This window comes from Chiloscyllium punctatum, chromosome 36, assembly GCF_047496795.1.
Source record: "Chiloscyllium punctatum isolate Juve2018m chromosome 36, sChiPun1.3, whole genome shotgun sequence".
NCBI classification, from domain to species: Eukaryota; Metazoa; Chordata; class Chondrichthyes; order Orectolobiformes; family Hemiscylliidae; genus Chiloscyllium; species Chiloscyllium punctatum.
In genome coordinates, this window is record NC_092774.1 from 44,882,950 (window position 1) to 44,955,038 (window position 72,089).

The window sequence follows — 72,089 nt, forward strand, 5'->3', positions numbered from 1 at the left end:
TTTCCTCTCAGAATCGAAAGGTGTTCGGGCGAGTGTGGTTTGGCCAATCGAAATTGTCCATACTGTTCAGAGATGTGTAGTTGAGGTGCATGAGACAAGGGTAAATGTAAGGGAATGGGTCTGGATGGATTGTTGTTCGGATTGGTTGGGTCAAATGGCCTGTTCCCTCATTGTAGGGATTTTATAAACCGTTGCTGAAATCACTTGACAGCAAGAGCCTCCCTCCTTAAAAAAGGAGACCAAAACTTTACACAATATGAAAGGCGTGGCATCACTAAGGCTTTGTATACTTGCAACAACCCACCCCTGCTCCAGTAATCGAAACTTGTAGCAAAGAAGGTCAAGGTACCATGCACCTTCTTTACAACCTGCTACACCTGTATACTTACCTTCAGCGATGGATGCACAAGGACGCCAGGTCCCGCTGCACACTCTCCTCTCCCAATTTACATCTGTTAAGGTAGTGATGTGTTTTCTTCTTTTGTGCTTCCGGTGTGAATATCCTCATATTTTTCCAAGTTATGCTGCATCTGCCATTGACGTACCCACTCACTCAACTTGTCCATGTCGTGTTGGAGGATCACTGCATCATTGTCACAGTTGACCACCCCACCCAGCTTGGTATTATCTTTCCAGCTTTGAGATGTTTTATTTCATTCCGTCTTTCAAATAATAATATATATTGTGAACAACTGAGGTCCGAGCACCAATCCCTCTGGAGCCCCACTAGTTACTACTTGGCAAATTGAAAATTACCCATTGGTTCCTAAGTAATCTAATTATCTACGTAATCTCCCAAAGCCGCGATTCTGGATGGTACACAGTGGATTTGATAATTTTTTTTAATCTTAAATTATCCATAACTTCATTGAATAATTTTGACCTAAATTGTGATTCTTGACCTGATTACCTCCTTAGTAGTCCATATCTCATAAAATATTTGCGTATATCTTCCCCAATTCTTCTAGCTGTGATATTGCATAATGAAATGGCCAATGGAAATCTATTCGGCAGTCCATTATAGTCAATACTGCTTTCCACTTATTGTTTTAGGTAGGCTTCCTACCCAATCAGTTAAGACCGTTGTAAAGAAATACTTCAAATGTAGGAACAGGTATTAAATGTTTTGGTTTTATCACTGCCCGAGTATACAAACTTATGAACTTCTGGTCATTTGTCATCGGTCTCAGTATTTGAAGGTCTCCATTTCCTCATCAAGACGTCATCTTTAAAACTTTAACATTCTGTTATAAACTCAGATTATAATGTATGTTTTTAACACTTCTGTTTTTTTGGTTCTACATCGTTCTGTTGTAAGTCAATTAATTTCTCTGAATTAAAAATATCAAACCTGTCCTCCACCAAGTGTTCTTTTTTTCTCTTGTCTGTTGATGAAGCATTTTCGACAATAATACAATTTTAAAAGTTCTAAATATTTATTCTTGGATTTGTCTTCTTGCTTCAACCTGTGGCTTTGTGACCTTGTACCCACGCAGTCAGGAAAAATAGGGTAATGCCTCAGTTGCCTGATGTCAAAACAGCTTTTCAACAATAGTAGGAAGCTCTCTCACCTGTCATCCAGCTGTGTCATTGCCAAGGATTTCTGGAGCACAGAGTTTTCTCCAGAAACTCCTACCTCACTTCATATAATGAAGTACACTTGTCTCACCGTGAATTCCTCATATTAGTACATTTTCTGGAAATAGTCCTTCTGAACTGAATATCGCCTCATCTCTCAACATCAAAGATTGACATGCTGCCGAATCTATTGAAATTGCAATTTCTGCATCTACTCCTCCTGGCATATGTGAGTAAACACTACCCTCGCAGGTAAATGATTTAAGAATATGTGTTGTTTCCCTCTCAATCAACCCTGACCAGATTGTATATTTTGGTCCAGCTTTTTAGGTATCATTGTGCCTTAATTTAGCACTTCGACAAATCCAGTGTTTAACCCTGTATTCTCACATCCGTCTCCCCAATGATTTTTTTTCTCTAAACCATCAACACTACGACTTGTTCTGTCCTAACTTAAGGTAGTAAAAACCCGTGAGCTTTCTTTACTTCTCTTACCACCTCAAGGGTTCCGTTTTACACTGTGGTAAGCAATCTTTACTAATTTGAATGAGGCCTCCTTTTCCATTACGTTTGAAAGTTGCTCTTTTCCCCCATTTTCTACTAATCACAGATTGAAATTGATGTCGGAAACCAAAATTTGATGTATGAACCAATTCACAAGCACTGGCTATTTCCACTGCTAATTTTGTTTTGAATCCTTTGCTCTTCCACATTTTTGAACTCCTTCAATTCAATCGTTTCTCTAAGAGCAAAATCCATGTGGTCATCCGCTATTTCATTCATTCACGCAAATCTCAAATTAAATGCACAAGGTTTCTACATACTTCTTGTAGACTTTAAGCAATCTTTTGACATGTTTAAACATATCCGCACCAAGCCTTTGGCTATTATGCGTTTGATCGTTATCACTATTCTCCTCATTAAGTTCACCTTCTACCTTCACCTCCGCCTTTTTAAGTCGATTCTCCTCTCAAATTGCCAACTTCCAATGTTCAAATTCTCTGTCTTCCTCCCTTACTTATTTTTCTTTCTCTTTATCCTCTACCTTTAATTGTAATTTAAATAGTTTCATTTCATTTTCATATTGAAGCTATTTGATTTGGAGCTCAACCTTTAGCCTTTTTTCCAAATGTTCCGATGTAAGTTCCAGCAATTCTTAATGTGGAGCTTTTGCTGCAATTGTCTCCCCTTTCCTCACTGATCCAATTAACTCCAACTCCAACTCGTTTGTCAATTCCAAATGATTTGCCTTGCACACTTTTACTAAACTCCTAATGTCACTTCTTCTACCCCCAGGAAACTCTTTGTGACTGAAAGAACCATTACCATACAAAGGCACCCTGCTTAAACCAAATGAATTCAACACGTAATTAAAGACACGAAAACTGACCACTCGCCACTTTTGAGTCCAACAATCCTAAACCCAATTTGGAATTGTAGATTTCGATCATGAAAGGAGATTTCTTGTGGACCAAACCAGACACGCTTTACATGTTGTAAGAATTTTTTTAAAAGTGAGCAATATACTCCTTTTTTTCTTATTTTTAAGCTCGATGTGACGTGTTGTTTTCTGGATGTAATGTCATTGGTAAAACTACTAAACGTTAAGCAACCCACAATTCATTTATACACGGCAGTTAACTTGCAAATAAAAGAAAGAGGAATTCAGAGTAACGTAGCTATTAGATACGTTACCAGAATAAGGGATGCAGTACTTGTTACTAATTAACTCTTCTCATATAGGAACATCCCATAAGCACAACCTTGGCAAAAAAGTTAAATACAATCATGGACTTTCCAGGAGGAAAAACCAACACCAAGAGAAAATTCAGAGCGTATAGTAACTAGGAGATATGCAATTGAGCTTCCACATTTTCTGAGGCCCCAAAGGCTGCTGCATAAAGCTAAATCTAAAATCTATCAAAAACAAGAAAGCCTTCTCTGTGAGAGGTGGCCACACCCAGGCTGCTTCCATTGTTCCAACTTAGACAAAAATCCCAAGGCCTCACAAATTTCTTACTTGTTTAGTGACAGTTCTGTGCGTCTGCATTGCAACTCTCTTCAAATCACAAACAGGTACAAAAACAAATCCTTAAAGTGTTAGCAAAATCATAAAATCAGGGAAGAAGGCACGTTCGTTTTTTTTAAGGGTGTTAGGGTGGTAGGTCCCCACGGACAGATTGCATCTACCTCACATTTTGAGAGAAACGAGAAAGGAGATTTTTGGGGCCTTGACTGGGATATTTGTATCGTTGCTAACCACTGGAGAGGTACCACAGGATTGACGAGTAGCTAATGTTATTTCCCAGTTCAAGAAGGTACAAGAAGTTCAAGATGGGAGGTGGGAAAATGAGAGGTCATGCACCTTGCTAGGTAAAGCAGAGTCATGTATTTTTTTAAAATGAGGAATAATTCAGAAGTCTGAAGTGCAAAGAGATTTAGTAGTTCTGGCCCTGAATTCTCTCAAGGTAAACTTGCAGGATGAGTCAGCAGTTAGGGAGGCAAATGCATTGATGGCATGTATTTTGATCAGACTTGAATATAAAAGCAAGGATGTACTTCTGAGGCTCTAAAAGGCTCTGGTCAAGATACACTTGGAGTATTGTGCACACTTTTGTGCCCCATATCTCAGGTAGAGTATACTGGCCTTGGAGTGTCTTCAGAGGAGATTCACAAGAATGGTCCAGTAATAAATGGCTTAATGCATGAAGAAGGTTTGAGGACTCTGGGTCTATATTCGATGGAGTTAAGAATGAGTGCGGATATAAATGGCGCATACAGAATGCTGAATGGTCTAGGCAGTGTGGATGTTAGGAAAATGTTTCCATTTGTAGGAGAGACGAGGACCCGAAGGTACAGCCCAAGAATAAAGGAAAGACCTTTTAGAACGGAGGTAAGGACAAAGGTCAGCCCGAGATTGGCGAATCTATGGAAATCACTTTCACAGAAAGCGCTGGATGTCAGATCATTGAGTGCATGTAAGACACAGATAGATTGATTCTTGATTTCAAAGTGGATCTAAGGTTCTGGGAGACAGCAGGACATTTGAGTTGACAAGCATATCAGCCAATGATTGAATAGCGGATCAGACTCGATGGGCTGAATGGCCGACATTTCTGTTCCTATGTTTTATGATCTTGTGGTCTGAGGTAAATATGGATAATTGAGGAAAGCATAAACAGATAAGTCTCACATCCGTGATTGGGAATCGACTGCATGGTATTCTTAGGAGTAGGATCTATGCACATTTGTAAAAGCATTGCCTAATTAGGGAGAGTCAGCGTGGAGTTGTGCAGGTCTGGTCGTGTCTTCATAACAAGATTGAATTTTTTGAGGAGGTGACGAAGTTGATCGAGGAGGGTACAACATTGAATGCTGCATGCATGGATTTTAAGAAGGTTTTTGATAGGTTCTCTCATAGTAGACTCATCCATAAGATTAAGTTGCATGTAATCCGCTTAGGTTCAGAATTGGTTTGACCGTTGATGGCCGAGGGGAGTGATGGAAATTTGTTTTTCTGGTTGAAGATCCCTGACAAGTGGTGTTCTGTAAGGAATTGAGCTGGGACCTCTCCTGTTTGTAATATACATAAATTACCTGAATAAAAATGAAGATAGGAGGGTGAGTAGGTTTACAGATGATAAAGAGATTGGTGAAGTTGTGGATGGGCTAGAAGGCTGTCAAAGGATACAGCGGGTTGCAAGAGCATTGGAGTTGTTGGCATAGCATTGGCAGATGGAGTTAAATCCGGATAAGTGTGAGGGAGATCAAATGTTAAGGAAAATTGTACAATCAGTGGCAGGAGCCTGATCAGCATTAATGAAAAGAATTATCTTGCAGTTCAAATCAATAGTAGCCACGCAAGTAGATATGGTGTTATAAAAGGCATGTGGCATGGTTGCCTCTATTAGATGAGGAATTGAGGACAAGAGTCAGAATGCCATGTTTCAACTTTACAAGACTTCGAATAACAATTCAATTCTGCTTACCACATTACAGGAAAGATGTGGAGGCTTTGGAGAGAGTGCAATAAATGTTTACTAAGGTGTACCTGGATTAGAAGGCATGACCTATATCAGGATATTAGAAAACTCGGGTCATTCTATCTGCAGTGCCGGAGGGTAGGGGTATGCTTGATAAAAGTCGATAACCTTATGAGACGCACAGATAGGGTTGACAGTCAGAATCGTTTTGTTTCAGAGTTGAAATGTCGAATTGTAGGGAGCGTATATCCAAAGTGAGAGGGAAAATTTTCAAAGGAGAATGGAGGAGCAGGTTTTTTACACAGTGAGTGGTCGTGTCGTGAACGCGCTGCCAGGAGTGATGGTGGAGGCAGATTGCATAGGGGTTTTTAAGGGACATTCAGATAAGCATATGAATATGCAAGGATTAGGAGATATGGGCCAAGGGCGGGCAAAAGGGATTACTTTAACTTGCCCACGCGAAATTGCCCATAGAGGTCAGAAATGTGTCGGTTAGATGCATTAGACATGGAATATGCAAGGTTACAGAGATAGGGTGAGGGAATGACTCTGGTTGGGGTGCTGTTCGGAGTTTTGGTGTAGACTTGTTGAACAGACTGGCCTGTTTCCACACTCTGAAGATTCTATGATTCTATTCAATGATACTATTTTCGACACAACATCGTCGGTTGAAGGGACTGTTCGTGTGCTGTACTGTTTTAAGTTGTATGAACTATGCCAACATAGAGCCATCAAGGTCTGTAGCATTGTAGAAGCCCAGTCACGCCATCTGGGAACAAATCAGCTGAACCTTCATTGTGCTCTCTCTACGGAAATTGTGCTTTCCCGTGATAAGGATTCAAAGATGTACACCGTAGGTGCTGTCGAAGAAAACTTCTCTGCTTAATGAAGCAACACTCTTCTACTCCAGGAATAAAATTCTTTTTTTTGTTATAAAGGCTAAAATTCTATTTACCTTTCAAATAGCTTGTGCAAATGCACGTTAGCTACCAGTGACTTATTGAGAAGGATATCCAAGATATATTGCACCTCGACATTTCCCAAGCTCTTATCATTAACACATATTATGCACATTCACTTCTTTCTACAAGAGTGGGTCATCGTTCATTTTTCTGGCTTATATTCCCTCTGTCATGAACTGATCAATGATTTTAAATGGACTAGCACAAGATCGTCAGCGATTTTACTTCATGCCTCCAGAATCCAGACCAAATGTCCCATGTGCTCTATTAAACTTCTTTTCCTGCTTTCTCGCCACTTCAGTAATGGGTCTCTGTGAATTTCCAGATCTCATGTTCTTGAAACCTTAACATAAATCATTCCAAAATATTGTCAAGTTGAAACATGATGTTCCAGGTAGTGGGGGTGTAAACTTACCTTCAAGTCATACAGAGTTGTTTGTGTGATCAACCGTTTCTAACCTTCTGCATCTTCTTGGTGATATCAGCCGTGACATCAATCATTTGCATGTTTCGTTGGTTGCTGTCTGCTCTTTATCTCAGTAAACACATTCCAATTTTGCATGCTTGAGAAGAATCTTCATTATAAGCATCTATTTTAATCATACGTGTGGTATCGGATTTACACAGATTGGGTTCACCCCTAATTTATGACATGTTTCAGTTTATTTTATATTAGAAAGAAACAATGGAGCATAAACATCTCGTTGCCTGAAAAATGCAATCAATGAAATGGATATATACTTCAATCTAAGAAGTTGAATGACCATTCTTTTGCTGAGAGTGAAAAACAGATCTTTGTTTTTAAGTACAGGCAATTATTTCGGATTTATGTTTTGTTTTCTTTGTAAAACACCCTCAAGCTTCGAGACTACAGAATACTGAACAATTTCGGAGCTTTTGCCCTCCAGATCAGCCACTTATGAAGTTGCTGTGCACCATGACATCTATCTGCACAATGCAAGTTGCTGTGCTGATTATTCTTTGACATTTCAATTCAATGCTGTGCTGTGCCAATTAATCAAGTACCTGTAAAAAATGTAAATTGCTAATTTTCATTGCGGCAATTCTACTAAAGCTGACCCTTGCCCACCTGCATGACTGTCGAAAGAAGTTGATTTTAGTTTAATACCAAAATAAGTCAGTGAGTTTTAATGTTAAAAAAATGCATTTTTCAGGAAACAAGACTAGAACCAAGATGCCTAGCAAACAGATTTTCAATTCCTCTCTTAATTTCTTCGATGTGAATGACCAATAGCTTTGAAAGAAGATTATGGCTGAGACACTGAGATATGAACTGAAGCAGAAGGGCTTGGGTGAAACTCGACTTCTCGGCCCTAACCTGTAATAGATGATTGTGAACAGCTTACAGAGAATGCTATTGTGTGGGACAGAATGTTAAAATATCTGCGTGGGATCAAGAATTGGCTGGAAGCACTGAACAAAGCAAAGGCGATTGTTTTCTCCAATGTTCAGGCAGAGATATCGAACATATGTGTTCCACAATTGGCAACTTCCTTAATCTAGTTCTTGAGTATAACGTAAGTGTTGTCATGTTCCAACAAAGGAAACATTTCACAAATGGATCCTGTCCATCGAGTGCAGAGGAAACACAATAGACAAATCCCAGCTGACCGTTGTTCGCCATTTAAAAATTGAAGGACCTTCTCAGCGAAAGTGCAATTAACAATAACATGCACTCCAGCTCTCTGTTTGTCAAATCATTACAACCTTACCTCAAGTACATATTTAAATTACTCACCTAGTTCAGTTTCTGGTTAAGCGTAACTCCTAAGATGGTCGCATGGGCGATTCCGTGATTGTAACGCCAATGGATATCAGGTGATGAAAGCTAAATTCTTTATTGCTGCTTATTGGCTGACGATGTAATGTGATAATGGCAGTTGTTAATTTTTCAGCCCAATCTGGAAATTTTCTAAGTCGTGCTGCATTTGGCCACAGACAGCTTCACACCATGCACACCGTGTGACTTCACTTTTGCTATTAGTTTACCATGGGAAACTTATCAAATGCTTTACTAAAGTCCGTGCAACATCCCTCCCTTCATCTATCAACATGATCACTTCCTCAAAGAAATCTATTAAGTTTGTAAGGCAAGACCTCTCCTGCACAAAACCATGTCGCCTATCACTGATAAGCCCACTCTTTTCTAAATATAAATAGATCACATCCCTCAGGAGTTGTGAATTGCGTTGAATATTGTCTCGTCATCATCAAACGCCCTCACTTCTGATAATTAGGTGATTAACGAAGCAGTTGAAGACAATTGTGTATTCAATACTACCCTAACTAATTCCTAAAGAGATGTCCTTGGGCTGAGCTATCTCACCTCGAATTGCTACAGTTATCTTTCTTCCGTCTAAATATGACGCCAATCAGACATAAGTGTTGATTCCCATTGATCTTTTGCTAGTGCTCCTTGATCCTACACTCGATCAAGTGTAGCCTTGACTTGAGGGACGATCTCTTCGAGTTAACATCTGGAATTCAGTTCATTTGTCAATGTTTGAGTTGAGGTTATACTGATGTCAGAAGCTAAGAAGGTCTGGTGGAAGGCAAACTTATGGTAAAGCAGCTACTGCTGATTAGCAATGCTGAGGACCCTTTCTATCATTTTATTAATGATCGTGACTATACTGATTGCTGTTAATTTGTCGGGTTGGACAGGACATAATGAGACAACTATCATCATATTTGAGTGAGTGCCAGTCTCCTGGTAGATAACCAGGTCTGACCTACAAAGAATGAAACCTGAAAACAACAACACCCCCATATTTTATGGACTACCCAAAGTGCACAAACCAGACATCCCACTCAGACCCATAGTATCACTACCAGGGACACCATCACACAAACAGGCTAAAGAACTACAGCAGAAACTGAAACACCTGATCAGCGGATCCAGACAATCTATACAATCGACACAGGAATTCTTGGACATCATCAGAAATATACACATAGACAAGGAAGAAACCATGGTCTCATTCGATGTAACGGCACTGTTCACCTCTATCAACAAAACCCGAGCCAGAGAATCAATAGCCAACCTGATGGACAGACATAACAGACAACAGGACGTTGAACCTATCAACAAAGACGGCATACTTAAATTACTGGACTTGGGCCTCACAACACACTTCACATTCAACAACAAGATATACGTACAAATCAACGGAACACCCATGGGCTCACCGATCTCTGGACTCATAGCAGAAGCAGTAATGCAAAAGTTAGAACAAACAGTCTCACCGCAAATTCAACCCAAACTCTGGGTCAGATATGTGGATGACACCTTTGTAATAATTAAAAACACAGAAATAGAGAACACACACCAGATGATTAATGCCACACTCACAGGAATCCGATTCTCTCGAGAGGAAGAAAAGGACAACCAACTCCCATTCCTAGACGTGATGGTACAGAGAACAGAGAATTCACCACAAAGGTTTACAGGAAAGCCACACACACAGACCACGTCCTAAATTATGAAAGCAACCACCCCAACACACACAAACGAAGTTGTATCAAGACACTATTCAAAAGGGCCACAACACACTGCAGCACACCAGAACTGCAAAAAGAGGAAGAGGAACACCTATACAAGGTATTCGCCAAAAATGGATACCCTCGCAATTTCATCAACAGATGCCTAAGGGAAAGACAACGGAAAGAGGACATGCCGCAACCCAAAGGACTAGCCACACTACTATACATCAGGAGCATTTCCGAACTGACAGCCAGACTACTGCGACCACTAGCACTCATAACAGCACACAAACCAACAGCCAATCTCAGACAACAACTCACCAGAACGAAGGACCCGATACCCAACATGAGCAAAACCAATGTAGTGTACAAAACCCCATGCAAGGACTGCACAAAACACTACATAGGACAAACAGGAAGACAGCTAACGATCCGTATCCATGAACACCAACTAGCCACGAAACGACACGACCAGCTATCCTTAGTAGCCACACACACAGATGACAAGCAACATGAATTCGACTGGGACAACACTACCATTATAGGGCAAGCCAAACAGAGAACAGCCAGGGAATTCCTAGAGGCATGGCACTCATCCACAGACTCTATCAACAAACACATCGACCTGGACCCAATATACCAGCCACTACAGCGGACAGCTGGAACTGACAACCGGAAGCGGCAGAGACAGGCCACTATAAATGCCGAAGGAAACAGCACAGAAGCGCTTCACAGGAGGCTCCCAAGCACTGAGGATGTCACCTAGACAGGGGACGAAACGTTTGCAAGACAAATTCCTAGCTCAGCGAACAGAACCATAACAATGAGCACCCGAGCTACAAATCTTCTCCCAAACTTTGATGCTCCTGTTATATTGGAACAGCTTAGCTAGCGGCACAGCAAGTTTTGGATGATATGTATTCAGTACCACTGTTGCGATGTTGTCAGCGCTCACAATCTTTGTTGTTCCAAGAGCCTTCAACCATTTGCCCATATCACCAAAAGTGAATCGAAACTAGACTGATACCTTTGATTTCTGGGCCTTCCGGAGAAGCAGGAATTGAAGAAGCCTGGAATGTTGCTCATGTTGTCCCCCTGCACGACGACTGGAGGGTTGCTCATTTTGTCCCCCTGTACAAGAAGGGTAGTAGGCATATTCCGGGTAACTACAGACCAATGAGTCTGACGTCAGTGGTGGGAACGTTGCTGGAGAATGTACTGAGGAAGTGACCAAGTTGATAGATGAAGGAAGGGTTGTTGCATGGACTTTAGTAAGGCGTTTGATAAGGCTCCCCATGGTAAATTAATAGCGAAAGTGAAGTCACATGGTGTGCAGGGTGTTCTAACCAGGTGGATCAATAACTGGTTGAGCAACAAGAGACAGAGTGGTCGTTGAAGGGAGTTTCTCGAAGTGGTGAAAGGTCACCAGTTGTGTTCCACAGGGATCAGTGTTGGTGCCACTGTTGTTTGTGATATACATAAATGATCTGGAAGAGGGAAGTGTTGGTATGATCAGCAAGTTTGCAGATGACACGAAGATTGGTGGAGTAGCAGAAAGCATTAGGGACTGTCAAAGAATACAGGAGACTATAGATAGGCTGGAGTGTTGGGCAGAGACGTGGCAGATGGAGTTCAATCCAGGCAAATGTGAGGTGAAGCATTTTGGTAAGTCTAATTCTAGAGCGAAATATACAGTGAACGGGAGAGCCTTGGGAAATGTTGATGAGCAAAGAGATCTGGGAGCGCAGGTCCATTGTATCCTGAATATTGCTGCACAGGTGGATTGAGTGGGCAAGAAAGCATATGGTATGCTTGCCTTCATCGGACGGGCTATCGAGTATAAGAGCTGGCAGGTCATGTTAAATTGTACACGACATTGTTTCGGCCGCATTTGGAATACTGTGTACCGTTCTGGTCTCCAGATTACCAACAGGATGTGGACGCTTTGGAGAGGGTGCAAAGAAGATTTACGAGGATATTGCCTGGTATGGAAGGTGTTAGCTATGAAGAGAGATTGAGTAGGTTAGGATTATTCTCATTAGAAAAAAGGACATTGAGGGGGACCTGATTGAGGTCTACAAAATCATTAAGGATGTAGACAGGGTAGATAGAGATAAGCTTTATCCCAGGATGAAGGATTCAATAACGAGAAGTCACGCTTTCAAGGTGAGAGGCGAAAAGTTTAAGGGGGATACACACAGCAAGTACTTTACACAGATGTTGGTGGGTGTCTGGAACGCGTTGCCAGCAGAGGTAGTATAGGAAGGCACTGTAGATTCATTTAAGATGCGTCTGAACAGATGCATGAACAGGTGGGGAGCAGCCGGATACAGATGCTTAGGAATTGGGCAACAGATCTAGAGAGTACATTTGGATCGGCTCAGCCTGTTCCTTGGCTGTAAATTTTCTTTGTTCTTTGTTCTTTGACTGACTACCTTCTCAAGGGCAACTTGTAATGGTCAATAATTTCCATCTCAACTGTGTTATCCACATCTCAATGAATTGACATTATTTGGACAAGAGGAATACCCTAGTTGTCAGTCAACAGCACATTCATTGCAGATATTGCTTTTGACAGAAGAGGACTGCTGGTGCTTAAGATGACACAAAGCTACAGTTTTACTTCCAAGCCTGAAATAATATTGTTGATCGCGTTCTATCATGAACTTTAGAACAAAGAATAAAGCATAACACTGCCTAAGAACAGGTCCTTCGGCCCTCCAATCCTGCGCCAACATATTTTGCCCTTCTATGCTGTCTTCATTTACAGGATCTGTAGCTCTCAATTCGCTTCCCATTCATGCATGCATCGAGGTAGTTTTGAATGCTACTATTGTGTCTGCTCCCTTCTCCATAGGCAGGTCATTCCAGTCGTTTACCTCCCTTTGTATGGAAACATTGCCTCAGACATCTCTTTCAAAATTCCTTTCTCTCAACTTGAAACTATGCCCCCGAGCAACTGACCCTTCCAAAGTGAGAAGAAGCCTCATGCTTTCCAATTTAACCATGTTATTCACAATCTAATAAACTTCTATCAGGTCGTCCGTCAACCTCCTGGGTTTCAGTGAAAATGAACCTAGCTATCCAGACATTCTGCACGTCTAAAGCCCTCCATACCGGGAAGCATCCTGTAAACCTTTTCTGTGTCCTCTCCAAAGCAACCATATCCTTCTTCCAGAACTGTCAGCAATATTCCACGTGTGGCCGAATTAAAGCTCTGTAAAATGCAACATACCTTGTTTATCCTTATATTCAGTGCTCCTTCCAATGAAGGCAAGCATGCCATAGGCCTTTTGTACTGTCTTATCTGCCTGTTCGGTCACCTTCAGTGACCTCATAGAATCCCTACAGTCTGGAAACAGGCCGTTCAGCCCAACAAGTCCACACCAAGCCTCTGAAAAGTAACGTAACCGGACCCCATTCTCCTACCTATTACCTCGTTAACCCCGACTAATGCACAGACCCCTGAACACAGTGGGCAAATTAGTTGGGCCAATTCACCTACCTTTAACCTCTTTGGATTGTGGGAGGAAACCGGAGCACCTGGGGAAGCCAACACAGACACGGGGAGAATGTGCGAGCTCCATACAGGCAGTCGACCGAGGCTGTAATCGAACCTGGGTCCCTGGCGCTGGTCAGCTAGCAATGCTAAGTCACCGTGCTGTCCCTTTGAGCCAGCGTGCCGCCGACCTGTACACTTGCACACACAGATCGCTCCGTAAATCAATATTTCTAAGAGTTCTGTCTTTCTGTGTATAATTTCCGCCGTGCTATACCTTTCAAAATGCACCACCTCACATTTATCGGGGTTATACACTTTCTGCCAGGTTTCTGCCGATGCCTTCAACTGATGTGATTCCTGCTGTTACCTCTGACAATCGTTCCCAATATCTACAACTCCCCCAGTCTTTGTATCATCTACAAAGTTACTAATTAGACCAGCCACGTTTTCCTCCAAATGAGCAGAGGTCCCAGAACTGATCCTTGTGGAACACCACTTGACGCAACCTCTATTCCAAAAAGCATATTTGTACTAATGCCCTCTGTTTCTTATTACTGAGCCAATTCTATATTCCTGGTACCATGTGAGTTCACCTTTTGTACAAGCATGCCACGAGGGTCATTTTTAAAGGCTTTACTGAAGTCCATATAGACAACAGTATTCGCTTTTCCCTCTTCAATCAACTTCGTCACCTTCTCAAAAAATCTTGGTCAAAATAGTGAAGTACGACCTCCCCTGTATTTACTTCTAAATACGCATAGATCTTGTCCCTGAGAATCTTTTCCAATACGTTCCCTGCCACTGATGTGTGGGTGACAGGCCTGTACTTTCTTGGATCATCCCTGCTACCCTTCTTAAACATTCAGGTTACGTTGGCTATTCTCCAGTCCTCTGGGACATCACCTGTGGCCAAAGAGGACACAAGATGTCTGTCAATGTTGCAGCAATTTGTTCTCCTGCTTCACAGAATATTCTAGAATAGGTCCCATTATGGTCGTTGGACTTAGCTGTCTTGTTTTTTTTAAACGCTCAATACCTCTTCCTTTTCAACATCAGAATTTTTCTGACAGTGATTTTCTGGCAGAAATATGCAAGTTTTTCCCCTGATATTATGAAGTGTGATGCTGCTGTGGCTTTAAGAGGTGTGTTTAGTTCTGGTTTCTTTAACAGCGAGGAAGATTGGTGGACGGGTGCTAATAGTCTAAGAGAAGTTAAACCAATTGTGATGTCTTGGTTGTTTTGTTTTTTTTTTAAAAGCTGGCGCAATGGAAACAGCCTTAATGGGCATGGTCATGTTCTCACACACAGATCTAAGATGTTAAGTTTAGGTTTCGACAGTTGTTATTGGGGTCTCGAAGAAGTGAAAATTATTTCTCCCTCTCTCGATTACAGCCAAACGCTTGGGGATGGGAGGTGCGGATTGGGGGTTCTCTTCCTGAGCTGCTGCATTGCATGTGAGACAAAATCTGCTTTCTGAAGAATTTGCCTTTTGTCAAGGATGTGATCATTGGTTTGCCTATATTGGAACAGATAATTAGGAAAAGTTACTGTATCTCTTATTTAGCAAAGATTTCCGATCGACTTTAGTGATTCCAAGTTCTTTCTTGTTCCTTATTAATTATATGGGAGCAGGGAGGTAATGGTGATAAGTGACCAGAAACGAGCTAGTTCCGTCTTTTAGTTACCTTGTGATACAATAACGTTTGGCTAAATTTGGCATTGGAACGAATCTGCCTGCATGCTGTGGAGAACAGCACAAATACTGATTGTCTGAACACCAGTTCATATTTAACTTCGGAATATTTAAGCGGTTGAAATCTTTAATTTGAAACATTTAATAACATTTGAAATATTGATGCATTTCACGGACTGCTGCTATTCAGATTCTTTAATTATGTTCTCTGACAGAATATAAGAAGTGAAGACGTGTGCGTGCAGTAATGACATTCATCAAATATACAAAATAACTTGCATTTACACAGGACTTTTCCCCCATCACGTGCTGAATCGAGAGTTTCAGAAACACTGCTAATTCTTGTAGACACTGAAGTGTAAGAAGTATATATAAAATAACGACGTTATAATCATTTTAATTATGATTACATGATCCATTTGATATATTTTCCTTGTTTAATATTCTACAAAAGCGTCCTAATTTAATAATGCATCTTAAATTAGCCTCTGCATGAAATTCCCCACATTATTAGGAATTCTAAGCATTCCTGGCCAAGCCATGAAAATGGTGTGGTTGGAGTAAGAACCCATGGAAAATGAGCGGCTGTAGATTCAGAAGCGACATATTTAAGGGCATTTTGGAGAAGATGTGAACCTTCTGTGCATTGTTTTTTTTTGTGGGCTGTCTTAATGTTAGGTTCTGTGTGCGCCCGTCAAGTGGAAGAATAAGTAGTAAAAAGAGTTTTTGAAACATTAGAGCAGAATTAACAACCCAAACTGAGTGTAATCACAATACTGGGAAGGAGCGTGCAAAATGATTCAATCATCAGCCTTAAGACCATAACATGTAAGAATTAAGTAAGGTCGTCAGTCTATTTGAGTTTGCTCCACCATTTGATCATGGCTGATACATGCCTTAACACTATTCTCTTGTTGTAACTCTAGACTCCCTTACGAATCAAGAACCTACCTATCAGAGATACACTCTGTAAGAACGCTATGGCTTGAAAACATTTATCTGTCTTTTTTAAGCGTACGAGATTTGGCGAGATGCAGAGAAAACTGGTTGGCAGAGAGGAAGCAAAGAGTTGGAATTATAAGGTCATTTTCAAATTGTCAGGCAGTAACTAATAGGTTGCCACCGCGATCGGTAGTAGGACCTCAACTATTCACAATAAATATTAATGATTTGGATGAGGGAACAAAATATAACAACACAAAGCATGAAAATGATACCAACTTGGGTGGGAGGGTGAACTGTGCAGCGATCCTCCAGTATGATCTCGATAGGTTGGGTGAGTGTGTAGATTAATGGCAGACACAGTATAATTTGGATAAATGAGAGGTTATTCACTCAGGAAGTGCAAAGCAAGAAGGAACATTACTGCCTGAATGACTGTAAATTGAGAGAGGAGAACATAGAAGGGGATCTATGGCGGCACGGTAGCTCAGTAGTCAGCTTAGCTGCCTCAGAGCGCTAATGGACAGCTTTCAATTCCAGCCTTGGGCGACTGTTGGTGTGGTTTTGCACATTCTCCTCGTGACTCCGGGAGTTCCCGCTAGGTATTCTGGCTTCCCCTCACATTCCAAGGACGTGTAATTTTGTTGGATTGGTCATGTAAAATTGCCCATAGTGGGGATGCGTAGGGTAAGTGCAAAAGCCATGGGGGTGAGTCGTGCTCTTTCTAGAATTGATATGGACTTGTGGGGCCAAATGGACAGTTTCTACAGTGAAGGTATTCTAAAACTTGGGTGTCTCCAAGTTGAGAATATCCTTCCTATAATTGAGCATTGGTGATTGGCATTCACAATGGAAGACGCAGCGACTATTTTTGGTATCGAATGGCACCAGGGGTACATTTGGGAAAAGCTGCAATTCCCTGCTTCTACGTTGGCTTCCAAGAGATTCCACCTCAAAGTTATGAGTACTGGATTTCGACCTCTGAGGCTATGAGGCAACAAAGCTAACCACTGGGCCACTGTGCCGCCTCAGGTCCCGCTGAACACTTTACTCTGCCAATTAACAGTCATTAACGTAGTAATGGTCTTTCTTGTTTTATGCTTCCAACAGAATAGCTTCACATTGAATCAAATTATACTGTATCTGCCTTGATTTGCCCAGGATGCTGCTGACTTTGCAAGGTGTGAATTAGAACGAAAGGCTGGACTGGTTGGGACTCTTTTCAGTGGAGCATAGCAGGTTGAGAGGCGACCTAATGGAAGTTTGCAAAGTAATGAGGGGAAAAAGTAGAGTTAATGTTAATTGATTTACTCAAGGATGTGGGAATTCAAGACTAAGGGGTACATTTTTAAAGTTGAGAGGAGATCTTTAAAAAAAGACATGATGATTTTGTTTACACAGTGTGTGATTCGCATAGTGAATGAACGTCCTGAGGATGTGATGAATGTGGATAAAATTTCAATGATTGAAAGATATTTGGCTGAGGAGATAAAGAGGAAAGGTTTGGTCAGATATGGGCCAGGAGCAGGCCGGTTGGAAGAATTCATCTTGGGATCATGCTTGACATAGAATTGTTAGATTGAAGGGTCTGCTTCTCTGCTGCATGACTCTATGATTCGTTATGACTGACAAATCTAGTTCCTTCTTTAAAGAGGTCCTTAAATAAGCAAATGTTTATCAATGTTTCCTATACAGGTTTTGAGAAGGATTCACCATAAGTCCCAACCAAAGATTGTTAATAAACTTCAGACTGCACACTCTTGGAGTGAATATTTGGACAAAACTTGGAATTTGAAATATGCAAGAAACAGACTTGTGGGAAACCTTTTTTTAATCGATGAGTGATGAGTTAACTGTACAAATGATATTTTGCAAAAATATAGAATTATGTCTCCACAGTCTCAAACAACAATAAAAACGGGACTATAAGATCTTCAAAATGGAACCTGAAAGGTTGAAGGTGCAGAAACAGACTCTGACTGAGCAAAACCAAAACAGATAACGTTGAAATTAAGGAAACCGGTGAAGCTACTGACTGTAGTGACTCTTGAAGATAACAAACGCGTTTGCTACAGTGCAATAAATGTTGTTCGCTTTTGTGTAGATTTCGGTCAGATTTGCCTTTGATAGTGTCGAACTCCCAAGAGGGTGGAACTGAATTCATGCAGTAAATACGAGTGTATTCAACCACATTCTTGACCTTTGCCTCGCAGAAAGAGGATAGTTTCTTGGTAAACTGGAGGTCTTCTTGATCACTGAATTGCGAGAAACCAATGTGTTCTTCTAATCGGAGTATTCATGTCAGCCGTCCAATTAGATTTTTTGTCAAGTTTGAATTTCATAAATCCACAGCTGAGAACATCACAATGATATTATAACTACTGTCCCCAAAATATTCTCAAATCTAACAATGTTCTACTAGCCATGTTTTCATCACGTCTGTCCAGAGAAAGCATCATATCTTTGATCATTGAACTGGAAACAAGCTGATGAACAAATGTCACTTGTGCACAATTCAGTCCTATTTAGAATTTCAAGTTTCTTCTCATTTGTACTTTAAGTAGCCCTGCCAAGGCGCCTTTACTGGTGACAGAAATAGTGATAAAGTAATAAGTTACAAGAAGTAAATAAAAGTCAAATTTCGTCAAAGTCCATTCAAGGGCTCCTGGTCTTGAAGGAATCCGATCAAGAGACAACAGATCCAATCGAAATAGGAACAACATCCACGACGAGAATGACATGATGGGGCGAAAACTGAAACGTCGGGGCGCTGCTCCATTGGGCTGAAAGCCTCCAAAGAAAAACAGTCAAGAACTCCCTGTAAAATCATGCGGACTGTCAGATCACTGGACTGGGTACGTCTGCCACCCATGGACAAAATGATACGCCGAGACATTAGAATATCAAGCAGGAAGCATTTGCTGAACATTATGATTGAGTCAGACCGCCGTCGAGAATTCAAACCGGGACAATCCGTTCCATGAAAGCTAAGAATCACACATTCTCTTTATCCCAATCTTGAGTCTTAATGGTTCTATTTCCAAGCTAGGAATTTATAAAATGGAGTGACTGCCTGCATTGACTGCCTGCATTAACTGCCTGCAAAATGTATGCATTTTGAGCAAAATAAGTTGTGTCTGCAAATGCAATTCTGCAAATGTAAATTCATCCCCATAGACTTACATATGTGTGTGAGTGCATGAGAGAGACAGTGTGTGTGACTGTGTGAATATGTGCGTGTGGCTGTGAATGCGTGATACAGACAGATTCTAACCTCATAACTTTAATGCAGTGTCTGAGTTGAGATGACACCTTTTTTTGTAAAATCTTAAGTAATCTCGAGAATGTGACTTAAAAGAAATTCTGATATTTACATATTAATGAATGGAAACCTGCAACCCATACTAAAAGATGAAAGACTTAACAGCAATCTGGGATGATCAATATGTCGTTTCAGTTGTATGATACTTTAATCCTTTGCTATACATTCCGTGTGTTATGATCTTGCTCCACATCTACCTGACGAAGAAGCAATGCTTCAAAACCTAATACCTCCAAATAAACATGTTGGACTATAATCTGGTGTTATACGATTTTTAACTTTGTTCCCCCCCAACCCCCCCCCCACCTCCCCGCCCACCCGTCAAACACCAGCACCTTCACAACATGGCGCTCCATCAGAGACCACGCTGCAGGCCAAGTGCAACATGCAGGGAAAGACCAGAAGAAACCGCCACTTAGAAAAAGCTCACAGCTGATTCTTTTAAATGAAGGCATAATGAATTTCTTATCATCTATAATTTGTATGCTAATTGAAAAAGATTAAAAACAGAAAAAGAGAAATATAAAGAAGAATGGAGTAGAAAAGCAACCTGCTTCAGGGCTGAGGAGCCCACATGCTGTGCTGCTATTCCTCCGCCACCATGTTCTTTCTTTCAGTAATTCATCTGATCACAGACCCCCAGTTATAATAACATTCTCTGCTGCCACCCCCGGATACAAAACTGACTCTTTGTTACAAGGCAGACGGTCGTGTTCCAGGCTGAAAGATTGTGAGAGGCTGTAGGGTGACCTTTTAAGGATACATAAAATCATGAGGGGCGCAGATAACGTGAATAGCCAAGGTCTTGGCCCGAGGGTAAGGGTGTTCCAAAACTAGAGGTTTGAAAATGAGAGGAGAAAGAATTGAAAGGGACCCGAGGAATAAACTTCACACAGGCAGGGTGGTGCATGGATGGAATGTAATGCCAGAGGAATTTGGGACGATGTTATGGCTTTATATGTGTATTTTCCTCTTTTATTTAGAAGAGAGGTTTTAAGACCGAGGGGTGGTGCTACCTATTGAAAGCCAAGAAAGTGAACAGCTTATGAGGTCTAAGGTAATTCTTTTTAAAAAAACATGAACAATAGAAGTAGCCCAAATGGTTGGGGCTGTATCCCAGGAACCCAAGATATTTAGTTTTAGGTTTTCAGTGCAAGCAGTTGCCAGATCTTGAAGCTGGATGCAAGCTGAAGTACACCTTTCCCTATTATTTTCTCCGGATGCTTCTCCTCCTAGACAGGAGAATTATCTTTCAAAGAAACGATTTTTCTGAATTTTCATTTTGCCAGGGGTGAGTTTATGAAATATTACTGTATTGTAACTGTTATCGTTCAGTAGTTGCATCATCTATTATGCCATTAAGTCTTCCTTAGAATTAAGTTAATCAATTTCATCTTTTCCCTTTTGTATTTTGCTATAGTACACAACTGGTGGTTTTGACAATCAAATTACTTCCAGAATGCAACGCTTAGTACTCGCCTTCAAAACATCCAAATGTTAAGGTCTTGACTAGCTTCTTAACGTATTTCAAGGGGGGATTTTCTGGTCCATAATGAAGTGGTAGAGGTAGGTGGAAATCTAACATTTAAAACGCATTTGGGCAGGTGCATGAATAGCAAAATTTCAGAGGAATATGAGAAACATACAAGAAAATTGGTGCAGTTCTGTTTAGGATTCATGCACGAGTGGACTGAAGGGTCCATTTCCATGCTGTATAAGTCTATGATGTTCTCTGCATGATCGCCACATGCAATAATACTGGATATTCTGCACTGAAGAAAGAGCAAATGTAATACACTTGAAATGCTCAACAGCACCCTCAGCAGCATACAAGTAGAACAGTACTATTAACACTTCACATCATTAGTTTTAGTGGGAGTCTATCTGAGGAAATATCACATGAAAATTACAAGACTGGAAAATAATTCCACAGGGACACTACCCTGTCTACGATGATATGCCTTCTGCCCATCTGCCAAAGTGTATGCATGGCATGCGTTTCTATACTCAGCAATTTCACGAAGGTATTTTTCCTCTACGTATAAAAGGACTCCCTGACCAGAATTTCATACGTGTCTATTGGAAACACAGAGGTTTGTTTGCTTAGATGAGATCATAGTGGGGAAGCAGGCCCTTTGGTCCATCAAGTCCACACCAACCCTCTGAAGAATAACCCATCCAACCTCCCACTGAATAATGTACCTAACATTATGGTCAATTTAGCTTGGCTAATTCACCTGGCCTGCAAATTTTGTGAATGTGGGAGGAAAATCACCCAGACACGGGGCAAATGTGAAAACTCCACAGAGACATTCGCGTGAGGTGGGAATCAAACGCAGGATCCTGACATTGCGATGCAGCAGTGCTAACCACTGGGCCACCATGCCACTCTTTGGTCTTTGAGCAATGAAAATAGCAAATTTCATGCATTCCCCATACCGGTATATCCACATGCCAGTCCTCATTATACAGAATCTCTGCTGTCGGCTTTGAAATCATAATCTTCAAATTCTTGGGTGGATTCGGATACTGAACTGTCGACATATGGTATATTATCTTCAGTACCTTTTTGATTAATCATTTGTCCTGATTTGTGCTGATTTCATAATTTTTAAAAATGAACTGGAATTTGATATGTTTATTTTTAGAGTCCTATCATGCTTTAAAGTTATTCTCAAAAAAATCCTTCCATTACAAAGCATCAAACGTGTGCTAATTCAAAGGAATACCATTACTCTTTTGTTTAAAGACGGCAAAATTCCCACAAGTAATCGTGACTTAAAGATTATTGCTCCATTTTATCGTTTTCTCTTTGATTGTTTGTTCCTAAATTGTGAATCAAAATGTGTACTTGAATACATTATTCAAATTTCAGGAGCACTCACTTTAGGTTGAAATCCAAATTGCTGAAACCGGGGTCAAAACAAGTTTCCACAGAAGCAAATCCTGCGTGATGTTTCTATCCATTTGTCCACCGGCTGACTATCGTCTCTTGTTTTGGTCTTTACAGTGTTCTGTTCTTTTTTAATCTTTACTCTTCACTTCTGAATTTTGAATTCTTAAAGATCAACATTTATTTTCAATACTATTTCAATGTTCAAAGACATTCTTAACTTCAATATACATTTCAGACTAGATTATGAAGGAAAGGGAGACATCAAACATGTGACGTGTTTCTATTGTCATGTCTCAGACCAGTTTGGCATTCATAGACACGGCTGGGTGGCCACTCCGTTGTCAGAGTGCACTGTGTGTGTGATTTCAGTCGGAATTATTCAACTGTGGACTTTGAGCATGAGTTCGCTGTTTTGTCATTATAGATGTTCCCAGATAAGAAATTCAAAAATCATCAAGTTAATAAAGAAGGAAATTTAGCACATGTCATCAAGCCTGATGCGTGGAAATTTACTAAATCTACAATGAATTGTTTACTTCATTAATTTACTAATATGTTCACATACACCGACACCACTTCCCACCTTTTCCTCCGCTACATTGATGACTGCATTGGCGCCACCTCGTGCTTCTGCGAGGAGGTTGAGCAATTCATCAACTTCATCAACACATTCCACCCTGACCTTACATTTTCCTGGACTATCTTTAACACCTTCCTCCTTTTCCTGGACCTCTCCATCTCCATAAAAGACGACTGACTTGACACTGACATTGTTTACAAACCCACCGACTCCCACAGCTACCTGGATAAAGCCTATTCCCACCCTACATCTTGCAAAAATACCATCCCGTATTCCCAATCCCTCTGCTTCTGCCGGATCTGCTCCCAGGAGGACCAGTTCCACCACAGAATACACCAGATGGTCTCCTTCTTCAGAGACCGCAATTTCCCTTCTCAATTGGTTAAAGATGTCCTCCAACGCATCTCGTCCACATCTCGCACCTCCGCCCTCAGACCCCACCCCCCTAACCGTAACAAGGAAAGAACGCCCCGATGCTCACCTTCCACCCTACCAACCTACACATAAACCAAATGATCCACCTACATTTCCGCCACCTTCAAAAAGACCCCACCACCAGGTATATATTTTCCTCCCCACCCCTTTCCGCCTTCCGCAAAGACCGTTCCCTCCGTGAATACCTGGTCAGGTCCACACCCCCTATAACCCACCCTCACATCCTAGCACTTTGCCCTGCCACGGCAGGAATTGCAAAACCTGCGCCCACACTTCCTCCCTCACCTCCATCCAAGGCACTACAGGAGCCTTCCACATCCATCAACGTTTTATCTGCACATCCGCCAATATCAGTTATTGTATCCGTTGCTCCCGATGCGGTCTCCTCTACATTGGGGAGACTGGACGCCTCCTTGCAGAGCACTTTAGCGAACATCTTCAGGACACCCGCACCAAACAAACACACTGCCCTGTGGCCCATTTCAACTCCCCTCCCACTCTGCCGAGGACATGGAGGTCCTGGGCCTCCTTCACCGCCGTTCCCTCACCACCCGACGCCTGGAGGAAGAACGCCTCATCTTCCCCCTCGGAACACTTCGACCCCAGGGCATCAATGTGGACTTCAACAGTTTCCTCATTCCCCCTTCCCCCACCTCACCCTAGTTCCAAACTTCCAGCTCAGCACTGTCCCCATGAGTTGTCCTACCTGTCTATCTTCTTTTCCACCTATCCACTCAACACTCCTCCTTGACCTATCACCTTCATCCCCTTCCCCACTCACCTATTGTACTCTATGCTACTTTCTCCCCACCCCCCACCCCCTTCTGTAGCTTATCTTTCCACCCTTCAGGCTCTCTGCCTTTGTTCCTGATGAAGGGCTTTAGCCCAAAACGTCGATTTTACTGCCCCTCGGACGCTGCCTGAACTGCTGTGCTCTTCCAGCACCACTAAGCCAGACGCTTAGTGGGCACCAAACTCAGCCCGTCACAACCCGTGAGCTATAATCAACGTAATTGGTTACTTCTTCCACGCCATGCAAATAAAGACAATCACGTAAGGTTTATAAGGTCGATGCTCCAACGCATACGTTTCTCAGGACAGATGGTATTGAAATCTGGCTTCAGCTCTGTAAAAGCGTTCTATCTGCTGGCGCAGAAGAAATGAATATTTTCTTGCTTTCAGTCCTTTTAACCAGGTTACCAAGTCAGTGCTGTTTCTCAAAACGATTATTTAACTAAAATCACATTTACGTTACTGAAATGTCTTTGTCTAAAAACTCTCCTATTTATCGACGAATTTCATGCATTAAATATACTTTTCCCCATCCAGATGTATTAACTTCAAGGGTCGACCAAACACCGAGATCAGCAACAAAAACGTCGGGCGAATCTTTAACCATCAACTGCGTCCTAAGAAATGCTAACTACGGATTGTACAGCACAGACTGGTATTGGACAAAATTGGGCTCAACAAAGGAGGAGAGCATATCAATTGGTGAACGATATGCTGAATCAGTGAACGAGGGATTATCGTCCTTTTCTCTGAAAATTAGTGATCTGAGAGTTGAGGACAGTGGCACGTATACATGTGGAGCATGTGACGATCACAACAATGAACCTGACGTTCTACTAATGCAAAAACGCGATCAAATCTCCCGAGAAATAAATTGGGTTTGATTTGTCTTTTCAACACTCGACATTCACTTTGAGGCCAACAAATGTCACCTAGAATAGCAGAAGACGATTTCAAATGACTGATAGCAATATTTAGAGGCCAAATCCAGAGAAGAGACACTAAGATGATCAGAGCTGCTGTTCGACTTACGGTTATGTGCGACCAATTGTTTTTGCAATGGGATATGTCACTGTGACTAACTGGACATAGCTGTCTGATCTACTACCAAAAAGGGAGTGGCACCGTTCTGACTGTGAAACCTGGTATGTTTCCTCCCTTACTTAATCTCGCTATGATTTTGCTGATTTCTTGTAAAGGATTATTATTGTTGTTAAACAGTTTCAATTGCATAACTTGTGAAACAGAGGATCTTCCTATAGACTCAAATATTTGCGCTGTGATGTATGTGTCTTAGATTAATCTCATGTTCAGATTTTTCTCAAGGATAAATATATGTTTAAGTATCTAACTTAAATTGGAATGAAGCCTATAACAATTTGAACAGATAGCCAACTTAGCATAGAGAACGTAAGATGCGTATGAGAGTCGATAATGGAATTAAGTTGTTACAAACGAAACAGCCTACTCAGTTACCCTGAATTAAGGCTTGGCAGTGCGCCACAGATGCACAGAACTTCTAATTCAAACAAGTAATAGAAGTCGGCATTGAGGGAGAGTTTCTGCTAACTTTTTTTATTGTGTCTAATTTTAACGTGTTTCAAAAACAATCTTATTATGTAAAATAGTATCGATTGCATTAACATTGCCGCAAGTACATCTGTAGTTCGAAGCTTGTTGTATGCAAGGTTGTGTCAAATATTCGATAATTTTAAGGCAACTGTAGTTTCAGTGTAAACTGTCAGTTTAACTTTAAAGTGAATGTTATGCCGATTTGTTCAATATCTGTTGCTTAGAATGCAATAGTTTGCTCATTGGTTCACTCGTTACACTTAGTGTTGTCTGCTTCCTTTCTTGTAATCGAACCAAACAACCTGTCTGTTCAAAACGTTCTGTCTTGATCTCACGTAACGCCAGAATTTAGTCAACACATCAAAATGAGTAGCATCTATGAGTTGAGGTGTGCACCGTGGCATTGTTTTTGCGATGCAGTTACCTTCCTTTTACATGCTTGAATACATCAGTTATTAGTGCAGGTGATCGGAGGCGAAATCCACATAAGTGGTTAATAATTAACAGAGAATGCCAAAGCAGAAGTAGGGCTTTGCCTTGGTAACAGTCCCACAGCACGAACTATTCACTCCACTCAAACTGACATCAACTTTTTCAATTTAAACATTCACAGAATAATGTGAAAACGAAGAAACTGCTGTTACTGCATCTTTATGGTGCGCTGAATAATTTCAAACTTCAGAGGGTAATGTCCTCTGCAACTGAATATTAAGAACCTCCAGCAGAATGTTGTTAGTGTGATGACAAATTTCCTGAAATTATTAATTAATTATAACTGACTGTGTTTATGATAGGTAGCTTAGTTATTTACCTGCAAGCTTTAGTGAACACGAAAACCTAATATTTATGCAATATCACGTTTCCCTACAGTGGTTTAAGTGACAGCCATATGAATTTTACAAACTCATTTACATTTATTAACAGGGCCATTTTTACCACCACAGTGATCACTTGTTCTACTTGGGAAACATTCTTCTCGGCCAGAGCTACAAGCCCCTGATTCTGGCTGCAAAGGCTATAATATACAGGAAAAAAAATGTTAAAACGTGTTCCAACTTCAAATCTGAATGGAGCCACCTAAGCAAATAACCGTTTGTCATTTTCCCCTAAATGAAAGTATACAGTGATTTTTACAGGACAACAAATCAGCTCAACAAGTGATATTAACTCGAAAAAAATATACCTCCATATCATACATGGAAATATTAAAAATGAGAGTAACAGAGAAATGGTCCAAGCGTCGCCTCTGATGTGTCATAAACATATTTTTAATAGATCCGATTATGGAACATCCAACATGCATGCAACATTCAGGTTTCAATTCAGCCAAGAGGGATGTAAAACCATTTCTCAAAAGACAACTTACTCATTCCACTTAATACGTTAGCAATCCTTTTTTCTGAACATCCTCTTAAATCTCCTGTCGATGAGGTGACTAAAATGATGCATTAACTCCAGGTGTAATCTCGCATGACCTTCGTCTATCTGAAAAATAACAGCCAAATATTTGTGTTCATTTTCTCTTGTGATAACTGACATCATTTTTTCCGTAATTATGTGCAGTCCATATGTAATAATCACAAACGATTCATCCATTATTGTGCCATGATGCCACTGCACCTGAGAATTCTGCAATCTGACACAATTTTGATTTTTTTTTTCTCTATTCCTCAGGTCAAATGGGTTTTCTTTATCAATTTCCCACAATGCGCTGAAGTTTCCATTGTATTCCCCATGTCCGTTATAATATTTTCATCATATCTTTGTGCCCGCTGATGACTTAATGATCCTTCTATTTTTGTGAGTTCAGTAACTTAGGCAAGTGGACCGGAGACGTCTTCCTCTAAGACGTAAGTGGCAAAATAGTTGCACTCCATTTTCAATCTTAAAATGACTCATTCACACCTGTTCGGGCTTCCTGCAACCAGCTAATCTTCTGTCTGTTTTACGATTATATCTCTTCGGTCTTCATCAATTTAGATGAAGTATTTTATTAAATGTCTTCTGAACATCAACCTACACAGCAACCATCAATTGTAGGGTTAACCTAATTACCCAGGAGACTTTTCAAATCTGATTTCCCTTTCTCAAAATCATGTGTATTTTATTCACACTGATTTGTTTGAATTTATCCAATGCATCTGGAGTATAATGCATCATTTTGGTCAACAATCGTTTGCAACATTTTGGTATGACAGCTTTTGAACTGACTTGTCTGTCATTTCTTACTCGCTGTCTACTCCAGTTCCCAATAAAGTTGAGAAATGATCAATCTTGCAATCTAAAGGTCTTTCCGAATCAAGAATATCATGTAACAGTTAAGTCAAAAAGTCAGTTATTTCACGAGCATTTTCTGTTCAGACACTGGGATGATGCCATGAGGGTACTGGCAGGTGTCAGTCGCAGCTGCGTCTATTTACTCACGACAATTTCTCTCGTGCATGTCACTTCCCTGCTTCTGTTCTCCGCTGATTTGCTGATTTATGGCTGTCTCTCAGATTTTTATTTGCATTCTGCTTCATGAAAACTAATGAAATAACTGTTCTTTTCGTTTTCCACCTCCCTTATTTTACAATAATAATTTCTATTTCTGTCTCATTTTCTATATGGATGGTGCTCGCTTTGTTAATTTCTTTGCTTTTCAAAATACTTAGAGGAAATCTTTATCTGTTTATTTCATATCAAACTCTAATATATTGCTTCTTGTTAATTTTCTGATCATTCACTTGAGCAAATTTAGATAGTTTGCGTATTTTTCTGACTTGCCATCTGTCTTTGCATAATCATGTCAATTTTGATTCATTAAATTGTCTTTAACCTCTCTAGTTACGCATAAATGGCGGGTTCATCCTGAAATTGGTCCATGAAGGCTGATATCTCATCACGAATTCAAACCCTTATTTACATGTGCATACGATATGACACTGACTCAGCTAGCTTACAGCCAGCTGCTAGAGTGAGCAGAATCTTGAACACTCGTATTTATAGCTGTCATCTGGGACTCCCTGATTGTGCAAGGTTAATAGCCCTAAACAGGAAACTCACGTTCAATGGCATCGACATTTCCGACAACATTTCAATCACAACACTCACCTTGGAATTTTCTTACTTTTAGGGATGGATCAAATTTATGCGATCTAAAATGTGTCCCAAAGATCTGATGTTCAATCTTTTGACTCTCAATTCACATCAGCCTATTCTCTTCCATGCTGGGATGATATTTCTTATCTTTTTTTAGCAGCTGTTTTAGACCCAGCTGTCTCCCTGAAATTGAATGCGAGATACACCGTCATTGTTACTTATGTAAAGGGTATGTGCGTGTGTGAGGGGCTGGGGTGGTTGGGGAGGGCCAGTCTACATTACGCGGTCATGATTTAATCCTATCCCATCCCACCATTCAGGCTCACTGTAAGTCCAGATTATGCAGTTCGAAGAAACTGTCTCAAAAACACATTATGCCAGCTCCATATTAAGGCATGACATTGCATATCTGTCTTTTCCAGTTACTATACAGATAAAATCTCCCATAATGTTTGGTGTGATTTTCTGCAAACTCTCTTTTCTTTTCCTTTTGTCTCCCCCAAACGTTTAGTTATTGATAGGTGACTTGAATATCACTCACATAAATAACTACTCAACTTGAGCAATTCTAAACTTTACTCAAATCCATTTCACATGCTGCATCCCCGAAATGAGGTCACACTTCCATAAAATAAGAACAGCAAATTCTAGGAAACCCAACAGTTCCAGCAGCAAATGTGGAGAAAGAAACATAATTTATTTATCCAGTCCGATATGTCTCTGTGAAACATCTTTCTCTAGTGCAAATCTCATTGTGAATTAACTGCAACCTAGTTTCCTGCCATTCCGACGTCACCTGTATCCAACCAATTCTTGTCACCCTGCAGGAGTTTTAGTGATGAAGGCGAAGAGCAGTTTTGTAAACTCTTAGCCTTGGCATATACTGAGCATCAACGCAGCCGGAATTAATTTCAATTCGAACTGTTGCAGCTGCGATACTTGCAGCAAAGTGTCAGAAAATCATTGTTTTCACACTGCAGGATTGAGAGGACAGAAGTATTTGCATGAGATTTGCGGCTGGACTCAATTACTGTGCAGGTGTACGGTGTTATACAGACTGATGAAGGCAGCCATCACCATGGAAGGTCCTACAAGTGTTGACATGAGACTTTGGTACGAAAGTAATGCAGAACCTGTTGAAGTTACGTTTGCGGGAGATCACGAACAGTGTTCATCTGTGAAAGTACCGATCAACGTCTTAACCGACGTTCAAGAAGTGGTTTGATAGGCGGTCATTTTGTTGTATGATTGATAGAATATCATATTTGATATTTTCTCATGTGACCTATTACGTGACTGCCGCTGCAGCGATGGAGTTTGGGGATTAACAAAAAAACAGATTGGATCAGTACAGAAACCAGGACGGTGTTCAGCTCACAGCATTGTCGAAGTACCAGTGTGGCTGGCTTGATTTGAACACACGGATCAGAAAATTAGCTATAAAATATCGTCCTGCCTTTGAGGTAATGTATTGATTGGTGAGCAAGAAACGGTGCTATCTTGGTTCTGGGAAATTGTTTTCGGACTAGTTGAACTTTAAATGAAGTTGAAGATTAGATACCAGTGTAGAAAATGACGGAGTAGTTGAGGATGCACTTGGGGGAAATTGTAGCAGCTCAGCTGAGGCACTTGTGAGACAGGAGTTGCTTTGCAGGAACAAGCACCATGATCTTGCTGATGGCCCCTGTAAGACGTCTGGTGCACAGCACAGTCTGAAAATTGAATCCCAGGCTTTTAATAGTTCGGCCAGATTTTCGTTTCTTTTAGGGAAACAAGAAAATGTGGTCTGGTTCCTTAACACGAGTGTCTTAAATTTATGAGAGCAAATCACAAACCGAATGGGAAGAAACCCATTTGTGTGTATTGGGAAACCAAGGCATTTTTAAAATTTCCATCTGCATGAATGGGGATATTAAGTGATCTACGTTATGCTGGAGTTGGATGTTTCAGACAAGGAACTTCATTCCAAAGGCAGCGTCGCTCACAGTACCACTCTGTGTTCATTTTAGAGAAGCTAAACGAGAACCATTTTGAAAACGATCTATGTGAAAAGCATTAGAATATTTCCGCTGTGTAATGATCGTGAACTGTGCATTTCCAATCCTCAGTGTAAATCTGTCAACAGTGAAACGGTTCGAGGATGGGGAATTAATCTATGTGTTCTGCCAACCTTAACCAATAGTTGGCGTAGTAGAGATGTTTACTTCAACAAGAGACATTTTACTTCCTCTCAGCTACGTGAACAAAACCTCAAGATTTCGTTATTCGATGTGCACACACGTTTCTGTTGATTTATCAAAACTCAAGTTACACCTTCTTTTTTCAGAAATGCCTGCCCAAAACTATTTCCAGATAACTCTATGCGATCAAATTTCTCCATAAACAGGAAATGTAAAACCGATTATCGCCAAATATCATCAATATCTTGAAGATGGGAAAAGTCTTCAACAAAAAGACATTCTTTAATAAGTGCACAAATAAATTAAAGAAAGAAGAGGTTTATGAGGGAGTATTACTGAACCTCAGGTTTCGGGGCGAGAAGCAAAGCTATCGATTTTGGGCCAGTTATAATTCGGAATTCTTCAGAGGCTAGTGTTAGATGAATACATATTTCTCAGATGACTTGAGCTGGAGGAAATTTTAGAGATAGTGTTGAGTGAAGCCATTGAGAAATTGAGGACTGAAAAGCAATTTTGAAAGTGAGGCATGGTTTGACTCGGCAAAAGGTAGGTCACAAAGCACAGAGGTGAACCAGAATGAATACTTCCTATGTGATTGAGACACTGGGAGCAGAGGTTTTGAAACGCCAAATTCGGAAAGTAGGAGGTTGGCAAGGAATGGATTGTCCAGTTTGCACAAATTCATGAGTTAATGTTTGAATAGCAGATGAGCTAAGTATCAGAAAACAGTGAATTTATAGATATGCAAACAGGGAGTCTCCAAATAGAGGAGGTAAAGGTGTGACCTTACAGCTGTTTATAAAATCATGAAAAACGCAGATAAGGTAAATGGCGAAGGCCTTTTCCCCTAGGATAATGGAGTTAAAACCTAGAGGGAATAGGTTTAAGGTGACATTGAAAAGGTTTAAAAGGGACCGAAGCCACATCTCTTTTTTTGCACAGAATGTGGTAGGTTTCTGGAATCTGCTGCCGAAGAAATTGTAGAGACAGTTATAAAATTTAAAGGGCGTTTGGAAGGGTACAATAAATTGAAAGGTTTGAAGAGTTATAGGCCAAACATCGGCATATTGAACTGGTCAAGTTTAAGAAATCCGTTTGGCATGGATGACTTAGACCACACGGTCTATATCCATGCTGCGTGACTCTCTGCAGTTTGAAGCTCAGCTCACAGTTAAAGATGAGGCAAACGCCGTGAGCCAACTCTTTCAGCAACATGACATAATGACACAACAACATGATACAATCATATGTTTTATGTAATACCTGAGAGTTATCTATTGAACAGGACATCACAGAAACAGTCTAATCGAAAGTACAAAAGAGAGTAAGTCTCCTTTTCTTGTAATTTTAGGACTACAGCCTACTGCACCAGTCATCAGTCTATTTTATTCTGCAACTGAAGAACAGAGAGCAAACGGATTTGTACATTTGATGTGTATAATCAGCAGATACTATCCTAAAAACATTGTGGTCAGTTGGCAGAAGAACAAAAATGTCATCAGTTCTGGTTTTACAACTACATCCCCAATGAAAACATCGACCAATGACTTCAGCTCTACAAGTTTACTTAAAGTATCCCAGCAGGAATGGAGCAGCGGCTCTATGTACAGCTGTCATGTTTTTCATTCTGCAACTAACAGTAATCAGAGAAAGGAAGTTAGATCAACATCCGGTAAGAAAATTAAATGTACTCACAAACTCACAATCATAAAAGATAGTCATATTCATAATCAGTACAGGACGAGATGGAATATTATACTGCTAGTCTGTAGTTGAGAGTGAAGCATTCTTGAACTAGTGGCAGTGAGTGATATCAATAACAATTTATAGTGCAGGGATTTCTTGGACAGCATTTTAGTGACTTGTCAGCGATAATGATCTCAATTGTCGTCTGCACTTAAATTCATTGAGCATCGCTGTGTGGTAAATTTTCTGTCTCTCAATGTCAATCTTCCTTTTTATCAATCTCTTTGTTACTGTCAGTCTTGCTCTGTCTTTGTTTATGGATCTGTCTGTATGTTTCCACCGATCTCTCTTGTTCTTCATTTTCTATGTCTTCCATTCTCCATATCAAAAATAATTCTTCCTTTACCTTCCCGTCACTGTAGATATTAATCATTGTTGTGCATCATTCATTGTTACTCCATGTGCTTTTCTTTCTGCTTGCATCGGTCGCTCTCCATGCCTCCTTCTCTAGTCTTTTTGATACTGTCTGACACTCACCCTCTCTCTGGTTACTTTCTTCGGTATGTCACTCTCATTCTCTCAATGACAATCTTTCTGCGTATATCTCTGTCTCAGTCTGTCTGTCTTTACCTCGTTGTCTCCCTAATTATCTCTCACTTCATATGTGATGCAAATCAATAACCATGGAGAAAACAATCATGTTTCAAGTTCAATACATATCAGTGAGAGAAATAGGTATATTTTCCAATCTCTTGTAACTTTCGCAGTTACATTATTGGAACATGGTCCAGAATCTGAATCTCTGATTCATCACTAACAGAGATTGCTGTGCTGCTAAGGAATCCTTTGGTTGAAGAAATCTGGATCAATAAGAGTGCCACTCTGGTTTGTGAAGTGCTCTCTACAGTTTCTGCTGGGGTAGTCATCTCTTGGATGGTGGATGGGAAGGTAAGGAATTATGGTGTTAAAATCGAAGCAGCTAAAATGGAAGGAAACCAATATCTGACCATCAGCCGCTTGACCAGCAGCGTGGAAGAGTGGCAGAGTGGGACAGAATACATATGCTCCGCAAAACAGAATCAGTCATCGACCCCAGTATCAAAACGAACAGGAAAACAAAGAGGTTGGTTACGAAAAGGAATTTTTTTATATATGTCGTTTTATTAACGAATGGCCATAAATGAAAAACTAATATTCTCTATAATTCTATTACAGTCGTACCAATTAAGCCAAATCTCCACGTCTTTCCCCCGTCACCCGAAGAGATTCAAAACACCAGCTCTGCCACTCTAACATGTTTGATAAGAGGATTCTATCCTGACAGAATAAGTATTTCCTGGGAGAAAGACGGAGCTTCTGTGAGTGCAAACATCACCAATTTTCCCACTGCTCTGGAACAGGACCTGACTTTCAGTGCAAGGAGCCTCCTCATTTTATCTGCAGTAGAATGGAACAGTGGAGCAAAATACACCTGCATTGTCTCGCATCCACCTTCCCAATCCTTTGTGAAAAGGGTTATCAGGAACCCGAATGGTAAGAACTGTTCGTCAGTAATTATTCTCACAAATAATGCTTTGTGACAAATGTCGAAACGAGATGAAACTGTGATCGAATGTTCAAGATTCAGAAAACTTTAAAATGCACGAAACTCCTTGAAAAATAAACTTTAACACAAACCAGGCAGGCAGTTGTAGACCGGAGAATAAATGATATCCAAGTGCTCCACTTGAACCAGTGTGAGAACCGTTGACATAACAGATACAAGGATCCATTTCCTACAGCATTGGTAACGACCTGGCAGGTTTGAGTTCGAGTATCATCGGCTCCAGAGTTGTATAATAACTTTTCTAAATAGGTTGATGAGAACAGTTGGTTCTTCTTTTTTTAAATTCTTCATTGCACAATTAACTCTTGAAGGTATGATACCTTTAGACAACAGTTAATGATGACAAATGGAAGAATACTGCCAACCAATGTTTCACAATCCTGCTTTCGGTCTAGCATGAGTGATTGCTGACTTCAACTGAGAGGTATGAATAAATACAACCTGAATAGTTGCCCAAGTATGAAGCTCAAGTATGTGAATTACCTTGTATATTTCAAGGACTCTATTCTTCAGTACCGTTCTCATTAGACGTTGCCAGAATAGACAGATAACTGTGCCAACCATTAATGGCCTTAATAGTAATGCCCCAAACTTTGAACACTGATCTATGGTACATGAGTTTGTGATTAAGGGAGTAGATTAATAGGCTGAAATACCTCTCTGGTAATTCATCTGCCGACATTACTGTGTAAATTTGGATGGAACACTAGCTGAGGTGACTGAAGGGTGCAAACAAATCTCATACAACAACGGGAAAGAGCAAAGAAGCAACCGAGCAAATGTTGCAGATGGACTCAGTCAAAAACGTTTCGCATGAGGAATTCCGTTTGGTGAGCATCCATGCACAGAAATAGCAAACTGCTGAAAGTCCAAGCGTTGACAGAGCTCCGCAGATGATTCTTAGCAAGTTATATTAGAATAGATGCACGTGAGCTACATACAGTCTCTTTGTTTCATTTTCCATCCGAGGTGGTTTGGTGGAACTGAATGTAATTGTGAAGGGCATGACTGAGTGGAAGTCATATGAATTTGCTGTGGAATAGGCTGCATACGTACATTTCTTTTTCTTGTGGATTCGTTAATACTGAGCAGTTAAGATAAAATTCCTCAATGAAGTTTATAAACCACCCACGTTTATGTATCACGGTGAAATCTCGCATTTCTTTCCATGATGATGCAAGAATTTCACATGAAACGTGATACATGTGGGAGTTCTTTTAAGTTTAGAACGCTGAGGCTTAAAACTATCACACTAACACGAAAAATACTGACAATGTTTGCTTTAAAAAGTCATTTTTAAACCTTCGATTTCTCTTTTAGCAAGAGGACATGATTAATTTTATTGCAATCAGTTTGCTCACAATCCCATTCTCCTCCTAACAATTAGTTTTACGACTGAAAGGATAGACAATTTTAAAGAAGCAACTATCACTCGGACACTTCAAATGGAACTGATCTTGGAACATGCAATACTGCCCTGTTATTTAATGAAAACATGATAATATAGCCTATGTTCATGTTGCCAATCCACAAAGTCAAGTTAATTGTACGCCTTATTACATACAGAGCAAGTGGACGTGATGAAGTCAGGACTGCTGGCAGACAAGCAAATATTCAGACTTCAAGTTTAGAATGCAAAACAGAAATACAAATCAATATGGAAATAGTTTTAGCAATTTTCTCCCCACTTATTCAACATTACTGCGGCATTGGTATCATTCCAAGAAATGCATACGTTTTATTGTATGCATACAACATAAAACACTGCGATTGGGATTGCACAAGAGACATGGAACATTGGTCCTCACAAGAGATTTTGAAATTTTCAGAGTTAACCAGTTAGGCTAATACAATTAAGATTGTAAGTTTTAAGTTAACAAAACAAGAAAAACGTCTAAGGACCTTCTTTACATTTATATTTTCCGTCATCCATAATGGAATTAATTCTATTTGCATTAAGAGCTACCATCTTGCCTTAAGAAATCTAAAAGCATGTTTTCCAATGTCTTTTATGTCCCTTTAAAGTTTTCGCAATACTGACAACTATTAGTTTTAGCTATTCCCAGTATCAAAGTTGAGCTGTCAGAGATATGTAGGTAGAATATTCCAGATTCCTTCACTTCACACTATTTAAAGAATAGTTCGTGTGTCACAATCTTCAGAGACCGCTCTTTATTAGGCGTGCATTGTGTAGTAAGTATCACATTTTTGTCGGTAATAGATTTTCCTGAATAAATAGGACAGCAAAAGTCGCGTCAAACAACGCAACAATAAATCAAGGTGTCGGTTGACGCTAGGACAACATATCTATATTTTGGTCAGACTCAGTAAAAATAAATAGAGTACTGGAATATGGGACATTCATAAGACCTTTTCCTAATCTGATATTATAATCTGTCGAATGCAGGACATGCAGTATAAACTATCTTCCAGTATCAGAAATTGTAATAGGTAAAAGTGCAGCACCAGAACGGAAGCAATCTGGTCCCATTATATGCAAGACACTGCAATTTCGAAATATACAGTAATAGATTACAAATATTAATGAAGGTACATTCCTTGCAGTCAGGGCGAATGGAAACGTGAAGTTCAAGCGAACACAACATCTAATTATCTAAGTTGAAACAATCTAAGTAGGCAATTAACAGATTGCAGTAAATAAAACATTCCCCAACTCATGTCATATTTTGGAACAGATTTCAACAATGCAGACTGAAAATTGTGAATTCCTTATTCTTTTCAGATGAATGCAGATTTCCAGATATTTCTGTCAATCTACTGAAGCCTTCATTTGAAGAGATTTGGAAAGAAATGACAGCGACCATTACATGCAAAATAGTTTATAGTGACTTAGAAAATATCAACGTTTTCTGGCAAGTGAACGGGACTGAGAGAGTGGAAGGAATCGAGACGCAGAATCCCAAGAGGATTGGAAGTAAATCCACCATTGTGAGCAAACTTAAAATAATGGCATCAGAGTGGGACAGTGGTGCCGAATATGTTTGCTTGGTAGAAGACAGTGAATTACCAACACCAGTGAAAGCCACTATCAAGAAGACAATTGGTAAGTGGAGATAGCACTGCAATATGAGCAAAATACGACGGAAGTCAGAAGTCAGAAGTGAAAAAAAGGTGCTGGAGTAACTGAGCATGACTGGGACAATCAGTGGAAAGACAAAGAGGGTGAACATTTCCAGTCCAGCATGGTCTCCTTCCAAAAGACCTATTTTTGTTGCTATCGAGAAAAGACTGGATATTGAGTGATTGAATAATTAAATAAATTATCAATTCATTAAATTTCTACATTAACTGGTCAGATGGCCATTAATCTGGAATTCTGCTGTTCTGCAAAAGTATAATGATGAATGTAAAGACCGATATGTAGTTCAATAATTTACACCACAAGAGTGGCAGTCATTTCAAAATCTGTGACTATCTCCAAGTTTTTTTTAAGGGACAAGAAATGTTCTAGCATTTAGAGATTTTGCACAGTCTTGCAGACAGGAAATATTTTATGAACCACTTGCATTGCTAACAAAGAACTTGCGATGTAGTTATAAGATGAGCTCAGTTAAATGAATATTGTTCTCTTTACAGTCAGTGAATTCCATCCTCCTAAGGTTTATCTCCTGCATCCGTCGACGGAGGAGATTGATACTGAGAATTCGGCTACTCTGGTGTGTCTAGCCACCGGCTTTTACCCAGATGAGATTTACATTGGTTGGATGGCTAATGACACCCTTCTGGATTCCAGCTACCGGACCCAATCAGAAAGCGAGAAAGGGAATGGCTCCAGCTTCGTTACCAGCGGATTGAGACTCACAGCAGCGGAATGGAACAGTGACACCACTTACTCCTGCTTAGTGGGCCACCCATCCCTCAGCCGGGATTTAATCAGAAGTACAAATAAATCTCACGGTAAACCGACATTTGTTAATGTTTCAGTCATACTAAGTGACACTGTTAAATCCTGCATTTAGACTGCCGTGGTATACTATTTGCTTTTCATAAACAGCTAAATGTCATGATGTCAATAACTGTTTAAGGAACCGATCCAAAGCATTTTCAATTCACTGCATGGTGCAGTCACATTCCTGATACTAAAAACTTTTGCAAATAAGAGATTAGTCACTATTTCAAATTGTATCTGTCAATTAAGGATAATTGTGTTTAGAATCTGAAATGCAAGGACAACTTTGTCTTGTCAGTGTAATTGTTCTGAAGATTGCTTGAAGCATTTCACGTCGTTTTTAGACGGAATAGAAATTATGCTTGCGTCTGTATGTGGCTCTGATAATTGCAATAAACGCAGAATGAAAACTTTTTGACTTACTTATTCTTAGTTTCTATGCATAGCGTTTTAACAAGGATTGAAATGGATGTGATATCCTCTTCTGATACAGCAGCCAGCAGCCTGCTGACATGTGCAGAATTTTAGATCCACTTGGGTTGCTTCTAATTAGATCACATTCATCCTAAACGATTCTTGGCAGCACTCCTCTGTTCGGCCTGGCTTGTGGGGCATCCACATTGTAATAGAATTACTAAAACTGCCCTGATGCCAACATAGTTAGCATGACAATCTGTCATCCAAATTGCTCTTACCTTCGTTTGATAAGTCTTGTCAAGTATTCTCCTGAAGTGACGTCTAATCATAGCCCTCAGTTTTGGTTTCCACATAGATCCGTACTTGGACTCTCATGTACGTATAAACTACATACTATCCCTGATTGATTCCACTTCGACACTAGTCCTACATAACTGTCTCTTACACAGTTCCCTATTTGTTAACTGTATACATCCCATACCGATCTAATGTGTGAACACCAATCACACAATGTATTGTCCTATTTTCTGTGTGCCACCCCAGTCCGTCTCTTATTCGTCCCATTTATCTATTGGTCATTTGACTTGTTTTCTGAGTCGACATCCTCCTTAAACTGTAAGTCAATGCCCAAACCTCTCACTCACCCCAACAGATGCTTGTCATGTCTTCTGGTACATCTGCTTTTAACAAGCTCAACCAGTCCTTCTGTGCCTCTTGACATTACTTTTTTGTATTAGATTAGACTACTTACGATGTGGAAACAGGCCCTTCAGCCCAACAAGTTCACACCGACCCACCGAAGCGCAACCCCCTAGTCCCATTCCCAATCCCATTCGCCTACATTTACCCCTTCACCTAATACTACGAGCAATTTAGCACGGCCTATTCACCTAACCTGCACATTTTTGGACTGTGGAAGGAAACCAGGGCACCCAGAAACGGGGAGACACGGGGAGAATGTGCAAACTCCACACAGTCAGTCGCCTGAGGCAGGAATTGAACCCGGGTCTCTGGCGCTGTGAGGCAGCAGTGCTAATCACTGTGCCACCGTTCAGCTCTTGGTCTGCTATGTATCTTCCACTCTCCATCGTCTTAAATGACTCAAAACCTATAAACATAGCATAACGATTTGCAGCAGTTCCCAATCATTCATCATCAACAAGCTGATTGAACGCTACTCAACAATGCCCATTAATTCTTCCCTTACTTACTATTCCTCACTAATCCAAATTTGTCTCCATCGTCTTGTGCCATTATTGATGTGACTCGCTCCGACTTTATTTTCACTAATTCTTCAGCATCCATGGAATTCTGGCCTCTTACATATCCAAATTGTAATTGCTACTATCATGTCCACCCAATGACATTCTGTCATCCAAATTCATATTGGTTATCCTTAACTTACTTAACAGTCATACCACATATTCAAATACAGTGGTGTCCAAATCCACTCACGCAGCATCACCAACCTCCTTCCTTCAAAACTCTATCCTTTGAATCTCATCCATGTACAACCTGCACGTTTTCCTTGACTGCTTCATGCAAATTCGTATTTTACTTGGGCATTGAAAACGTACACCTAAAGTATTTTAAGTGGATTTAAATACATTCTGAATTAGTTGTCCAGTTCGTTGCTATAATGACGTTGTAATAATTGCAACCTGTGTGCAAAGCAGACTATCTTTTAAGTATCATGCTGAATTGTCATGCACAATAAGCTGGAACTAATGGGGCAATGTGGGGAATTGTTTGGCAGGATGGTGTCCATGTACTCCGGTACCTGCTCCACCTACACACGCCGCACACACCACCACCCCCCCCACCCCCCACCCCACCCCCCCACCACCCCCAATAAGACTTGCATCCTAAAATGAGGGAAGAACATCTTTGGCAAAGCTTCTGCAACATCCAAGAGCTACAAGGCACAAATCTCACATTGGGTCTTCTGACCTAAGTTTATTACAGAATGGTGTTCTGAATATGATTCAATGAAGGAAATCTGCTGTTCTGCAATTCCTGAATGGTCACGGAAGTTTAATGCTGTGGTCAGGTCAATTGATTTGATGAGATTGCATTGATGACTCCCTCTTCGTGAAGGCGATGAAATATTACATATCCAGCAGTTTTGCTGTTCCGTGACATGCGATATTTACTGTCAATGGATTGTGTCTCTGAGTGAGACACTCTGCTTTGTTTTTTGGATGTAGCGTGTTTCCATTTATAGGGCGTCTCTGGACGTAGACAATTGTCAGTTCAGTACGATGTGATCTCTGTTCATGCTGGATTGATGATTGAGAGCTAACTTTCTTTTGGCTGTTCTGTATATCCGTATGTGAGGCTATCTTTGTGTTGGAAAATATTTATAAAGTGGTCAGTGGTATCTTACCATGCAATGGCTCTTTCCGTGAATGGAAGAAACACTGTGCTGTAGACGTTTCCTCAAGTCTATGCTGAGGTCAGTGTCAGTAAGTACAGTGACTTCAGTTGCATGTTTGAGGTCATGTTACGTGATGTTGATTTTATTTGACACAGCCTGTCAATCGCAGAATGATGCTGCGACTGTAATTGGGATCTTTGCATGCAGTCTTGTGCGATTTATAAGAAGCAAACTCTTCTGTTATCGTATGTCTTTTTGTCGTATGCAAAGTTATCTCATTTGAGGTATTCTGGCTTTACCACTTAGACGACAGCTCGGTTCTTTGGTGACCTGCATAAGTCACCATGCCATGTCAGCTATTTGAAGCATTACTTTTGGATGAAGGCAGAACTGCAAATGAGATCGGGAATTTCCTTCTCCCCATGTCTCAAATTGCACACAGGAGAAATATTAACCTCTTGCTGTCCCTTCAAATCTCATCATCTGTTCCGAGGTAAATCGATGCCAACACTCACACACCTCACTGATGTTCTAATATCGCACGCACATGAGGAAATTGAAATGTTTTGCTTTTGAGTTGAGATGGCCGCCCGTTTCAGCTGTTGCTGAGAATTCACAGACAGGCAGATCAATGTGAGACCTGATGCCTTGGATGTGAGCAGAGGTGCGAATTAATTATGTGAATTAGCTCACTTTTTGACAAGTGCAGCATTTATGTAATCACGATTCCATCGGATGAATAATCCAGCTGCCTGAATAGATAAAGAGCATTAATTGTTCCGAATGAAATTTCCTGGTGTGAATTCAGGATTTCTTGATTATCATTAATTAAGATTTAATTAAGTTGTAGAAAACGCAGAGTTGGTATTAATGGAACAAATAAACGATCATTCGATTGTTACAATATTGTTGCGAGTGAGATATCACAAGAAATACCGCTTGCAAGCTGTTATTAATAATCTTTCTCAATGATTATAAGGAATGTAATATAACCATAATTGTGAATGTCACATAAGTGAGGACTGCAGGTGATGGAGATCAGAGCTGAAAATGTGTTGCTGAAAAAGGGCAGCAGTTCAGGCAGCATCCAATGAGCAGGAGAATCGACGTTTATAACATGAGTCATTCTTCAGCCTTTCCTGAAGAAGGGTTCATGCCATAAACGTCGATTCTCCTGCTCCTTGGATGCTGCCTGACCTACTGCGCTTTTCCAGCAACACATTTTCAGCAATGTCACATATGAGTTGTGATAAGATTACGAAGAGGCTATAAGCTGTCATGGTCAGCCTGGATGTCTGGCAAGAATAGGGCAGATTGATTATCTTGCGGATTAAGTGTGAGGTTATCCACTTTGGCAGGATTATTGGGAATGTGAAGTATTTCATGAAGGTCAAGAGATTGGTAATTGATGCTAAAAATGGACTCGTCGTTCCGAATAGATTGAAACTTGACAAATTGCTGAGGAAGTATTGAAGAAGGTTGATGTTTAAAGATTTCATCGTAAGTAAATGTGAGTAAATATGAAACTATATCTTGCTTCAACGTTATAGTTTTGGTAAGGTTGTTCATAGTTACAATACTTAATTTGTTTCCCTCACTTCCGTAAGGATGCACTTTCCTTCCAATGGACATTCAAATAACAAAGTTGTGAAATGGTCAGATTGTTCTGTGAAAAGGGACTGAAGAAACTGGGCCTATAACCTAAGCCAATGGAAGAATGAGAGATGATGTGATTCATCCAACATGCGCAATATAGAAAGCGATTGATTTCTAGATGCTAATACCATTAGCAGAAATATGGATGCGTGGTAAAATATCACGAAGTAGATTATCAGCCACCAACATGAATGATGAACCAGGCTCAAGGAGCTGAATGTTTCACTCCAACTACTAAATTTCTGTTCGTATGGTCTCAACAACTGGAAGCTACAGAATCCAAGATAATCTAAGAAGAAAGGAAATTAGGAAAGCAAAGAAAGGATCCAAACAATGCTGAAGAAATTAAGGATTTTCTTTGCTTAAGGTCAAGATGGTGATTGATGAAAGGATTGTCCCAAACATAAATGAGCGGCGTAATTTATTTTTTACAGAATATTTTGTCTTTGTCTTTGCAAAAGAGACAGTTGATACAGACATGTAGGTAAATAGGAGTACAGTGAAGTATTCGATAAACTAACAATGAAAAAGGGGGTAATGGACAGACCAACCTCCTCAAAGGCATATAAAGATCACATGGTCAAAGGGTGCAAGTGAATAAAAAATAAGCAGAGGATAACTTTCCAACCTTCACGCGATGCATGTGGGGTACCAAAGAATTGCAAGTCTGTGAATGTTGTTCTAGTGTCGAAAGTGATTTGATGATAGATGATGTAGTGATTGGCCAGTCAGTCTGAACTCATAACAGGACAAGTTACGAGAATTGTAACAGATAATTAGAGATCAAACGGAAGCCCACTGGGAAAAGCTTGGATCAATCAAGGAAGATTAGCATGAATGTGTGACACAATATCGTGTCTTACAAAGTTAATTAATTTGTTTCGGTGTGATAGCAACAAAGTGATTCATGTGGACAGTCCGTGAATGATATTTACAAGGTTTAAAAACGCATTTGTTTACGTCCTGCTTGGAAGACTATTCAGAAAAATAAAGCCAATGGGAAATATGGAAAAGTGGCGAATTTTGGGATGTCAGTGATCAGAAGCAAAGGTTAAGACTGGAGGTGTTTTTTGTGAAATGAAGAATTATTTCCAATACTTTATGATACGACTTAGTGTTGAATTATTCACTATCTGTGGCGAACATCAATGATTTGTACTTTAGGGCATGAGGTATGGTACGGATTTCACTGATAACACAAAGCTGGTGTTATTCTTGATGCTGAAGATCATGGCTGTTGAATGCAGATTGACTTCAATGGTTTAATTCCGTATTTGGAATGAGATCGTTACATTCAGTATGAAAGTGGAAATTTATGCATATGCTGAGAGGAACATTGCATGTAAACATGCAGTTACCAGGAAGATATCAAGAAGATTACAGGATATTAGAGAAACTAAATTTTATGTCCACGGGCCCATTATTCCTCCATGACAGGAGAAAAACTGGGAAAAAGAAGGATTGTGCGAGGTGTATTCATTGTTTTGATGAAATATTGAATAGAAAAACAGTGGTGTAATGCTTGAACTGTGGAAGATCTTTGTTAGATCACTGATGCAGTTTTGTGTAGAGTTCACTGTATTACTGGAAGAACACAAATGTTCGGGACAACGCACAACAGTGTTCAAAGGAACATTGTCAGGGCTTTTACGTTGTCACAGTAAGGAAAGATTGTATGTGGCATTATTGTTTTCCTTATGATAGAGGGACCTGATAATTGACTAAATCGAGCTGTGCAAAATAATTCGGTACTTATGTAGCATGTGCAGCGAAGACGTGTTGCTACTGTGGTGAAGTCAGGGGGAATTGCATTAATGTAGATAATACGGCGTTAAGTAAAATAATGCTGCTAGAGTCGCATTCTACCATTAGAAAACTGATATGTGACCATCATTTAACAAGAGGGCAATCTTTGAAGACTACACGGGACATGAGGTAAATAAAACGGTCTTCGGCTGTATGGGGTTTGCATCCTGGTTTGATAGTGCAGACAGAAAGCATCAAGTTACACATATTCATTCTGTATGGGCACCTGAGTTGCCGTAACTGCAAGACTACTCATCAAGCACTGGCAACTAGCATTAGACTTGACACAGGCTAGATACAGGGGACTGAATGGTGTCTTTCAGTGCGTTCATAGTGCGCTGCAAGATTTCATTCATATACTTGAGCACTATATGACTGATCAATAATCTAGGTAACTTCAAAAATGTCAATGCATGTTCGTTCCTGAAACTGTTTTGGAAATAATATGAATCACCTTGGATACAATTAACGCTCAGGTGGAGAAATGTGCATTAATTACAGAAATGAGGCCATAATTTAACAGAGGTAAATAGCAGTTCAACGTCCTGTCATTCATTAAATGCTCCCTTATCTTGTTTCTTCTTCTAAAGAAGAAACTTATCATGGTTAACTACCGTCTGCTACTGGTCTGCACATCTGACCAACCCATACATATTTTCCTGTAACCTACAACCACTTTCATAATTATTAACTGCTCTACCAATCCTGGTGTCATCTGCAAATGCTTAACATTCGCTCCACATTTTCACTTCTACATTTACATAAATAACAAACCATAAGGTCCTATTACAAATTTTTTTTTCTTTTGTGGCACACCATAGGACTTCCGATTCCAGTCACCTCAAACAGCCGTCTACCACTACCCTCTGTGCCCTATTACGAAGTCAGTTTCTGATTAATCTCGCCAAGTTTCCCTGAATTCCTTGTTTCTTAACATTATAAATCAGTCTCCCATATAGGACCGTATTAGAAGTATTGCTAAAATACACATAAACTTAGTCAACTAAACTGTCCTCATCCACACATATGATCGCAGTTTCAAAAACATCTAATCAATTTTATAAGCATGACTTCCTCTGAATTAGATGTGCTGATTTTTCTCTGCCCTCTTTTGCCTGTTCTCAAAACTATGTGATCTACAGTATTTTAAAAATCCCATGATACAGCAACAATTCCATTTTCAACTTCACTTAGTCCAATGATAAATGTGTCACATCCCACGTGCCAGTTCTGTGGTATTACAGAAACTTTCTAGAGACTTTCTTTGCCGACGTGACTAATTTTATAACAAATTGTATCCATTGATTACAGGCATCCCCGAAATAATGGAACATCCAGAAGACAATGGCATTGAAAAAGACGATCAAGAAAAAGTCGGTGAAGATGCCAACAACTCATTAGCCATCATGGCTTTCGTTATCCTGTTTATTCTCAGTATGATGTACAACATATTTGTAACCGTCCATAAGGTAATAACGCATTTCAATCGCATTGTGACGTTGTGTGAGACCAGAGCATTCATAACTGAGGTGTCGCTGAGCAGCACATAATGATGCACATTGTTTCCTGAGGAATAGTTACTCCTATGCAAAAGGATGGCTTTGGGCTTCTTTTATTGTCGCTAAGTAATTCATTCTTATCTTGAAAAGCTTCCTAAATATAATCATTGAGCCGGGTAATGCATTAAAATGTGAAATAACATGGCACTTGGGAACCAAACAGTGTCAGCAATAAAATAATGCTTAATTTGTAGATTTTCTTATAAAAGAAAACAGAAAAACGAAGAGTTCCTTCATTCATATTGGTTACAAACCAGAAGCGGTGAAATATGCTGAGTCTACAAAGGTATAAAGGTTAAAAAACGATGCTCACAAAGATTTTTTTCCCCACATAATCCTGCATCATTGTGAAGGACTGAGGAAAGCATTGATTAAGGAGTAATTGGCCGTGGATCACAATGAAGACTGTGGAAAGCATTCGCACGTTTACACCTAAGAATAAGAGGTCAACTTATCTCTAATATACAAGAATCATGCAGGACCTGGTAGGGTAGATCCAGAAAGATGGTTTGCCCTGTAGGAAGAGTCATAAAATCATAATCAAATGGAAATGAAACTTCGACCTATCGACTCTGCGCCAAACCATATAGTATAACCCCACTTTCCACCATTTGAGATGAATGTTTTGATACTTGAAGTGCTCATTCACTTACATATTAAGATTCACGCTTCAACTTCACTTTCAGGCAGTGCATTCACACTATCGCCTGGCTGAACACACATTTCCTCAAATTCCCTTCAACATGCATGTACTTCATTTTCCAATTATGGCGTTATTTCGGTATGGACCCTTCACTAAGGGAAACAGAAGCTTCCTATCTACTCTATCCATGCCGCTCATATTCAAATGCACTGTAATCAGGTCTCTTAATTTTTTTCTCTATCATAAAGAAAACAACCAAGGACCATACTGCCTCTATTCGTATCTAGAATGCTTCAGCTCTGGCAAAGCTCCTCGGTAGTCCCTGCAGTGCAACCACATCCTTCCTATAGTGTGGCTTTCAGAACTGCACACAGTACTCTAGCTGTGGCCTAACCAAAGATTTCTATAGCTCTTGCATTACTGCCCTACTCTTACAATCTGTAAAATCTATCCTGATAAAGGCAAGTGTCCAGAGTGCCTTATTAATGTATTAAACTGTTTTGCCACATTCAGGGATCTGCAGATAAGCACCCCAACATCTCTTCTACTGTTCTCAGCTTTCTGGCGTCCTGTCATTCATTGAGTTATCCGTTGTCTTGTTATTCCTTCCGAGGTTAACACTTTGTCCCCCATGCATTCTCATCTCGGTCGTTTAAATATGATGAACAATAAAGGATCCAGAAGTGATCCCACTTGACAGCAGCCTTCAGTCTCATGTACATAGTTCGACCACACTATGCATCCATCCTCAAAGACAAGGATACGCTAGAATCAAAAACCATAATATTACAATACGTTATGTGCATATTTAAAAGGAGGATGAGTCTCTTCTTTCAAAGTATAGAAAATCTATGAAGTTATTTACCCCAGAGAGACTGTTGAGGCTGTATCACTAAATTTATTCTAGACTGAGATAGAGTTTGGTGGTGGAGAGATGTTTTTTTGGACTGTAGTTCTGTGCCAAGAGATGTGACACAAGTATCAGTGCATGGACCCACTGATTTTTGACATTGACATAGATGATTTGGATGTAAATATACGAGCTGTAGTAACTAAGTTTACAGATGACACCAAAATAGGTGTTGTCTTCGACAGTGAAGAAGGTTAAGTCAGAAAATGACGGGACCTTGAACAGACTAACGAGTGGAGTTTAATGTAAATATGTGTGAGGTGTTGCATGTCGGTAATGTAAACGAGGGCAGGAGCTACACAGGAAATGGTAGGGCCCTTGGGATAGTTACCAAACAAAAGGACCTGTGAGTACAGCTGTATAATTCATTGAAAGTGGAGTCACGGGTAGACAAGGTTGTCAAGAAGACCATTGGAATATTTACATTCATTGTAGTACAGGAGTTGGGTTGTTATATTGCAGTTGAACAGGACATTAGTGAGGCCACTTTTGGAGTACTGCGTATAATTCTGGTCACCCTTCTATAGGAAATACGTTTTTTTAAAATATTAGAGGGTTCAGAAAAGGTTAACAAACATGTTGTCGGGACATGAGGTATACGGGGTGGTTTTTCCTTTTCCTAAACATAACCTTCTAATGGTTCATATCAAATGGGAATTGGCATGACGAACAGCCACGGTTTCTTTCCCAAGGTGAAGGATTCAAAAATAAAGGTCACATGTTTTCCGTGAAAGGGGAACGAATTAAAAAACACCCTATGAGGAAGTTTATTAAGCAGAGTCTGCTGTGTGAATGGAATTAGCTGTTTTCCTTTATTGGTCAGTGTATTGTGTACAGGAGTTGGGAGGTCATGTTGCAGCTGTACGGGGCATTGGTTAGGCTACTTTTGGAATATGCTTGCAATTCTGGCCTTCTTCCTCTCGGAAAGATGTTGTGAAACTCAAAAGGGTACCAAAAATATTTAAAAGGATGTTGCCAGGTTTAGAGGATTTGAGTTAGAGGGAGAGGTTGAATGGGCTGGGACTGTTTTCCCTGGCGCATCAGAGGCTGATGCGTGACTTTATGGAGGTTTATGAAATCATGAGGGGCATGGATAGGATGAATATACAAAATCTCTTCCCTGGGGGGTTCCAGAACTAATAGGCATAGGTGTAGAGTGAGAGGGGAAAGATATGAAAAAGACCTATGGGACAACTTTTTCATTCAGAGGATGGTATCTGTATGGAATGAGCTGCTAGCGGAAGTGGTGGAGGCTAGTACAATTGTAAAATTTAAAAGGCATCTGGGTGGGTATATGAATAGGAAGGGTTTGGAGGGACATGAGCCGGATGCTGGCAGGTGGGACTGGATTGGGTTGGGATATCTGGTCGGCATGGACAAGTTGGACCAAATGGTCTGTTTCCGTGCTCTACGTCTCTGTGACTCTTTGACTCTATGGTTCAGGCGGGTACAGTTGCATTATTTATATGGCATCTGGATGGATATATGCATAGGAAGATTTGAGAGAAATATAGGCCAAATGCTGACAAATGGAGTAAGGTCAGATTGGGATGTCTGGGGCGCATGAATGAGTTGCACAGCCGGGTCTTTTTCTGAGATGTATAACTCTCTGACTCTAAATGAATCAAGGGTCACGGCGAAAACTCAGGCATTTGGATTTGGCGATTATTAGGTCTGCATAACCTCTGGTGCAGTACAACTCAGTGAATTGACTGGTCCACTTCTGATTGGTTGCTTTATGGCGAACTGCGAAATGATGAACATAACATTGAAGAAAGAACAATTGGACAAAACCTCAGTCTATAACTCAGTGAACTTACAGAGCGAATTTATCATTGACATAGATGTAAACGAGGCCATAAATTGCAGATTCCGTGAAAAAGTTGCGAATAGGGCACTGCACCACAGTGAAAGAGGACAGTTAGTTTCAGTAAAAATGATTAATATCTAAGAATGGATATTTTCTACATGAGTGGTGAACGGTAAAATCTTTGGAGCAGTAAATGCAAGATTAGATTCCCCACAGTATGGAAACAGGCCATTTGGCCCAACAAGTCCACACCGACCCTCCAAAGAGAAATCCACTCAGACCCATTCTCCTACCCTTTAATTACTCCTGACTAACGCACCTAACACTATGGGCAATTTCGTATTGCCAATTAACCTGACCTGTGCATCTTTGGATTGTGGGAAGAAAATGGAGCACCATAGGAAACTCACGCTTATAGTTGGATAAATGTGCTTGAGCGTTATTTTAAGCAGAAGAAAGCAAAGAGAAGTCATGAAACCATAAAACACAATTGGTAGGAGGAAATTGTTTCAAGGAATCTTAAATACGATTTCAATAGTTTTACACCTGCACAAAACAAGTAAAGTTGATTATAAGAGCTCCTTGTGAATTTACAATACACACTACTTAGAAGAAGATAATTTCGAGACACTAATCACTTTCATCACTGGGACAGAAAATGGTTATCCAATAATCATCTCATCTGAGGAACAATATGTCCATGTCAATTTTGCCAGGGTTGTACATTTGCCAGAATACAATATAAAATAAATTGGCCCACAATATCTACAAAATTTTGAGAAGGCCAGTGCAATGACTCCAATTTCATTACATGAGAAAATTCTTCACCACGTTGTTTCCTAATGGGTTAGCGCTAATTATGCTATCCCTCATAATCTGTGATCATCGTTATCATTATCATCAGATATTGAAGATGGAGATACCATCTAAAAATATCAGTTTCCTGCATCTCATGGGTTATCTATTTCGCTACATTTCTCGACCAGTTAATTTAAGCCACGCTGACTAGTTCATCTTTGGTAGAACTTTAGCGTCATCACTGCACACAGCTTTCATACATTTCAGCCTTTCAGGCATAGCATCATTCAGGTGATTCTGCGTGATGCACAAATTACAAACCAATGTGTCTTTCTAACTGTGTGGTCTCTCAAACAACACAAAATTAGGAGATTCGTGCAACTATAACAGAATGCCTCCTTATTTATACTCACGCTCAGTTTTGAATCAGAAACCAATATGCCAGTCGTCAGGAACAAACAAAATTAGAAGTTCTGAGGAAGGGTCACTGCATTGAAAATGTTAAGTCTGCTTTCTCTCCACAGATGTTGCCAGACCTGCTGCGTTTTTCCAGGCATTTCTGTTTATTGCATCTGACTTACAGCATATACCGTTCATTTGTTTCTTTGGGTGATGTAACTGTTTTGTCTGAGGAATAAGGCATTCCTGCATTCCAGCTGTACTCTCGACAAATAGATCAAAACCAGATTTCGAATACAGTGCAGCAGATGCTTCACAGATTTTTTTTGTTCAAATATTCAAGGAGTATAAAAGAGCCTTATTGTAATTTTAATATCAATCTCCTTTGTGTTAAGTAGTCTCAGACAGACATCAGTAGGCTTCAGTTCATTCTGTCAGCTTTCGTAGAATATTCAAAACAGGTTCTGCGAGTATTTCCAGCTCTAACTTTGGAAATTTGATATGTAACGACTTTATTGCATATTTTATACATTGCTGGGCCTAACGTTTCTTAGAGTAACGTCTGCATTATCATGACTGCGTTATATGGTGCCGGGTATGCTGCTACATTTCTTTGCTTAAACTAATCAGTGAAGCATGTTTTCCACGGCCACCGCTGAAACCAGCAATCACTCTGTCAATTGAAACCAAAGTTTTCACTGAAGCAATTTTAACTGACAGTTCAATTGCAGGATGATGATGCAGAGTGAAAATTAATTCGATTCATTTAACATAGACAATTTATACTTTGCTGGACGTTTAGAAGTCAAATCTGATCTGTTTTCATCAACTGTAAACGACTTTACATTTGCCCATTCTTGTCTTCATCTACTTTTATTTTATTTCTGCTCCCTTAGTCTGTTAACTTACCAGAGAGGTTCTGTACATCATGAACATTACATATTGCGATTCTTAACATAACATTTTCGTAAAACTTGATTCAAGGATCCATTCATCTTTCTGCCAAATCCAAATGATTAATTTTACTTTGTATGTTTGAAGAAATACCTAACCAGTGGGAACTGAACCAAGCATGGGCTGTTGTCAGTCATTTCCAGACCATAGATCAGATCTCCTGATTTCGTAACTATAAGAAACATTTTTGCGTGTGTTATTTTGAATATGCGATGTTTTTCTCCATCTTATTTTGGTAATTGTTGGGTTTTTCCCCTGCAGATTAACTGACAAAAACTACTGAAGACTGTTACTTCTTGTTTTGTCGCAAGTTGTGAATGAAACTCCGTCAGATGCTGATCGCAAATGGCGTTGAATTAACTTTCCCTCTCAACCGTCTCGGCTGCTCCATGCCATCACTTCAGCTTGTGTTTCTCTGTCGTCACAACTAAGCTATGAAAACTATTTGGACGTTTTCAACCTTTAGCGCTTGCATTCACTTTTTCTTTGTTACATGTTGATTTTAATGAACATCCACATAAGTTGTACAAACTGAGGAAATCACACTTCATCAATTAAAATAAACTGAAGACAATTTTTTAAAGTTGTGGACTGTCAGCAATATCTTGAAAAAGTGTATTTACATCTTATGTCACTCACTTTCTGGAGATATGCTCACGGTGTCTTTGAGATTAGTAAACATAGAAAATTGCCCACCAGATCTAGTGGACTTGAAGCCAGGGATATAACTGATTCCCAATAACATTGGAAAGATAACAGCCCATTTATTTCGTAGGAGGTCCAGTAACTGCTATAGAAAGAAAGGTGTCATACATTATCCAAATAATTGCAATCGAAATGTTTGGAAACAATTCTAAAATTATAAACATTCATTTTGTCGCTGTTGTTATTAATAACCTTATTGCGTGAGCACATGATTTCTTCTGTTCAGGACTTTCAATTGCTGAACATGGAGATGATTAATGCTGAATGTAATTAATAAAATGTTTGAGAATAGTGCTATACGCAGAACCCAAAGAACACTGAACATGCCTCCTGTAACGTGGATTTCATAACTCCACACAGTGCTGCGGCTGTGGTCCAGCCAACATTTTATACGATATCAGCATAATCTCCCTGCTCTTAATCTCTGTGCTTTGGGATTTGTTTGTCTACTGGACTGTAAGAGTTTGAGGCGTGACCTTATAGAGTTTTACAAAATTATGAGTGGTATAGATCCGGTGAATGGCAGGTGTCTGTTCCCTAGGATGTGGTATTAGATGGCTAGGTGTAGTACTCATTAAGATGAGAGGCGAGAGATTAATAAAGGCTTGAGAGCAAGTTTTCCAAACAGAGAGTTGTTCGCATGTGGAATTGAATTCCAGAGGAAGTCCAGATATGGGTACAGTTACAATGTTTAAAAGACATTTGGATATGTACATGAATTTTCTAAAAAGTTGTAGGGATAGGGTCCAAGCGCACACAGGTGGTAATAGGTTAGTTTGAGGCAATGACCGGCATAGAGTGGTTGGTCCTAATAGGTATGTTTACTTGTTGTATGACTGTATGACGATATATGATTAACATTCATTTTGATTCCATCTTGACACAGTCTCAGGATTTGACGTTCTTAGAGAAATGCAATGGAAACTGTATACTGCTATTGCTCCAAGTAACCAAACTTATATGTGAAAAAGTGTTGCAAATAATATTTCTTGTTTCAAACCATGATTATGAATTCCTCAGAATCTTGTTGTGAGGTCATGGTTGCACCAAAGCAAGTTACATGATGAACGTTTTTCAACATATTATAAAATCGTTCATTGTATCTCTATTAGCAAAGACAAAGCAAAGACAAACCTGCACCAGATAGTGTATGACATCACAGCCAACATTTAAATTATAAATTTTTCTTTTGCTTATTTAACTCCAAAACGTCCGAGACAATAATTTTGATTTTGAATGGGTCAGGTATTTACTCTTTACATGAATGGACTATTCAACTACTTGTGCCATCTTTGACATTACAAAGCACCTGTTTGCTCAGTACCTTCACTCTATTTCCATGTGTATTTCTGAGTCGTTCAATTAACTTTATTGGCAAGACTGTAGCTCCTGTGATTTACCCAGAAAATGAAGTGTCCAAACCAGTAGAAACTTGCTCTCTGTTCCCCTACTTATAGAAATATAATACTGTCATCGACAGCCTTTAAACATCTCTTTATCTTCATTTTTAGTGTTGCATTCTTATTTCGTTATTGCCTTTATTCTCAGAAAACACGGAGATGCCAAATGTAATTGTTCTTATCTGTTTCATGTCATCCATTTATGTTTTGCCTAAATCTAACACGTATTATCGGAATGCAGTTTAATTCATTTCATTCCAATGAGTGCACCAATGGCATACTTGTATCCGCTGCAGAAATGATGTTCCTTGAGCAACTAAATTCAAATAAATCAATTTTAATCAAGCACCATGTGTTCAGAGTCTCGTTAATTTACTTTCGATGCTTATTGACCATAATAACTACCAGAGTGAGTCCAAATTCATTCCTTCGAGGTGACTAGCATTCACACTAACAGCTTTTATTGTCCAACTCCAATTACCTCGTGATATATGGTAATGGTCAGAATTTTGTGTACAGCAAATCTCTGTGTTTAGGGGACCATGAAAAGCTGTATACTTGGACGTCAGGTTTGTCAGTGGATTGAGGGGAATTGGCAACCACTAGTAATCCATGCATCCGACTACCTTGCACATCCACATAGTCGAGCAATGTGGTTCGGAAATCATCCAAGAACATAGAAGATGAAACGAAAACGATTGAATTAGTGTCATGGATTTTAAGAGCCAACGGTTTCCTTTCTTCAGTTCTTCATTCTTTATGAAGAAAAATATCATTATATCAGGCTGTATTGAAATGGAAGCATCCATTCAGAAATGAACGAATCAATTATTCCAAATAATTATCTCATCTTCAAACCTTGATAGTGGATATTATGGATCGTGTTAAATTAATTGTTAAACATTTTATGAGTGCATCTGCATTTATTGTTGAGACAAGGCTGAGGGTTGAAATTCTGTGGAGTGTAATTCCTGACACACCAAGGGCCGGGTCAATAAAACTGACCATCACTAAGATACCATGATCCCAGGTAATATGCTTTACTTTTTTTGAATTGTAATTTAAACAATCGATACGATATCACCAAAAAATATTACTACAATCAGACGCATGTGTCAATATGTACTTCAACCAATGTCTTCTACTCCATCCATTGAATCCCATGTGGTTTCCTCTACATCGGGGAGACAGGATGCCTTATTGTGGGTCGTTTCAGAGAACATCTCTGGGACACCCGCACCCACCAACTCTAACACCCCATGTCTGAACACTTCAAATCCCCCCTCAGTCCGTCAAGAAAATGCAGATTCTGGGCCTCCTCCACCACTGAACCATTACCACCCGACGCCAGGAGGAAGAACGCCTCATATTTCGCCTTGGGACACTGCAAACACACTGGGTAAGTGTGGATTTCAACAGCTTCCTCATTTCCCTCCCTCACATTAGCCCTGTCCCAAGCTTCCACCCTCCTGACCTGCATCACTCCCACTCCCGCCATTCCTATCACATTCTCCCTCACCTTCATCCACCTATCTGTTTCTCAGCTACCTTCCCTCCAACCCCACCCTACTCCCTTTTATCTCTCAGCACATGGCCCACAAGCCTCATTCCTGAAGATGGGCTTATGCCTGGAACTTCGATTCTCCTGCTCTTCGGATGCTGCCTGACCTGCTGTGCTTTCCCAGCAACACACTCTCGACTCTGCTCTCCAGCCTCTGCAGTCCTCAGTTTTGCCTGGTGGGGTTTAAACATGCACAAGCATTGCCTGAATTCGAAGAGCAGGACGTAGATGCTTTTTTTTCATTTCATTTAGTAAATTGATTAAACAAATGAAGTGGTCAGTCATCATGTGGGTTTTGTTGAACTAAAAAACATTGAGAGGTAGAGCTAGTGAGGTATTTGCATCACTGCCAGAGGATGTATCTGGAGACAATGAAGATGTGAAGAAATCAGCCTTAAGTGCATATTGGCTAGAGCCAGAATTCTACGGATAAAGTTTCAGGAATCTAACCATGGGTCCTGATCTAATGGACATTGTGCTCGAAAGATTCAAACAAAAATTTGGATAGGTGCATCGGGGCATTGATAATAGTTCACAAAGTTTAACGCTCTTAGATTATCTTTGAGGAGTTGATTATCTTTGAGGAGTTCAAAAATTCACTTCCTGAAGCAGTAATAACTCATGTAGAGGAGCACAAAGTTAAGTTTACAACATTCACAGCTGAAATTGCCGATGATTATAAGTTGGCTTAGAAATCAAAGTTTGACTCTGACATCAATTTCAATCTATGAGAAGTAGAAAAGGGAAACCGTCACTTGGTAAGGTATCAGGGCATTTCTTTGAAGGTAATAAAGATAAGTTATCACAGGGTAAAATGGAAGTCCATGTGAGGAAAAGAGAAGTTAACTTAACTCAGGTATTATTATTGAAATAAAGTAAGGCAAAATGAAGTCAGAGTTTTGGTGGTTTAGAAAAAGCACTTGGAGGACGAATGTGGGGAAATTGGATAACCCAGGGATTTTATTTTTGAAGTGGTGAAGGAAACCACAGCTGAAGCTAAAAAGCTTAACGAGAATGTAAAACTTGTCTGGGATTGATTGAGAAGAAAATGCAGTTAATTGCAAGGGTGAGGCTTACATGCATAAGCCAGATTGAGCAGCTAATGAAATTGAACTTTAAAGAAATACGGGAGCACATCAATCTTTGATATTGAGAGATGATCGAGATATGTAATTCAGAAGGACTTACCCAGAAAAAGTGGTAATGTGTGGAATTCAAAGTGAGACGAGAATTGCTCCAATATAAAGTAAGGTTGGAGTTTCAGGTGAAATGTGAAGAAAGAATTACTGTAAGAATTCTCGGCTCTAGGAGTACAATTTATCTTTGGTGCTGATATAGCTGAATCACAGGTGAGACTGCTGCCTATTGTGGTGGAAAAGCCAATTGAAAATCCAGCAACTGAGATATGACAGGAAGTATACCCTGGGACTTTTTCTGACCATTTGATAACAAGGGCACAAAGATGTTCGTTGAGCGGGAGCGAAATCAAAGAATAATGATAAGGAAGTGCAAGTACAATTATCAGAAACCATATCTATCGAATGGTTGAGGAAAAAGCGAGAATAGTTGGAGGACAAAATGGATATTTTTAGTTCAGGGAAAATAACTGACTTGTAATAGAGAAATGAAAAACTGAAACAGTTCCATCAAAAAACATATAAAGATTGAGTGTCTGAGTGCATCCTAGAAATGTTCCTATCCTAAAAATGACGTCGTTATGAGTAAATGAAGATTATCACATCTTCAGGCTGATGAGAAACGGGCACAAGTTCACCAAGTTGTGTTACCGGATGGCTTTAAAAAGGATGTGGTGCTGATAGCTCATGCAGGTCTCAACTTTGGAATAAATTATTGAATTACCTCCCAGAGAAAACTTGATTGGACCTGAAAGAGTTAATATATCAGAACAGGAGATACGTAGGAATAAGCTGGAAAGTACTATGTATGATCTAATTATAGGAAATGATGTTCCAATTAAGCAACATCATTATATACTTTATCGTCTAAAGGTGGCACAGGTTCAAAAATGTTTGAACTCATGCTCAAAGACACATAAGCGAGATCACCAATAGTAATGGTGGCAAAATCCGATGGCCTCCAAAGATCTTGGACGATAGTAAAGTCAATGCAGTTACAAAGTCTGATCAATATCCTATTCCGCATTTGAAAGACAGTTTTGAGAAGGTGGGACGAGCGACATATATTATTTTTAAGTTGGATTTACTAGGATGATGCTGGCAGGTACTTTTATTCGAAAGAATGAAAAGAATTTCGGCTTTCCTGACACCGAATTTCCCCTGTCAAACTGGTATTAAGTGCGCCAATCACATTTCAAAGGCTAATCAAGACGGTCACTTGTGGATTACTCAATTATATGGAGTACATCGACGACCGGGTGACTTTAATCGCACATGAAAGTAGTATTTGCAGCATCTATCAGCAATATTCGGTTGACTTCAGGAGGCAAGCTTAGTGACAAACCTAACTTAGCTTGTCTTCACAAACGACTATGTCATTTCCTTGGGCCATGTTGTTGTACATGGACAGTCGGCCGCATGGAATGTGAAAAATAAAAGATTATTGAGGAGTTTCCCATACTATCAATGAAGAGGGCAGTACTAAAATTCCTGGGATTGAATGTGGTTCATTGAAAATTCATACCAAAATTAGTAGTGTGGTTGTTCCATTGATTGACTTACTGAAGAAGTGCAGAAACTTGCACTGGACGGCAGACTTTGAGAAGATATTTCACAGTCTGAAAGCTGTGTTAACCACTAACCCAGTGTCAGCCACACCAAATTACGTAAAACCATTCAAGCTGGCTCTCGATGTGAATGATAGGTGTCCGTGCTGTATTCTCACAAGAAGATGGCGAGAGGATGGAAAGACCTATTGGGTATTTTTCAACCAAGTTGAATGCTCATCAATAGACATATTCCACGATTGAGAAGAAAACCTTCAGCTTGCTTTTAGCGTTGCAACATTTCAACATTTATATTGCCAGCAATGTATCTGAGACAAATGTATATGCTGATCTTAACTCATTAAAGTTTTTGGAGAAATTTAAGAACAAACCTTCCAGACTGTTTAGATTGAGTTTATTCCTGCAGGCATTCAATTTACACATGGCAGAATGAGAAAATGCAATTGCCGATGTGTTGCTGCGGCTTTGATGATGTGATGGTGAGAGTAAACAGACTGAAATAGAGTGTAGGGGTAAATGTTTGCATGTTTTGAATTCATATATATTTATGTTATTGTGGTATAGAGCAAGACTAACGGTTTTATAAATGAAATCAAATTTATCTATTGATGGTTCTGTTTTTCTGAAGGAGGAGGTATGACGATGCAATCACTTTAAGAGGTTATTTTGTCCTTTTTTCGTTTTGAAGAGAGATGGTAGGCAGAAATACAAAAGTGGTTGCTGAAGACCTCTTCAGTAGATAGCCTTTGGTTATTATTTGGCATTCTGAATAGGTGTGACCAGCTCTCACAGGTCCAGATGCCTGGGCTAGCTTTCTTCCCAGTAACACCCGAAGATATTGGGGTATCAAAAGAGCTGGAAGATTCAGGAATGTCTCTTGGCTGTTATTTATGAATCTCCTCTTGAAGTTTCTTTTCCGCCTTGATTGGAGAACTGTAAGTGAGATTCCATATCTGAATTTTCCATTTTGCAAAGGTTTATGCTTATGGGATGTTACTATATTCGAACAGTTACGTAGGAATAGTAACTACATCTATTATTCTTTTAAGCTTCCAATCTGTTCAGGTATTCTAAATTTCGCTTTCCATATTTGCATTCTGGAAAGTCAATCAAGGTAAGAGTTTCATGGTGAATGTTAGGGCCTTATGAAATGAAGTGGAACCTTGGAGTTCAGGAGCACAGTTCTTTGCAAGTGGAGTCACAAGTATACAGGGCGATGAAGAAGGCTTTTAGCACACTGGTCTTTATCTGTCAGAGCACTGACTATAGAAGTTGGGAAGGTATGTTGCAGTTGTACACACCTTTGATGAGGCCGCACTTGGAATGTTGTGTCCAAAATTTGGTCGTCTTGCTGTAGGAAAGATGTTATTAAAAGGGAAAGAGTGCAGAAGGAATTTACAAGGCTGTTGCCAGGACTCAAGGGTCTGAGTTATCTGGAGAGGTTGAACTTTTTTCTTCAGAAAGTAGGAGACTGAGGGGATCTTATACAAGTGTATACGATCATGGGGGGCATGCATAGATGAATACACACAGTCTTTTTTTCCCACGGTTGAGGAATGGACGACTAGAGGGCATCAGCTGAAGGTTAGAGAGGAAAGAATAAAAGGAAGCGTTTTGATATGAGGGGCAGCGTTTTGATATGAGGGTGGTGCACATGTGGAATGAGTTTCCAGTAGTTGAGGTGAGTAAATCAACAACATTTAAAAGGCATTTCTACAAATTCATGGATAAATAAAGTTTAGAAGGAAACGGGACATGTTCAGGGAAATAGGGTTAGCTTGGATGGACATTTTGGTTGGCATGGACCAGTTTGGTAGCGCACTATGACTCTCGTTTAACTACGGTGCTTAAATAAATTGTGTTTTGCTTAACTTCGAGTAGTTTGATTTGTTGAAAAACAACAAAGACACTTTACATTCGTCTTGAAAACAAGAAATAGTTTGGGTCTCGTCTAACTTTTTAAAACATTTTTTGAATGTGTCTGATCTAGTCCATTACACATATCAATTTCTTTGGCATCACTTAAGATGATAAATAAGGCAGACAGTCTAAAGATTTTTTGGCGTTATTAAATATTTCATTTTTAATGTAATCCGTTGCTTCCTTGTCTCCAGTTTTCAGGCTGGCCTCACACTGGCTGCTTTCAACGGCCGACCAATTTGCAACAACATTTCATTTCATGCAGTCCCTGAGAACCACAAATGGTGCAAAAGCTCTTGAAAAGAAACATTAAGATACAGAGAATAATATCAACCTAAAAAATCAATTTCCGTTAATACTTCACAATAACTATTGACTAAACATGTTTAATTTCTACCCGCATTCATAGCATTCAAATTGGCGATTTCAATTCGATTAAAATACGATGCAATTGAAATACAACTGGATTATTCAGCTTTACAGCAGATAACTTACAGCCACGAGCTTTCTTTAAAAAAGAAATCAACCAAATTGAATGGATTTCCGGCAGTAAGTTACACGTTGTATCATAATCATAAGTTAGTTGATGCTTTGTTGTCTTGGCACTTTTGTGTAATTTATAATTATTTGTTCTCTCAGCATTTCAATTCAACTGAAGATTCGTGTTTTCTATTACAAAGGAGAATAGGAGAAAGCTTTTAAGATTTCATAGACCATTCTTCTTTTCAAGTAGATTGCAAACACTGACTTGCTAATATTTTAACTAACCTGAGTTATATGCATCTTCAGAACTTTACCCAACATATATCAATAGGAAAGGCTTAACTTCCCTTAAACCATTGACTTTTCAGGCAGTGTTCCAGATTTCAATGGCATAACGTGTAGGAATGTCGTTTCCATTTTGACTCAGAATGGCCACTGCATAAATTTAAGATGTTGCTAGCTTCTTAATGTATCCTACACGTATGATAAATTAGTTAATCAAATCCGCTGTATGCAAAAAATCATCAATTTTTTTTTATAAGGTCACTACAATTCCATCTACTTTTAATAGAATACACAAAGGTCGTTGAATCATTTTATCAAAATTAAAGTATTTAAAGACTGTTGTCATTTGCGCTAACGTACAGCATAAAGGTTCAAGGCGAATGGAAATATATTACGCAGCATTACACACAATATTACAACCTGAACAGAAACATTTAAAATTGTGCATCTTATTCTCCTGCGTTTGTTAAGCCTATATAATAAATAGCTTCGTGCAGGGACTGAGCACAACAGTGATACACACGTGGTTGTGAGAGGGGTGCTTTCTTAGCAATTCAACTTGATTGGCCAATGCATTACCCTCGAGAGAACAACGGGCAGCTCTGTTTTTGTCAAGCTCCTGGATAACCAGCAAAATGAAAGATATAAGATATCATTCTTTGTTGTTGACCTACATTAGATGCCATGAAAATTAAGACATGGCATCTAATGTGGGTCAAAATAATCCACATCTATTGAAAGACATTTTTGAAATATAAGGCTTCTTTATGAAGTGCTATAAGATTTACAAGCATGGGCTGGTATTTCTCAGGAAGTTCTGAGGAAGGGACAATCGATTCAAAACATCAACTCTCACTTCTCTCTACAAATGCTGCCAGTCCTGCTGACCTTTTGCAGGAAATTCCCTTTTGTTTCTGGGAGAGTTTTGTCTGTAGTTCACTCATGTCCAGGGTCAAATACCCTGCCCAAAGGTCAGACTCCTTAGCATTTATAGCAAACCTTTGAGGTTATTTGAAATTTTGCATTATTGCATTTGACCTCCTGAGTCCTTATTAAAATGCTTTTGAACATGTCTCCCTTTTCAGAGCTTTGATTTACTGCTGACTGATTTGTCTTTTATACAGAACTAAAGAAGAAAAACAATCTACCATTCTGCAAACTGAACATATCTTGTCATTCATTTCCTGATAAGGGCATTTTTCTCCAGGAGAATGGCTTCTCCTATTCCATGAATCAGTATTGTGTTTGTTGTAAACACATCCTTCCGTGTTAAGAAAGCAATTTAGTAAAATGAATTCTGAGAACACGCGTCTACTCCCTTAATTTGCCTCATCTATTCCTTTATCAAAAAGAAATCGCGTGACACGTTGGCTCAATACCTAGCACTGTTCCCTCACAGCGCCGGGGCCCAGGTTAGATTCCAGCCTCGGGCGACTGTCTGTAGGGAGATATGTTTTCCCTTGTTGTTGGTTACCTCACCACATGCTGGTAGTCTTGAGATCTTCAGTGTTTCTTTCAGTTAGTGTTCAACTTCGGTGAGCAAAGGTTCACTACTGAGGATGTTGGCTTGCATTTTTTTTACCTGGTCTTAGTAGACTTTATGAGATCCACAGTCAATGTTTTCGACCATAAGAGCAACTGGCTCCCGACTGTAGTTCCACTCTGCCACCAACTCTGCTGGGTATACCTAGCAATTGGACATTAATAACTTCGAGTTGGTGATGGAGGTGTTGGGATATTGATTCTGTGCATATGACAAACTCGGTCTAATTCTTAACTCATTAATCCCCAGATAAAAGAGATTAGGACATGCAGGTTCGACATGGCTCGGTTTTCTTTGTCATTTCATGTGTCTTATTTGGTGCCATTTGCCTGCCTGGAATCAGTTGGCAACTTTCTCGACATTGACGCAACTGAATGGTCTGTGACGCCATTTCAAAGCGACATTAAAAGTCACTAACACGTCTTAGGACTATTCGAGATGGAAAAATAACATACCCTTTCCAAGTGACAACATTGCCTCATATAAAAAAACAAACAGTTCTTGTTATTCATCCTAGTGTTGCTCATTTCTGCGCCAAATTTATAGCTCGCCAACGATCATCGAGGAGAAAAGAAACGTAACATAATTAAAGCAATGTCTGCTCTTGCTTCAAAGCAAAATATATCAAAAATCATCGACAACTATTTAAATCACTACGGCCTAAAGTGACATAAAGCCAGGAGATTGCTTTAAATATCTTAACGTACTGCTAATGTTAAACTATCTCCATTGAAAACAAACGTTTTCATTTTCATATAAAGACTGGAAACATTGAACATAAATGTAAATTATATTTGGGTTTAAATTGTTCTGTTCAATGCTGTTGCACAGAGATTTCTTTTTAGAAAGAATCAATCTGGGGAAATGGTGCATGCAACTGAATTATGAAGTTATTCACTGTACAAATTCTCCTGTAAATTTTTATGGAAGACAATGAAAATCATGTTAAGATAAAAATTTACTGAGTCAAAAAGTTCACCTGAAAACATCTCCTCGCGTTTCTTGACAAGGATCAATAGTTTCGATTTGTGCTGTATGCTTTTAGACTGGTCAGCGTGATTATAATCAGTCTTGCCCTATTTTTGACTGAGTTCTCATTCTACATTTGTTTCTGTAGCTGAACTCAACATTGCTCGCCCAGAAGTTTACTTCCGGTTTGTACATGTTAGTGAAGACCATAGACTGGTGGCATGAAATGGTGACTGGTGACCGCACTTCTCCTTGCATCCCGATACAGCCTGAGTTAAGCAATGGAACTGTTTGCTTAACTTCTGCTGTAAAATTGTACGTTAAATTAGACTTCTTTATGCATTAGTGGTAAATAGAATTTTACGTAAATGCAACAAACCAACGAACTGCAGCAATTGAATAGCATAAATCAAAATATAATTGACGTTAAATCACTGACTGCTCATATGATCAGGTAGGATGTTGTGGTTCTGTTCGCCGAGCTGGTAATTTGTCTTGCAAACGTTTCGTCCCCTGTCGAGGTGACATCCTCAGTGCTTGGGAGCCTCCTGTGAAGCGCTTCTGTGCCGTTTTCTCCGGTATTTATAGTGGCCTGTCTCTGCCGCTTCCGGTTGTCAGTTCGAGCTGTCCACTGTAGTGGCCGGTATATTGGGTCCAGGTCGATGTGTTTGTTGATAGAGTCTGTCAAGCACTGAGGATGTCACCTAGACAGTGGACGAAACGTTTACAAGACAAATTACCAGCTCGGCGAACAGAACCGCAACAACGAGCACCCGAGCTACAAATCTTCTCCCAAACTTTGAAGATCAGGTAGGATATTGCTAGAATGGCAGAGTTTCTGATCCTGGCCTTTGTTAATGCTCACGGCATTTAAACGAAATGTAACAGAGAAGTCTTTCCTATCTCATCCTTGAACTCATAGATAGAATTCCAGAATGTCAATCTCCCCAGAAATCTCGAATTCCTCAAATACACCAGGTCCAGGTATTACGATTAGTGCAAAAATGCATGGAACTAATTTTAAAATAACTTTACAGAACAGTCCAAAACAAAATTTACATCAGGAAGTAAACATTCTTGTGGTCATTAGGTGGAATTATCAAGGATTCCCTCTACTCGTTATTCTGTGGAAAAAAGAGATGCTCGAAGCTAAATGCTGATGACAATTACATCAGTGATTCAGGACAGGGAACCTTCAAGAAAGCCTTACGTTCATAAATCCAACTTTGCGTATTTTTCGTTACAAATGCAAATGCAGAAACATCCACTTAAATTCTTCCAATCTCAAGACCTAGTATCATTGCAGAAACGAAATAGGCACTGAAGACTGTCATACCTGCCCGGGAGTGAAACCGCCAATACTGGATTAATTCTTCAAACAATCAGTAAGCATTATTCAGGGAATTCACTCAGAGGATTTTTCATGGGCATCAAAATAAAAACAAAATTCGTGGGCTCTTGCAAAAACATTTTAAAATGCTCAATTGACTATAAGCCAAAAAATGCTGGACAAAAAAAACAACATGCATTTACTTATACTTTAAATATGAATTTTACCCTTTCTGCTAATATGATGCGAACTTTCAAATTTGGCATAGATCAGAATTACCATATAACTTGCTTTATACCAGTATATCAAAATGAACTTTGTTTTAAAAGGGACAGATGCACTTTCAGGACACTATTAAGACCTTGTGCTGTCTCGACCTATAATGTAGCACAAGCTTGAACTTATCTTCTTTTAAATATACTTTAATCAGATTTGCAGACAAGTCTATATTTGGACTGATTTATTGAAATGAACTGTCACAATCAATAAGGACTTCTGCTCAATTGTTCAGTCTGTGGAAAAGAAGGGCAGCCAACAATATATTTAATATGCAAACTGGCTTTGAACATTGCTGCTCTTTTATCATACAATCAATGTTCTTTGATTGTCATTGCAATGTTAAAATCTGTCGACATTCCCTGGGCCGAATGGGATTTATCCAAGGATTCTCTGGGAAGCTATGGAGGAGATAACGGAGCCTTTGGCTTTGAAACTTGAGCATTTACTTCACGTTTAGTATCAGAGGACTGAAAATGTTGTGTCCTTGTTCAAGAAGGACAGAAGCGACGACCCAGGTAATTTTCGACCATTGAGCCTTACTTCTGTTGTAGGAAAGATTTTGAACAGGATTATAAGAGATAGGATTTATAATCACTAGCAAACAACCATTTGATTTCAGATTGTCAACATGGTTTCGTCACGAGCAGGTCGTGTCTCACAAACGTCATAGAGTTTTTTGAAAAGATTACCAAGCATGTAGATAAGGATAGGGCAGTTGACGAGGTGTACATGGACTTCAGTAAATCCTTTGATAAGGTTCCACATATTAGGCTGTTGGACAAAATGCAGAGGCACGGGATTGAGGGTGATTTAGCAGTTTGGATTAGAAACTGGCTTTTGGAAAGAAGATAGTGAGTGGTGATTGATGGAAAATATTCAGCCTGGAGTCCAGTTACTAGTGGTGTACCACCGGGATCTGTTTTGGGACCACTGCTGTTTGTCATTTTTAGAAATGACTTAGGCGACTCGGCAAGTTGGTGGCGATTCTGTCGAACTGTTGTGGACAGCTCCGCCTGACCCGGTGTTTCTTGCCATCCCTGGCGAACTTATGTGGAGGAAATATTAGTTTAAAACATTACAGAACACATATTTGTTAATATTTGGGAGTGGGAAAGATGCCAAAGGGAATAGGAGCAAGCAAATAGCAGCAGGGAGGACACTCCCTGCAGCACCTACAACACCAGAGACTGAAGCAGCAGCAGCCTCTCCTGAACCTCCCAGGGACCTGACAGACTCAAGGGAATTGGCTGCAGCGATGGAGAGACTTACATTGAAAGTTGCAGCTGCGATTGAGGAACTCAGGTCTTACCTACTGCATCCATGCTGCAGAAGCACGAGCAGGAGATCATGGGCCTCGGGGAGAGGCTGGAGGAGGTGGAGGGTCGAACTAAGGCCTCGGAAGCTGCGATGGAGTCCTCATCCAGTTGGATACAGGTGCTGGAGCGAGAGGTGCGGGCCTTGCGAAACCATATCGACGACTCGAAAATCGTGGTCGGAGGATAAATCTCCGAATTGTCGTGCTCTCTGAAGGTGAGGAAGGTGAGCAGGCAGTCAGCTTCTTTGAAAACTGGCTGCCGAATTTTTTGGGCCTTCACATCGAGTCCAGAAGGCTTCAGATTGAAAGGGCGTATCGGGTCACAGTGCACAGGTCAGGACCGGTGCAGCATCCCCGCCCAGTCCTAGTCCTCATACAAGTACAAGCAAAAGGTCATAGAAGCTTCCAGATCCCTGGGAAAAGATCCGCAGGCGCTGCTGTACAAGGGGTCAAAAATCATGTTTTACCCAGGATTTTTCAGCAGCTGTAACCTGAAAGAGGAAGTCCTTCGATGAAGTTAAAAAGAGGCTGAGGAACCTGAGTATCCAGTACTCCATGAGATTCCCCGCAGTACTTCGTTTCAGCACGAGGACTCGCTTTATACATTTGATTCGGTGGATAAGGCTAAAAACTTTGTGCACGCTTTAAAACAGACGGATTGGCCTGAAGAATATGGTTAATGTTTGTTCTCTTTTCTATTTTTCCCCATGTTTTCCCTTCCTTTTTTTATTTCTTTCTTTCTCCCTAATTATTTCCTTTTTGGAAAGAGGGGAAAATATTTTGCAATAAGTGGTTCCTTTTTTTTAATAACTGGATTTTCTGATGGGAAATTTTGTGGAGGTTCTTTGTTGTTTTTTTTTTGGTTTGTTCTGCTTCTCTTTTAGTCACAATTAGGGATGACATGAAGCCAGCGATGGGTGGAGTGCTCATCCTGACTTTGTCTTTTGATTTAAGGATCATCTCCTTGTTTTTTTCTGGCCTAAGACTGGGGCACAGTCCATGTTTAAAGGAGCTGTGAAGGAGAGGATAGATAGGGTGAGTGTCCCCTATGGGCAGGGGGAAGAGTCTTCCATTCAAGGTTCGATAGTTGGTTTTCTTTGTAGTTTGCTTTGATAGCAATAGTTGTTTATACTTATGATGGAGTAGTTTTTGTATATATTGTTCTTCGATTCTATGAGTCTTTATTTATTTATGTTCGGCGCTTTGTAAGCAGGGTTCTCCATCCGAAGAGTTCAAGGGTGTCTGAAAGGGGATATGGCGAAGTGTCTTATTAAATGGTACACCTGGAACACTAAGGGAAGTCATTCGCCAATTAAAAGGAAAAAAGTGCTTTCTAGCCTTAAGAGGGAAAGGGTTGATGTCGCTTTGTTGCCAGAAACCCATCTTGATGGTGGGGAACACCTGAGATTACAACAGGGGGGTTATGACCAGGTATTCTTTTCATCCTTTACTACTAAAAGTTGGGGAGAGGCAGGACTTATTCAGAAAAATCTTCTGTTCATATTATTAGAACAGGTAAAAGATGAGCAGCGACGGTTTGTGATACTTAAAGCCCTAATACATGGGGAGGAATGACATTTTAAACGTCTATTGTCCTATGGCACATCCCCTCAAATTTTTGATTAGTGCTTTCTCTCAGTTGAGTGCTTTTGGAACATGGCACGATAATATGGGGGGGATTTTAATTGTCCTTTGGATCCGACAGTGGACAGGATGCCTTGTGGACCCCCAACGATTTTTTCGCAGGCCAAGCAGGTGGTTGACTTATGTGAGGAGTTGGGTATGGTGGATATTTGGCGATGTCTTCACCCTGCCGGCAGTAACTTTACCTCTTTTTCAAACCCATATAAATGTCACACGAGGATTGACCTCTTTCTGGATCCCTCGGGCCCTTTTGAAATCGATTATGAGTTGTAAAATTGGGAATACAGCTATCTCTGATCATGCGGCAGTATATTTGGAGGTTAAGGCCAAGAGTGAAAGGCTAGGTTTGCGGCACTGGCGTTTGCACCCTTTTCTCCTTAACGATTCCAAATTTGTGGAATACCGTTTGAAGAAGTTTCAGGAATTCTTGACTATCAACTCAGGAACGGCTTGTAGTCCATCCATGCTATGGGAGACTGCTAAGGCCTTTGCTTGGGGATTAGCTATTTCTTATTCGGCTAACTGGAAACGACAGAAGTAGGAACAGCAGCGTCTACGTGAGACTTGGTTGAAAGCTGAGGAGGCAGCACATTTTGCACGGCCTTTGGTGACTAAGCTACAGGGAATCACGGCCCTTCGGGCTGACTTGAATTCAATACTGATGCAAAACGCAAAGGAAGAACCTGCTTTTGCTAAATAGTGGCTGTTCGAATATGGGGATAGGCCAAGGAAGTATTTAGCATACCTGACTAGGAAAAAGCGTGCTCCCCAATCCATGACTGAAATCAGAGACATCGCCGGGGTCCTTGCATATGATGCTAAAAAGATTAACGAGGCTCTTCGGAGCTTTTACTCTGAATTGTATCAGTCTGAAGGTTGTGAAGACAGGAGTGCTAAAATGGAGACCTTTTTTTAAGAACCTGGACCTCCCGGGGTAACCTTGGAACAGGCCTCGCTCCTTAATGCCCCCCTTGACAGTTCAGGAAATACAGGAGGCAGCTAGGCAACTCCAGAGTGGGAAAGCGCCTGGTGATGGTCTTCCAGGTGAGTTTTATAAGGCGTTTATAGGGATTCTGTCAGGACCGATGTTGGAGATGTGCAATCACTCCTATATACATGAACGCCTAACACCATCTTTGAGAGAAGCTAATATTTCCTTAATTCTTAAGGAGGGGAAGGTTCCTGAGGATTGTCCCTCATACAGGCCCATCTCTCTATTAAATTCAGACTTCAAGATTCAGCCCAAGATCCTGCCGCTGAGATTAGAAAGGGTGTTGCCCATATTATTAAAGAGGACCAGACAGGCTATATAAGGGGCCGTAGGTCCTCTAATAATATTAGAAGATTGCTAAATGTGGTCCACGTTTGTCAGCAATGATCGTTTCAGGATTTGGTGATATCCTTAGATGCAGAGAAAGCATTTGACCGTGTAGAATTGACGCATCTTTTTGATGTCTTTGAACAGTTCAGGTTGAGTGGCGTCTTTGCTAGGTGGCGGTGGAGGTTTAATATCGCCACCCTCTGGTCGCGGTCATCACCAAAGGTGTGAAGTCTGGGAATTTTAGGATTGGTAGGGTTAGTCGGCAAGGCTGCCCCCTCTCACCATTGTTGTTTACGTTGGTGATAGAGCCGCTGGCATAGGCCATTCATCAGATCGTACACATAACCGCTCTGGAAGTGGGATCGAGGGCACACAAGATTACACTGTATGCGGATGATGTCCTTCTGTTTTTCTCAAACCTGATCACCTCCGTACCACATTTGATACAATGTATCATTTAATTTGGGGATATTTCAGGATATAAGATTAACTTTGCAAAGTCGGAGGCTATGCCTTTGGGGAACCTTAAGGATGTGCCAGAAGTTGAAGGTGGCTATAAGTTCCCTTTTAAGTAGTCACGGGCAGGGTTCCGATACCTACGCATTTTTATTACCCCCAAGTTTGATCTGTTATTTCGGACTAAATTTGGTCACTTGTTCGACAATATTAGGTGAGATCTCCAGAGATGGGAGGCTCTTCCATTTTCATGGCTGGGCCGAATATCTCTCATCAAGATGTATGTTCTTCCTCGTTTGCTTTATCCCATGTGTATGCTCCCTATAATGTTTCCCAGGTCAACACTGCGGAAGCTTATGAGGTGGTTTGGTTCCTTTGTCTAGGATCGTGGGCGCCCCTCATCAAACTTCCTAAATTGCAGTTGCCTCAAGGAGGGGAGGAGTTGATTCCCCAGACCTCATAAGTTATCAATTGAGTTCCCTGCTGTCCTTTGTCTGCGATTGGGTAGGTAACGATCCAAACTCAATTTGGCTGGATATTGAGGCTCTCAGGCAAAGTGCCCTCTTATTAATCTATTGTTCATGGATAAGATGAGGACAGTTATGGACCACTGCCGGAACCCCATTGTCATTAGTACAGTCAAGGCATGAAGGGCGATTCGTCAGAGTGAGGGTTGTTTATCCAAGACTTCGCCATTTACACCTATAGTTGGCATGCCAAGGTTCCAACCAGGGATGGTAGACTCAGGGTTCAAATTATGGGCAGTGAGAGGAGTTTATAGTTTGGGATACTTGTTTGAGGGGGAGGTTATGATGTCTTTTGAGCAACTGAACAGCAAATACGGGTTGCCCAGCAGAGACCTTTTCCGTTTTTTTCAGGTTAGGGGTTTCATCCAGAAGAAGACTATGCTTCTCACTAAGCCCTGTATGCCCGATACACAGAGGTTGTTCCTCCGCTCCAGAAGCACCCTTTTGGTTAGTTCCATCTATCGCCTGCTGGGTGGCAGGGCCTGGTAGGATATTAACCAGTTATGTGAGGTCTGGGAGCAAGAGCTGGGAGTGGAGATCTCTTCTGAAACATTGAAGAACATATGGGAGAATACTCGAAAGATCTCAATCTGTAACGGGACATGCGCTACGCAGTTAAAAGTTCTGCACAGGGCTCATTTGGCACCAGCCCGTCTGGCGAAGTTTAAAAAGGGGGCATCTTCAGTGTGCCCCAAATGTAAAATAAGTGTAGGTACTCTTACCCATTGTTTCTGGACATGCCACAGGCTCTGTGTTTATTGAAGCGCAGTGGCGGGATAGGGAGGGTATTCAGGATTGAAGTCAAAGTAGACCCAATATCTCTCCTCTTGGGTCTACCGAATTTACCATCTTTAGACGGGCATGGGAAGAAACTATTTAATATTCTTGCATACTGTGCACGGAAGAATATTCTGATGAATTGGGTGTCTGAGAACCCGCCGGACTTGCTGGGATGGCAGAAATTAATTAGGGAGCACATTCCCTTGGACGTTTTCACAACCATGGTGCACCACACAACAAACAATTTTTATAAGACATGGCAGCCCTACTTGAGTTATTTGGATATAGATTTATCAGTTATCTTAACTAGGGCGTTTGTTTAACCAGGATGATTAGATTTGTCAAGCCCTCGGCCCTGGAGAGGATCTCCCGAGTTAATACGGTTATGTATACAATGTTCCCGTTCCTTTGCTTGGGAGCCTTTCGCCAAGCATAGTTGTTCTATAACTTGTAGGTTTTATTTTGCTTTTCTTTGTGTTGCTTTGCGCAGTGTTAGGGTTTACTTTGTGTAATAGAGTAGGTTAGTAGTTAGTAGATAGTAGTTGTATTGTAATTTGTGGGTTTTTTCTTTTTATTATACTGATATTTGGGATTGATTGTTTTTTCAATAATTTTATATGTTTGTAAAGTTAAAAAAATTGCTAATAAATATATTTGCAAAAAAAAGAAATTACTTAGACACAGACACATGCAGATTGGTTAGTAGATTTGCTGATGACACGAAAGTTGGTGGAATAGTGGAGCGTGTGGAAGAATGCTACAGGTTGCCGGGGGATTTGGATAAACTGCAGGATTGGGCTGAGGGGTGGCAAATGGAGTTCAATGCAGCTAAATGTGAGGTGATTCACTTTGGGAAGAGTAAGAAGAAGGTAGAGTACTGGGTCAATGAAAAGATTCTTGGTAGTGTGGATGTACAGACGAGTTTTGGAGTCCATGTACATAGATCCCTGAAAGTTGCTACCCGGGTTGATAATGCTGTTAAGAAGGCATACGGTGTGGTAGGTTTCATTGGTAGCGGGATTCACTTCCGGTGCTGCAATGTTATGCTGCAACTATATAAAGGGTCGCCCCATTACAGGAAGGATGTGAAAGCATTGGAAAAGGTGCAGAGATTTACCAGGATGCTGCCTGGTCTGGCGGGAAGCTTTTATGAGGAAAGGCTGAGAAAATTGGGTCTGTTCTTATTGGAGAGAAGAAGGCTAAGAGGGGATTTGATGGAGACATACAAAATGATCAGAGGATTAGATAGGGTAGACATTGAAAGTCTTTTCCTAGGATGATGACTCAGCTTGTACAAGGGAGCATAACCACAAG

General features: G+C 40.2%; 1 gene segment (V, D, J or C); it reads left to right on the forward strand.

The window, feature by feature from the left end:
* Positions 1 to 25,274: 25,274 nt before the first annotated feature.
* Positions 25,275 to 38,616, forward strand: LOC140461136 (Ig heavy chain C region-like). The segment is given in 6 exon segments: positions 25,275 to 25,334; positions 32,374 to 32,694; positions 33,529 to 33,831; positions 33,924 to 34,241; positions 37,058 to 37,378; positions 37,912 to 38,616. Coding segments are annotated over 5 exon segments (1,566 nt in total).
* Positions 38,617 to 72,089: the final 33,473 nt, after the last annotated feature.